The sequence below is a fragment of the Schistocerca nitens genome, chromosome 8 (assembly GCF_023898315.1).
Source record: "Schistocerca nitens isolate TAMUIC-IGC-003100 chromosome 8, iqSchNite1.1, whole genome shotgun sequence".
In the NCBI taxonomy this organism is placed as follows: Eukaryota; Metazoa; Arthropoda; class Insecta; order Orthoptera; family Acrididae; genus Schistocerca; species Schistocerca nitens.
Genome location: NC_064621.1, coordinates 327,844,459 through 327,916,547, shown reverse-complemented (window position 1 = coordinate 327,916,547; position 72,089 = coordinate 327,844,459).

Below are 72,089 nucleotides of genomic sequence, written 5' to 3'. Positions count from 1 at the left end.
GGAAACTACTAGGTGCAAGGAGCATAAAGGAAAAAATGTTCAAATGTGTGTGAACTCCTAAGGGACCAAACTGCTGAGGTCATCGGTCCCTAATTACTTACACCAACTTAAACTAACCTATACTAAGAACAACACACTCACCCATACCCGAGGGGGGACTCGAACCTCCGGCGGGAGGAGCCGCATATAGCAGAAGAGAAACATTATCACAAAGTACAAAGAATATTCATCGTAACAACATTATTACGGAATAAGCTTTAAAGGATTTTGGAGATCTTTGTTTCGAGATGATGAATACAAATATTTTTGTGAACCACCTGAAACACTCATTCCAACGCATGTATTTAAAACCTCAAAACAAAGATCTTCAAAATCCTTTAAAACTTCTCCAATAATAATGTTGTTATGATGTACATGTTTTGTAATTTGTGATAATGTTTCTCTTTTGCTGCATGCCCCAAGGACCTAATAGTTTCCAGACGACATATTTGTTTACAAAACATGACAGTATTCATGTGATGTATTGCGACATTGTAAGGAACCTGTGACCGCTGGAAGTATTTTGTTTTACGTATTTTGTTTTTACCGTTAGGTATATGTTTTTTGTCAACAAAAACCAAAACCATGTTCTGAAATAGTGTTTCGTTTCTCCAGTAGACACTGCCCCAAGTTCCTCCAAAAGTCGTAACACAAGACACACCCATGTCATACCAATAAACGTAAATCCACCTGAGGATGGTGTTTGAAACCTTCGAAACGCGTCGCGGAGTTAAACAAACAGTGACTTGTAACAATAAACTTGTTATTTCATTCGATGTCAACAACAGTCACGGTAAAGCTTAATAAAAAATGCTCGTATTTAAATGCAAATAGTAATCCCTGCGAATTTCTTATGTGAAAATTCTTAAGGCTTTTTAAATAAATCAAGCATAATTAACATTCTGTACCTTTTTTCTTATAGTCTACATATTTATTTTTCAGTATTGTCAGCCCAGCCACGGACGCACTGCTCCCAACGAGAGACCAGTCTATTGATACCATCCTTGTTGACGGACCCGAAACCTCACCTCTCCTTGTGTCACTTCATCATTATCAAAGTGAAATCCTCGAAGGTGTTCTTTAGGTTTTTGAAACACATGAAAATCGTATGGCGTCAAGTTGGTACTGTATGGAGGGTGATCGATGACAGTGAACTCAAGGCGTCGGGTTGTTGAAGATGTCTCTCTGCTCGTGTGCGGCCTGGCATTGTCATACTAAAAGTGAGGGTGCTCCATGTGTGGAAGAACTCTTCGAATAACTCCTTTCAGTTTTCTGACGTGTTTCTCACGCACCAACATAGATACGTTACAGACAGCCGTGTTATATATCTACATCTACATCTACATCTACATACATACTCCGCAATCCACCATACGGTGCGTGGCCGAGGGTACCTCGTACCACAACTAGCATCTTCTCTCCCTGTTCCACTCCCTAACAGAACGAGGGAAAAATGACTGCCTATATACCTCTGTACGAGCCCTAATCTCTCTTATCTTATCTTTGTGGTCTTTCCGCCAAATATAAGTTGGCGGCAGTAAAATTGTACTGCAGTTAGCCTCAAATGCTGGTTCTCTAAATTTCCTCAGTAGCGATTCACGAAAAGAACGCCTCCTTTCCTCTAGAGACTCCCACCCGAGTTCCTGAAGCATTTCCGTGACACTCGCGTGATGATCAAACCTACCAGTAACAAATCTAGCACCCAGCCTCTGAATTGCTTCTATGTACTCCCTCAATCTGACCTGATAGGGATCCCAAACGCTCGAGCAGTACTCAAGAATAGGTCGTATTAGTGTTTTATAAGTGGTCTCCTTTACAGATGAACCACATCTTCACAAAATTCTACCAATGAACCGAAGACGACTATCAGCCTTCCCCACAACTGCCATTACATGCTTGTCCCACTTCATACCGCTCTGCAATGTTACGCCCAAATATTTAATCGACGTGACTGAGTCAAGCGCTACACTACTAATGCAGTATTCAAACATTACGGGATTCTTTTTCCTATTCATCTGCATTAATTTACATTTATCTATATTTAGAGTTAGCTGCCATTCTTTACACCAATCACACATCCTGTCCAAGTCATCTTGTATACTCCTACAGTCACTCAAAGACGACACCTTCCCGTACACCACAGCATCATCAGCAAACAGCAGCACATTGCTATACACCCTATCCAAAAGATCATTTATGTAGATAGAAAACAACAGCGGACCTACCATACTTCCCTGGGGCACTCCAGATGATACCCTCACCTCCGATGAACACTCACCATCGAGGACAACGTACTGGGTTCTATTACTTAAGAAGTCTTCGAGCCACTCACGTATTTGGGAACCAATCCCATATGTTCGTACCTTAGTTAGGAGTCTGCAGTGGGGCACCGAGTCAAATGGCTCTGAGCACTATGGGACTCAACTGCTGAGGTCATTAGTCCCCTAGAACTTAGAACTAGTTAAACCTAACTAACCTAAGGACATCACAAACATCCATGCCCGAGGCAGGATTCGAACCTGCGACCGTAGCGGTCTTGCGGTTCCAGACTGCAGCGCCTTTAACCGCACGGCCACATCGGCCGGCGGTACCGAGTCAAACGCTTTCCGGAAGTCAAGGAATATGGCATCCGTCTGATACCCTTCATCCATGGTTCGCAAGATATCATGTGAAAAAACGGTGTTTCGCAGGAGCGATGCTTTCTAAAGCCGTGCTGATGCATGGACAGCGACTTCTCTGTCTCAAGGAAATTCATTACATTCGAACTGAGAATATGTTCGAGAGCTACATTTCGGAGCTCTCTAGCGGTAGAACGTTGCACCTTGTGTCAACGAGGCGAGATATTCGACCGAGGGATGTGCATGACATGTAACGCCTCAACTGATATTGCGAACAGAATAAAAAATGTGGAGGCATTAGTTTCCAGCATGCCCTAGTATGCTGCGTCTGAATCGTAGGTAGTTCGGCGCTCTCCTATGTAGCCTGTGTTACACATCCGTTTTACGTTATACAAATAGTTTCCAAGTGAACCCCATCCGCTAACGTGGATATAAGCAGACGCATGGCCTGCTCAGCAGTTAGTCAAGTCAGGATATCAGACCAGTGTCTCAGCCAGTGTGATGTCTCATCTGTAGTCACTGCCAAAAAGAGCCAAACTGGACATAATGTTGGGTGTAGGACTATACAAGTATTTGAAAACAGATCTGTGTCGGCGAAAGTTGAACTATATTGATCTCCGCCGTCTGCATACTCCAGTCCTCTCTCATTACAACTACTAACAGCTGAAATTACTACAGTTCCACTAGAAAAATCGAAGTCTCTAATTAATATAGCCATGAAAAAGAGACTCTCGTTGTGTAGTGAGGATTTCTTAAATTTCATGTGGATGAAAACAGAACTATATTTTAATTAGCTCCGGAATTGTCTGAAGTGAATAGCTTAACTCAATCATACTTAGGGCAGCTGCGTGCCATTTTACAAAGGATGTATACTGGGTGTTAGGGTTGTAAGTCCAGATATTGTGATCATTGGTACTTTAATATGTACCCACTTCAGTTGTTTTCTACCTGCGTGTAATAGTGGTTCAAATGGCTCTGAGCACTATGGGACTTAACATCTATGGTCATCAGTCCCCTAGAACTTAGAACTACTTAAACCTAACTAACCTAAGGACATCACACAACACCCAGCCATCACGAGGCAGAGAAAATCCCGGACCCCGCCGGGAATCGAACCCGGGAACCCGGGCGTGGGAAGCGAGAACGCTACCGCACGACCACGAGATGCGGGCCGTGTAATAGTCTTCCCACAAACCCGTCACGTAAGTTACTACCTGATGTCTACTACACAGTCGTAACGGCACCAATAAGTGGACTACGCCTGTCAGTATAGAGTAACCGTTTTGCGTCCACACGTCCAAACTTCTGTACCTTACATTCTTCCCAGGAGAAAATAATGATTAATGGCTTTTACTTGCCACGTATAGTTGGCGGAAGTAACTATGTAGACATGTACTGCTTTTAATTGCTACAATAAAGTAAATACTGATGTAATGTTGTTCAGTGAACCGTGTCCTCAATCACTAATAGAAATATTTGGACTTGTATCCCTGTCGACGAGCGGGGTAGCGTAGTGGTTAGTACACTGGACTTTTCATTGTGGAGGAAGATGGTTCAAACCCGTGTCCGGCTATCCTGATTTAGGTTTTCCGTGATTTACCTAAATCGTTTAAGGCAAATGCCGGGATGGTTCCTTCCACAGGGGACGGCCACTTTCCTTCTCCATTTCTCCATCCTCCTCTTATCAGATCTTCTGCTCTGTCTCTAACGACTTCGTTGTCGACGGGAGGTTAAACGCCAACCTCCTCTTCTTCCTCCTACACATGAAACACACTGACGTGTCTACTTGCTCAAGATTACTAAAATTGGCCGTGCGGTTCTAGGCGCGTCAGTACGGAACCGCGAGACTGCTACGGTCGCAGGTTCGAATCCTGCCTCGGGCATGGATGTGTGTGCTGTCCTTAGGTTAGTTAGGTTTAAGTAGTTCTAAGTTCTAGAGGACTGATGACCTCAGATATTAAGTCCCATAGTGCTCAGAGCCATTTGAACCATTACTAAAATGAATGATAATATGATTTTAAGTTGAAACGGAAATTAATCACTGGAAAGAAAACTTTTAAAACTGACTGGAGCAAATGGCCATTGTTAACGGTGGATTCATCTTTGTTAGATCCCAAACTGACTTCCACGAAGTCGACATGAAATTTTTCTGGGTATGGTACCGCGTCATAATTGAGAAAAAGGCCGCTGCAACCGTGGCCGAAACGTTGGTTTTTCTCCAGCAGCAGTAGTTTTTACATTATGACGTGGTACCATACCCAGAAAACTTTTATGTCGACTTACTCTGGCCACTGAAGCCTACGCAATGACTTTCAGGAAAATGCTATAAAATTTAGAAAAGATTACACCTTTCGATAACACCAACAGTTTTGCGGGGCCCTTATCTGTTATTCACGGGCGAAAAGGAATCATATCTTGGAGAGAGTAACGAGATCATTTAAGATTCCGCGCTTCCATTCAAGTTTGCAAAACGCATCGTGACGATCGGTAGCTAATCTCAGGGACGCTGTAGCAAGTGGCAAATGAATAAACGACAGAATACTGATTTTCTTCGGCCACTGCTTCTCCACGTCACGATCCGTTAATCTCGTACTGATCGTAGACTGTAACAATAAATCATGAAAACATTTCATCCATCTTATAACCGTCAGGAGCACTGTTAAAATGAGAACTCATGAGACTTAACTAATTTACATTAATTTCATTGCAAATGTTTCTAGATGCCCATCACATTTGTCCACACGAAAGAATTGATTACATGCAAGGAACGCAGCTATAGTGCATTCTGTCAGTATAAAGGTTAACAGACCAGAGAGAGAGAGAGAGAGAGAGAGAGAGAGAGAGAGAGAGAGAGATCTGAGCAGAAACGCTCTTCACTTACTTTCTAAGACAAAACAAAAACAACAAAATAAAATAAGATAAAACGAGTTATAATCGATCGCAATCAGCCACAGGCTGCTGCTATATATTTTAAAAATTATTCATGAAATAATAATTACATTTCACAGTTATTTTAAATTGAAGTTAAAAAATGGTTCAAATGGCTCTGAGCATCTTGGGACTTAACATCTGAGGTCATCAGTCCCCTTGAACTTAGAACTACATAAACCTAACTAACCTAAGGACATCACACACACCCATGCCCGAGCCAGGATTCGAACCTGCGACCGTAGCAGCAGCGCGGTTCCGGACTGAAGTGCCTAGAACCGCTCGGCCACAACGGCCGGCTACACTCAGCTAGAGAGCAAAATAATCTTACGTAATAGATCAGTAAGGGCAATAGCTTAACCATACACGTAAAAAAATATCAGCAAGAACATGTACGAGATTTCACAGAGTATTAACGCAAGGAACCATTACTTAACGTTACACTGTAACTGGTGACTATAGCGACACAGCGAAATTTAATTAATGAATTCGATCACTTCGAACTACAAACAGACCAGAAATATGTATGTATGTATATCCAACGGGAGAGATCCAATCACATCCGGTGGTCGCACTGCCGACGCATGGGACTCGGCAGTATAACATCAGTCAGTGCCTCTCGCACGAATGGAATCACGCCCTGCTGGTTGAACTACTAAGACTTGAACGCCACCGTGTCTACACCCGGCAGATGTTACACTGTACCGTACCCATAAAGATTAAGTGAAGAGACGGCAGTGATATGATCAGCATTCTCTTGCGTGTACAGGCTAGGTTCATCTACATCTACTTGAACATGTACATGGCTACTGCACACTTCGCACGTAAGTGTTCAGCAGAGGATTCATAGAACCGCTTTCGGACTGTTCCTTAACCTTTGCACTCTCGAATGGCATTTCGGAAAAATCTTTCCGCGGGAGCTTTGATTTCTCTTAATTTAACATTCACTTGAGTAGGTGTAAGTCCGTGACTGGTATTCCGTTGAAAGATCTCACCCCAGTGACACTCCAACTCGATTGTCATGTCCTCAGCATTTTCTCTATCTTGCGATAACAGAATACGATCTACCCTTCTTTGAACGCTTTCGATGCCCTCCGTCAATTCTGTCTGGGAACGATGCCATGCGTGGCCTCAGTACTCTAGAAGAGGACGGTATAGCGTCATGAAGACAGTCTCTTCAGTAGATTTGTTATGTATTGTAAGTGTACCGTCAATAAAACGCAGTTCTTGTTCGCATTCCTCACAACATTTTCAATATGATACTTCCAATTTAAGTTGTCTGTATTTGTTATCGGAAGGCATTTGATTGAATCTGAAATATTTAAATTTGTGTGTTTACTGTGTAACTAAAACTTAATGGAGTTTTTATTACTCTTGTGGAAAACACCACTTTTCGTATCACTTCTTGTCAAATGATTTTACAATTCATCTGTAAATAGTCAAACGGGGCAGTTCACATTGTCTCTCAAATCGTTTATGTAGATTCAGAACAGCATAGGGGCCCTGCACGCTTCGTTGAGGAATTCCAGCTATAGTGTCGGCTTCACTGGATTACCTCTCGTCAGTTAGTTCGAAATGTGATCTTTCTGACAGAAACCCGCGAATCCAGTCGCATAGCTGAGACTATATACATGAAGCAGATAATTTAAGTAGATCCGCTGGTGAGGGGCAGTTTCAAAAGCCATTTGTAGATCAGGAAATTTGGAATCAACTTGATACAAATTTAAGTCCCCTGCGGTGTATTTCTGTATGTGTAGGCTGAGGTCAGGAACTAGTGTAGGGAATTTTATACAGTTTTCACTACAAGATAAGACCGATTCACGAGGGACATTTTGGTATATAATTCATTACCGAAAGGCAGACAAATCACCCGGTCGTAAATACGTACAGTTAGCGTTATCCATGCAATGCAGGACCGGGTCGTTAGTGATTGGTGAAAATGGAGCTATTACATCAGCATCTGCCGAAATGAACCTAACTGGTATACAGTTAGAGTTACATCTACGAGGGCTATTCATTTATTAAGGCTCTTAATGAGAAACACAGTGAAAGTCAAAATGTATTGTTTAGAACAGTTAGCTATACGTTCCGGCTAATTTAAACTGCCTGTGCTTTCTGCAATTTCACTGCTCTAGTGTACAGGTCGTCGTCTGTGCCAAAATGTTATCTTCGTAGACAGCGGTTCATGTCAGCAGAGATTAAAATCTAGGGAGTCAGATCGGGGGTATATGGTGGGTGACCAAACACTTGGCATCAATAACGCTTCACGAGCGTCTTGATTGCCCCTGCACTGTACGCCCGAGAGGACATTCATGACATTTAAATCATGTGGACTGTGTATAATCAGGCGAAATCTCTCAGCACACACTCATACTTGGCGGGAGACTGTATTTTCTAGACATCCTTACGTGCTCAATGGGCGTTCAGAACTGAAAAATGCGGCATGACGCTGTCGACGGGCGTGCTGAAAATACTGCCCAACTCATCTATGCAAAGTTTCGATGAAGCCCTACTTCCAAATTACTTATGTTGGCGGTTGTTCTTGATTCGAATCCTAGAATATTTACTACATCATCTTTCGCGAAAGAGGTTCGTAAAAGTGTCTTCAGTAACTCCGTTTTAGTGTCTTTGCCGTCGGTAACATTGCATGTACCATCACGCAATGTGATTGTACCTTGCAGTTACCCTGTGTGTTTCGAGTCCGTTCCGTACCAAGAACAGTAAAGAATTCGCAGCTTGTGAGTACTATTTCTACGAGTAGGGTGCCTTGCAAGCTCATTGTGTTAGAGGAATAGCAAGAAGACGAAAGAGTTCACAGGCCTTTGACAGGCCCAGTCACGTAGAGAGCACGTGCTCGTGTTTACCGAGAGCAACGCTCTGTCGGACGCTGAGGTACCGCTCCGCCAGTTCGAGCCTCGAGTAAAACCGTTTCTGTTTATCGCTTTACGGCCGGCGCGTTTTATAAGCCATTCGTCAGCGACGCTAGGCTCCGCTGGTTACGTCGTCGCGGAATGCGAGCCCAGAGCGGGGTCGTGAATCACTGGCCGTTTAATTTTATCTCGACCAGGAGCGCGCCACTATCCTCTTCCTCTTTTTATTCCCTCCTTTTCTCTCGTTTTCTCTTCCACGGCCGCGCTTAATTCGTCTTCCTCTGTTTTGCTGCAGCAGCCGTGTTCCAACCCCCTCTGCCCCTAATCTGTTTCCACCCATCTCCGTCGCGGGGAGCACTTCCTTTAATTCCCACGCGTCCGTCTTGTGACGCAGTTGTAATCTGCTGCAGCCATCTACAGCACGCAGCGAGTGCTGCTACGAGTTTTTCTGCGTCACCCGTTCCTCATGCAGTCGTATAGGCGACCTAACTAAGCGCACCTCGTTCTCGTATTTGATACCTAAGGTCTTCATTCTCTTCATGCCGTCCACCATGTTCCTTTGTTCCAGGAATTTAGTTCATTGACAAGATAGGTTTCGTGAAAAATCATTGCAGTCTCTCCCGCGCATATTTATTCATGGTGGCCAAAGGGGTGGGGATTGTGATTGAGCCGGCCGGAGTGGCCTAGCGATTCTAGGCGCTACAGTTGAAAGGTGGCTACACTGAGTCACAGCGCCAGAGAGTGCGCCAAAGATTATTATTCCGCCGCCTCCACTGGTGCAATTGTAGTTCAGAGGATGTCGAGGGCAGTAGTAGTTAAGACAATGTCGAGTGCAGTTGTTCTGTTGGGCAAGAGAGTATATGCTGTTCGGTTGGTGCAATTTATAGATGGAAGATGTTGCAATGATCACAGTGTATTTTTCGTCAATATACATTGAGCTAAAAAAAATGTATTATAGATTTCTTTAATGACAATGCCTCTTGGTTACAGGTTCAGTCAACAAAGCATCTGGCTCGTGTTCATGTATTAGACTTGTAATTCTGGTTTCTATGTGCAATTATAGTATTTCTGGTTTTTCAATTAGTTCATTATAAATGGTGTTTAAAATATCTTATCGTATTGAAGAAGAACCGAGCCAGATACATGTACGTTGAGTCACACTACCACACGCAGAACAGTTACACTTGTGCTTTGTTGCTTCGTAGCTTTTATAGTTACAGGGGTCTTACTTAGTCAATTGTGTTAATGGAAATTTCTTGTCATTCTTTATTTTTATTTTATTCAGTCAGATTGCGTGCTAATACTAGTCAGGGCCAACCGGTTACGAGACTTCGTAACCGGACACACAGCTACTAAAGTTATTGCATTTATTCATTATTCTTTTTAATTAAGCCCCCATGCACAGTCTAGAACCTCGCGACCGTTACTTTCACAGGTTCGAATCCTGCCTCGGGCAAGGATGTGTGTGATGTCCTTAGGTTAGTTAGGTTTAAGTAGCTCTAAGTTCTAGGGGACTAATGACCTCAGAAGTTGAGTCCCATAGTGCTCAGAGCCATTTGATTTGATTGTGATTGCTGTATGGAAAGAGGAGTAGAAAAGGAGGGAAAAAAGAAAAGAAAACCACATTGGAAACTTGTTTCGAAATGAGGAGACGTCTGCAGGCTACCACCAATAGTCGTGCGCAGATTGGCAGCCGGCACAAATAAATGTACTGTAACGCGCATAACTCTCCACCTCCGTAGCTGAGTGGTCAGCGCAACTGACTACCATGTGGAGATCCTGGGTTCGATTCTCGGTACTGCCAGGAGTCTTTCCCTGTTGGAAGGACTGGAACAGGTAGCACTCAGTCTCCTGATGCCAACTGAGGATTGACTCAGTAATAGTGGCTCCAGGTCACGAATGTGGGAGAGCGATGTGCTGATTTATCGCCCCTCCATAATGCATCAAATGACGCCAATGGTGGAGAATAAGACGGTGGTCGGTCGGTACCGACGGACCCACTGGGGATTCTGGACGGAGATAGTTAACCAGCGTAACTGGATCAAAAGATTCGATATCGTTGGGCTATGCGGCAGCCGGTAAGTCCCTGGAACCAGACACAGCCTCAAGTATCAAGAAGGATCCGTCCTATGCAATTTAAGGTGTAAATACCACATAAATCTGGCTGTAGGGAAGGCAGATGAAGCACTTAGATTTATCTGAGGAATTCCGTGTGATACGCTGCGACCGAAGATTATGAGCAAAAGATCCGAGACATTGAAACGTCCCCTTTGTACAATTATACGAGATAAGACTGTGCTTAAACTGACACACAATATTTTTAGCGCAACGCAATCTGACTTTCAAAAATCCCTACAAAAGAATGGCCCTGACTAACATTAACCTATACCTTTCACAAATCACTTACTTCACAAAAATCTTCGTTACTCGAACTACTGCAATACAGCGAGCGCCACTACTGCCAGCTAAATAAAAGATTCAAACTACGGAAGGCACCAACTACTGATAGGCATAGTTAGCAAATGAAAGATTTTGATAGAGAACAAACAATGTATTTACCTTAATAGTCATCAAAAGTCATAATATATATTGGAGTTCATAACATCCATTCTTACAAATATCAAAACTCCGCCATTTCTCTCCCCACATCCACCACTGCTGGCGGCTCACCTCCAATTGCGCAACGCTACGCGCTGTTCACATCCAGCTGCCCAACACTACAATGGCAGACAACAATGCAAACTAGCCACAGACTGCACACAGCACAGCCAGTGATTTTCATACAGAGCGCTACGTAACGTTGCCAATAAGAAAACATAAACAGCCTACTTAAATAGCCCCCATGCTCCCCACAAAAGATTTTAGAAATTGTTTTGGGCAGTGGCCAATAATGATTTGATAAAATTTTTCATAATTACAATAACAAAGATATCAAATGCACACAATTCTTGATAAAATGTTGGTCAAAAGCTAAAATTTTCTCACAGTCCATAAAGACAGTCCTGATCATTCATCACAGTAACATTGTAGTTTTTTTCACAAAGTCTGAGCAGTAAAATAGTGGATTTCCATGCAATCTTGAAGAAGTAGTGTTGTCCTTCCAACGGAAAAACAGTGCTGACTCTTGACATGCAGACAGGTATTGGTCCACAACAGAGCAAACCCACAGCAGAGTCAGTAGAAATTTTGAAGAGTATTGGTAGGTAGGTCATCACAGAGGAGACCCACTGTAGTCTTGGTAGAGATTACGGTATTGGTGGGCCACCAGAGGCGCAGACCCACTGCAGTCCTTGTAGAAATAATGGTACTGGTGAGTCAGCAAAGACGCAGACCCACTGTAGTCCTTGTAGAGACGGCCAGCAGCCATCTGTTGCAAATGTGCAGGTGCACAATCACCATCGAAGAGTCTTGCGGAGAATATAGCAAGTCCATAAACCACCACATGTGCACTCACAAAGTTTTTTAATTGTCCTTAGAACCAGCAATGCTGTTATCCAGTCCCTTGCTGAATTATTAACACACGTGCAAATTCTAACAGTCCCTACTTCTCACATATTGTCCATATACTATGACCAACAGAAACGTGTGCAGTGAAATGGAACTTACAAGTTACTTAATTTGATGACCTGGTGTCAATTACAATTTTATAACATAAGAATACAATTACAAAGGTACAAAATACATCATTAAGAACATAACAATACAGAGAACATTTGTAGTACAGGCTTTACAAAAGAATCGAAATAACATATACGTCAGTGTTACAGGAATTATGACATGAGTACATACAAAAAAGATCAGAATAACTTTCGAAACATCAACTTCACACATGAGCATTAAAACAGAACAGAATAAATAATGTCTAAACATCTTTACAAAGTAAATAACATATTATTAGAAAAATTCTACAACATAACTCTTATTAGCTAAACACATAAAGACAGGAAAAACGCAAATATACAAGAGTACACAAACACATAGGGGGATAACACAATGGAAAGGACAGGGTTCGTTTTCAGTGTAACATTTGGTACTGCAGTCCAACCCAAAACTTCATTCCATAGATCTTTCGTCTTATTTCAACATTTCTTTTCACCAAAACATCCTATCCAAGCATGCTTTCTGTATTTATATGTTCACATATTTTTTACCTTATTTTTTTCCATTATCTTACATCGTTTATTTCCAAGAAAATCCTACCTAAACTTGTTGTCTCTAAACCCTACTCTTTTTTGTTCATATCCTCATTCAAAATACCTTTTTTTGGCCAAACCATATTCTTATAGCTTCTCAATGCATTTCTTCCAATTCATCACAACTCGTTCTCTTATATAGCCTACCCCATTTTAATCTAACTTAAATCTACTGAGCTCAGATATATATACTAAGGAAAGAGGCAATGCAGCAGCACAAAACAATTAACACAAACAGCAATGAAAAAAAATGGAAATTGTCACAGCAAGCAGCAGCAAATGCAATATTACAACTAATATAAGGCAATTCGCAGCAAACTAGAAAAATAAATCAGTAGTAAAACTAGCTTAATACAATGTAAAATTCAGTAGGACTATGCCTGGCAAACAGCAGAAGCAAATGCAATAAATTATATATAAGCATGACAAAGCGCAAGCAGAAAAATATTACATTAAAGACAACAATGCAGATAAGGGAAATGTCTATTCACATCTTAATATCTATGTCATTAAAGTGGTGCACCACAACTTATTTTACAAAATAAATTACCAAGTACTTGAAAAGAAAATTATGAATGCAGTTCCTGTGAAGGTAAATGTCTTTTTGTGCTCCCTCATTTTTTTTAAAAAATTATTATTTACTCGATCTGTAGACAGAAAATATTTATATTAGTACATCTATAAAATTTTATTTTAACCAATGCTGCAGTGCAGCTAGAAACTAGACATTAAACAAAATGAGTAAGTAAATACATAGAGCAAGCCATATGGCATTTCTCTCAATTAGCAAGACAATAGCCGTGAAATGTTTCTCATCGTTTCATTAGGCATTTTAGTAAATATCATAAATTAAGAGCTCCACAGTATAATCATATGTTTTCAAGTTCGACCGTGTCGTTTTTTGCGATGCTTTCTACAAAGGAATGTCAATAGCGAGGATAATGGCCTCTTTTTTTTTTACCTGTACCTCTGAAAGGCACTCACTAATGACTTCTTTCGAGGCGACTGTCGCCCATCTGGGTGCCCACGACGCATTACATGCAGGTGGTCACTTAACTTTCTTACGGAAATATTTACGACAGCAGTTTCCGCTACAGTGACAGTCTCATATAAAAATATTTCAGAGGTCAAGAATTTGCGTTACAAGTGTGTAGAAAAAAATGGTTCAAATGGCTCTGAGCACTATGGGACTTAACATCTGAGGTCATCAGTCCCCCTAACTAACCTAAGGACATCACACAACACCCAGCCAGCACGAGGCAGAGAAAATCCCTGACCCCGCCGGGAACCGAACCAGGGAACCCGGGCGTGGGAAGCGAGAACGCTACCGCACGACCACGAGATGCGGGCAAGTGTGTAGAAACAAAATCCAATTGATATAACAGAGTCCAAAAAATTTTCGGCGGCATTACATTCACGCATTTACATACATTTCATCTCTTAAAGTACGATTCTTGGTTTCCAACAACCTGTTTCACAAACCAGAGTCCCTAACCACTACTCATTATTCCTTACCTTATTCGTCGACACTTCAATATTTCATCATAACAGATACGTAGCATACTCAAATAACTCATAGCATCAGCTTATTGATCATAAACATACCGCAACAGCATAATACACATAGTCATCGTAATAATAACATCATAACACCTCAGTCAACTCTCAAAATCGTCGTAGCTTCCTCCAATAATTTCAAAACGTAAAAAAAAAAAATTCTCTGCTCATGTCAAAAGTGTCATCCGCCTCAAACATACTTTAAAAATCGTGATCCCATACCAAATATATCATTCAAAGCTCTCATAACATCACAATGGGTCCGAAAAAATATGAACAGTTCACAAAGTACAGACAAAATACAGTTTCATAAGTGTGAAGTTATCCAACTGTGTAATTGTGTTAACATGTGTCACTGATGTAGTAAAAAAAAATGTTTGTCTCTCTCAGTTAAATGATCATATAGCTGTGTAATTTATATGTTAGAGAAATATGGTACCGATCTGTAAAGTTGTATAAGCAAATACCATATTAGCTAGGGCTCCTTGTGCTTGCCAAACACATGGTACACAAAGTAGGCGTGTACCCCCCTGAGGATTAATGTAATTATACCCTCAGGTGTTACAGATTACAGCAATGGAATGAAATGTATCACGGAAAACCTTTGTATCATTGTACTTCAAATATCTTTAAAAATAAATGTTTTAAGTACAAAATTAATCACTCAAATGCGTGTCCTGCAGCGCCAAATGTTCGTCTTGCTGTAAGACAATCTCTGTGGAAGTGTTGTAGTTATTGTCCTCCGAAAGCTAAGTTCTGCAGAAGCCAATGTACTTACCTCATGATAAACAAAAGTGAAATGCTTTGCGTATAGATATCTTAGTTATTACGCTTATTGCCGTGATGAAGAAAGTACTGTGCTGTAACATATTGTTGTGCTACGGAAAAGGCAGTCTCATTGTAGCTATACCACAAAAGTTACTACTAAAATATGTTTTACTTTCCAGAATAATTCAGAAAAACTGTGCAGATATAAAACAGATACACCGCAAAAGCAACATTGTAAATTGTCACTCATTAGTAGTGTCGTGATAAAATCGTGTAGCTGTCACATAAACTAACCACTGTGTATCTGTTATCTCACTGAAAGTACTTTAAATCCAGAATGTATTTTCAAGTAAACCAAAATGTTGCATTAAAATCTCATTAGCAGTATATGTTCTAAGTATGTAAGCCTTATAGTCGTTACATAATCGTGCAACTAACAAGCAAGAATGTACACACACAATAACATTGTGTCGTCTGTTCACTATAACAATGCATTCGTAATTATTGTCTAAATATGTTCCCTAGGTTCTAGATTGGATATTTAACTTCAAACATTGTTGCATATTAACAGATTCTAAGTCTGACAAAGCCTACTAGCAATGTAAAGTGAAAAGTTATATGGCAAAGACAAAGTTAAAAAGCAGATTATCTTTCAATAAACGGTTTTACACGTGATATGTGGTATAACCTTTACTCTTCCTAGTACGCAGCGTTTCAACTGAAAAGTAATTGTCATGTTTTATACGTCGGTAAGGAATGCTAAATCTTTTCTCAAGGTTAGCGTCTGTGTTATTTTTCTCTGAGCCAGCCGGCGCAGGTGGCTGCCTGCGGTGCGAGTCATTGTCTGTTCCTTTATTGGCACGCATCGTTATTGGGATTAGGAGACCTAGCTTCTACAAATTCACGTTGTCGAAAGTGCCCTGCTCTGTTTGAATCCCGCCAGTTCTGATGAAATTCAGGTCTGTCGTTATGATTATCTCGTCTGTCGTCATGTCGGTAGATTTCATAATTTCTTTCTTGTCGGTCATGTGGTGGAGAATTTCTTCCTGAATTGTAACTGCGCGCTGAACTGTTGCGTCTGAAGTTATTCTGTCTCCCTTGATAATAATTGTTTTGGTTCCCATATTGTCTGTTTCTAAGGTAATCTCTGTCATATTCATTACTACGGAAATGCGATCTTTCTCTGTAACTATTGTTACTCTGCCTGTGGTTGTCATATGGCTGGTGCCTGTTTTGTTCACGCTTTGCATTGTAAGAATAGCCTTGTCGTGTCCAGTTATTATTTCTGTCGTCACGGAATCGTGACGGATGTGACCTGTAGTGATTGTTTTCCTGTTTTCGCATCCCGCGATTGTCAGTGTCAATTTCCAGTTCTTGTAACATTCCCTGAAAAGCTTCAATGTCGTCTTTGCAACGTCCTGCTAAAATAATATGTCGTAAATGTTCAGGCAATTTGATTAAGCAAATGCGGATGAGTTCTGAGGGGCTGTATAGGTTTGAAAGATACTGATTCTTATGCAACATGTCTTCAAAATATTTAACGAGACTGGAAAATTCAGATTGTTCGAAGTGTTTCATCATCATGATGCTATGTTTTACTCGGTCTTGTGTAGCTTGAGACCAATATGCTGAGAGGAAGGCATGGTAAAATTCTCATTCACTGTGACAATCGTGAATGACCGATCGCATTCTTACAGCTGGTTCATTCTCTAAATAGCCACACATAAATTCTAATCAGTGTTCTAACGACCAGTTGGGAGGAAAACAATGAGAGAATTGATGGAGCCATGCTTGTGGATGAATGTCGTTGCCAGAATTCTTAAACGTTTTGAATTTACGTGTAGTAATGAACAGCTTATAGTCAAAATCATGATGTCGGTGAGTCGCATATCGGTCATTGTTACGTCGTTTCGGCGGTTCCTTTTCAAAATTCGGTGCACCTTGCCAATTTCTTTCATAATTTCCGAAATGCCCTGTGTTATTATTTTGTGGGTGTTGCGTGTTCCTATGTTCCTCTTCCCGTATTGGGGCGCGAGTGTCCTCTGAAATACGGAATTCTTGTATTACCTGTGTCAGCTGATCTTGTACTTCCCGGATTTCTCTTTGGTGTTGCGTATTAATTTGATTCTGATTTTGTTTGAATTTCCTAATTTGTTCGCACTCTGTGTCATTAAAGACTACCGGTTTTGTGTCATTCAGATTATCATCTACCTTCGTAGATAAATTATTTAGCTGATCCGAAAGTTCAACTACTTTCTCTGATAATGAACTAATTTCCTCCATGTGTCTTTCTGAACCAATTTTCAGAGTATCTACTGTGTTCTTTAAGTTTTCCTGAGTTTTTGCAAGTTGCGTAACCGAATCGGTAGATGCAACGGAGTCAATTTTAGCTTGCAAGGTCTCATGATTTTCATGAACAATAGTTTGGAGTTCTTTTATGGCTGCTTCGTGATTCTGTAATGCATTTTCATGCCGCGAAAAAATAGGTTGAAAATGCTCACAAATTTGTGTTTTTACGTCATTACAGACTTTTTGACATTTTTGACATTTCGGATTCCTGAGGCGAGCTGTTGCCGACCGATCGATCGATAATGCTTCCCTGTTCACTAATTGTTTCACTGTCTAGGCCATTATTTGCCGCCCGCTCCATTTCCCTATGCACAATTACCAAATTACTACTTTGAATGCCTGTTAATTCATTACACAGTGGTGCTGGTAAGCTACGCTCGTCTTCACTATTATTTCTCTGTTTACTTTGGAGCCTAGTGTTACGTTTTTCACACGCCATTATTGTCACACTATTTCACACGATAACACAGAAAAGCACAATTTGAAGAGCAAAAATAAGAAAGCACAATTTGAAGAGCAAAAATAAGAAAACACATTAACATAGCACTGAAAATAATATCTAGTTACTTGCAAGCGCAGCTGCGAAATATTTGGTGCAAATCTACATGCATGCCACAACTGCTTTACTGTACAACGATGAAAGACTGCAACTACAAAGGAGATTCTCTCTACAATTACGCGCTAGCAATAAACAAAAGCTACACTAATTACACAAACTACAAGAAAAAAATCGGAAGATTCCAGTGAGGTATCCTCGGCTAAGGGTCGACATATGAAACGTCCCCTTTGTACAATTATACATAAGACTGTGCTTAAACTGACACACAATATGTTGTGGCGTAGTAAGACAACCACGCCACTTGGAAGTAGCCGAAAGGCACGCGTTAACTCACGCAGGCTAGTAGATAGGTCTGAAACAGGATACGTAATGAATGCTATAAAGAAAAGTACGTAGCTCCTGGAATACTTCACTTTAATCCATCCTTGTGGTACATCGCTCTTGACGATAAAGTGAGACTCTTTAGATACAAGCTATGTAATGCTAATGGCGCCTTGCTAGGTCGTAGCCATTGACTTAGCTGAAGGCTATTCTAACTATCGGCTCTGCAAATGAGCGAGGTTTCGTCAGTGTTCATCGCTAGCTACGTCGTCCGTACAACTGGGGCCAGTGCTAGTCCGTCTCTCGAGACCTGCCGTGTGGTGGCGCTAGGTCTGCGATCACTGACAGTGTCGACACCCGGGTCCGACATGTACTAATGGACCGCGGTCGATTTAAAGCTACCACCTAGCAAGTGTGGTGTCTGGCGGTGACACCACACAATATTTTTAGCGCAACGCAATCTGACTTTCAAAAATCCCTACAAAAGAATGGCCCTGACTATAACATTAACCTATACCTTTCACAAATCACTTACCTCACAAAAATCTTCGTTACTCGAACTACTGCAATACAGCGAGCGCCACTACTGCCAACTAAATAAAAGATTCAAACTACGGAAGGCACTAACTACTGATAGGCATAGTTAGCAAATGAAAGATTTTGATAGAGAACAAACAATGTATTTACCTTAATAGTCATCAAAAGTCATAATATATATAGGAGTTCATAACATCCACTCTTACAAATATCAAAACTCCGCCATTTCTCTCCCCACATCCACCACTGCTGGCGGCTCACCTCCAATTGCGCAACGCTACGCGCTGTTCACATCCAGCTGCCCAACACTACAATGGCAGACAACAATGCAAACTAGCCACAGACTGCACACAGCACAGCCAGTGATTTTCATACAGAGCGCTACGTAACTTTGCCAATAAGAAAACATAAACAGCCTACTTACAACATATAAGATCCGACGACGTACCGAAAACTAAGCGCAGATCCGACGCAGCGTATCACATGGAATACGAATCGATGAATCAAGGCATTTTCGCTGCCGGCGGACACACAGAGAAACCTGCGCGACACAGAAGCCCTACCACCTCAGCTGAATTGATTACCCAGGATCCATAAGAACAACGTTCCACTGAGACCAATCGTTAGCGCTCCTGGCTCGCCGACGTATAAACTGGCAGAACACTTGGCCTCTCTGCTCCAGCCACACGTGGGGAAGACCGACACATACATAAAGGACTCATGACATTTCATTGAGAAGCTGGAGAAACTGAAACTTGCACCAAACGACATCCTGGTCAGCTTTGATGTTGTTTCGTTGTTTACGAAAGTGCCACTCAGTATCACTCTAGAGCACATCGGTTCCATTTTCCCGCACCTCTTAGTCCAGTGGTGGCCAACTTCTTCATGGAACAATTCGAAGCACACGTACTGGGCTTGGCGACTTGCAACGCTAAGGTGTGGTACAGGTACGTCGTTGATACTTTCGTGGTGTGGAGCCATGGTGAAGAACAGCTCGGTGACTTCCGAAGACACTTGAACAGCCTCCATGCCAACATAACATTTACCATGGATGTAGAAAAGGACAAGAAACTGCCATTTCTAGATGTGCTGGTCACAAGGGACGGCGAAACCCTGGGACACAGCATGTATCGGAAACCGACACACACGGACCGATACCTGCACAATCTATCAAACCACCACCCGAGCCAGAAAAGAGGCATGATTAATACGATCGTAACGCGAGCAGGACGAATATGTGAGCCGCAGCACCTCAGACGAGAAATGCAACGCCTGGAAAGTGTTCTGAGGAGCAATGGGTACTCCACAAATTATATTAGAAGTGTAACAGAACCAAACACGCGGTGGAGTAAGGAATCAGAAAAAGAAATGTGTGGTACGCCCTTTCTGCCAACCATTCCCAGAGTGACGGACATAATCTGCCGTATATTGCGCAAAAATGGCGTAAAGACGATTTTCAAACCAACAAGGAAGATCAAAGAGTGTCATAGATCGGCGAAGGAGAAAAGGGACCCACTTGCAATGTCGGGAATATACCGTATACCATGCACATGCGGAAAAGTTTATGTAGAAATGACTGGACGATCAATTAACACCAGGATCAAAGAGCATAAGCGACATTGCAGGTTGTGGAAGGTGGAGAAATCAGCCGTGGCAGAGCACGCACTGAGTGAGACCGACCACGTAATAAAATTCGCCGACACGGAAGTTCTGGCTGTAGAGAAGCACTATCACACACGCTTGTTCAGGGAAGATGTAGAAATACAAAAACACGCGAAAAGTTTCAACAAGAAAGAGGAAAGCCTTAAGGTAAACGGATACTGGCTTCCCGTACTGCAGCGAACGACCGCCGCAGCTAGCAAGAGGAGAACCGCACCGGAAATGACCGCTGAGAAGCCCTCGGACGTTGGCGCGCCAGGTACATATAGTCTGCGGCCGCGAGATGGGCTCCAGTTCACCACCGGCAATGAAGGGTGAATCTTTGACAATGCCAACCACTCGTGCTGGCGAAACGCCAGTAAAATCATTAGATGAACGTTGGCCGAAGAACCCGAGACAGAAGCCAATAGGCTACATTGGATTCACACGTTTTACCACGTTCATCTCAGCTGTACTAATCCCTTCACCATATAGTTGCACTTAAATCCAACATCGTGAATTACTTGTTGTGTATGTTACAACACCAGTCTTCCTCTACTATTTTTGCCTTCTATGGCTCCCATAAGTACTAGGGAAGTTATCCCTTAAGCTTCTCGTTATTGCATCATTGAGCCGCTTAGCTTTCAGCATTTCTCTGCTCTATCACATCTCAAACACTTCAAGTCTCTTGTTTTCCATACGAACAGTTTCTCTACGACAGGACGTCCTTACGTGTTAAGACCGTAATGGGAAGCCGCAATACAGAGTGTGTGTTTTTTCCAGCTGTGACAGGTCGTGAGGCCGGCCGGAGTGGCCGAGCGGTTCTAGGCGCTACAGTCTGGAACCGTACCACCGCTACGGTCGCAGGTTCGAATCCTGCCTTCGGCATAGATTTATGTGATGTCCTTTGGTTAGTTAGGTTTAAGTAGTTCTAAGTTCTAGGGGACTGATGACCTCAGATGTTAAGTCCCATAGTGCTCAGAGCCATTTGAACAGGTCGTGAGGTTGAGTAACGTTCTGAGTTTGTGGAGTGTTGTTTGTAGCTTAGAAAGGACTGGGACATGTTAGATCTATGAATCTATATTAAATAAATGGTGCAACGAATATTCTCAAGAGAGAATTGCATAAACTACTATGACAATTTCTACTCACGAAGTTGAAGATGTCAAAGATTCGTTAAGAAAAAACGCAAATGAAATAACAACGTCCCTGTCCTCCGAATTCGAGAGATCTGAATGATATCGACTCTTGAAATATAAGTGTATCATATGTCATCTCTCAAGGAACGTTGAGACTGTTGTGACCGCAATTCAGGTAAAGTATCTTGCACCACAGTTTGTGTACATCACTTTTTCTCACCTTTTTTTTTAAAAAAAAAGAAGAAGGGAGGAGCATTCATCAATACTGACTAGTTTGATATGACCTGCCACTACTTCCTCCTCTTCATCTCGTATAAGAGTTTATACTCAACGTTCTAAATTATTTGTTGAAAATGTAGCACTTTATGGCTTCGTCTACAGTTTTTACCTCTACAGTTACTTCTACAACAACGGAATTTGAAATTCTCTGGCAGAATAAAGCTTTTTACCAGGTTGTTGCCAGAAATCGGAACGTTTGCCAGTCACGAGCAAATGCTCCACCGACATAGCTATATGGGCATGATTCATGGCTCGCCCTGAGAGATTTACGTCCGCCAAAACTGCCCTCCTATTTCCAAGCTTTATAGAAGTTCTCCTGAAAATATTGTGCTACCATAACACTCGACAAAAAAGGGAACTGCTGAAAAGTGGCTTAACCATAGCCTAAATGATTGCATCCAGAATGAATTTTCACTCTGCGACAGAGTGCGTGCTGACTTGGAACTTTCTAGCAGATTAAAGACGTGCGCCGGACCGCATTTATTCTGGGAAGTGTTGAACGTATTGCCTATCTTTAACAAATGCCCTTTCATCCCGCATTCTCCCAATCAGTAGCCGCGCGGTGTGTCCGAGTGGTCTTAGGCGCCACGTTACGGATTGCGCGGCCACTCCCGCCGAAGGTTAGAGTCCTCCCTCGGGAATAGGCGCGTGTGTTGTTCTTAGCATAAGTTCGTTTAAGTAGTGTGTAAGTCCAGGGACCGATGACCTCAGCAGTTTGGTCCCTTAGGAATTCACACATTTGAACGTTTTTTCCAATCAGTAGTTTCCACGTATTATTTTCCGGGCCTATTCCGCAGAGAATGTCTTCATTTCTTATTTTATCAGTCCTCTTAATTCTCACCGTCCTTCAGAAACGCCACTTTTTAGAAGATTCGAATATCTGAGCGACCAAAAGATAACAATATACTCGAGGTTGTCCACAGTTAGGATCTAGCAACTCTAGCCTTCAGATTCTATGCGTGTTGAAGAATATATGGGTTAGCTCTTTGGCCCTTTGACCGCACGTACGCTGCCGCCACACACGCCGGCGGTATCGAAGCGGCCGTAATGAGAGCAATTGTTGAGGTCACGGTCGGTGGGCAGGATTTCACTTTAACAGCAACGTGGGTTGGAGCCGGCGGTGCTGTCGTTCCAGCGAAACTCACAAACGAAACTGCCCACTGCATCCCCCTTACCTTTTGTGGTAAGAGGGCCCATTGAACAGCCCGTCAAAAGCTGAACACAGATCAGGCATAAAAACCGGAAGAAGGTGTACTGAACTGTGGGAAAAAGAAGAAAAATAGTCACAGTGAACCTTTCAAGAACAAAAACTGCAATATAGAGCAGCCTGAAGGAGCTAAGGCGTCGTGGATAAGTTATCAAGGTGTGGGATTGACAAGCGGGTGCGCCGTGTCCAAACCTCCCTCGTGCCAATTTCTTTTTTCTTTTTTTTTTTGCGCTGTTCACTGTTTTCAAATTATTGTCCGTTTGCAACATCGAGATGTAAGGTAGGGACTTGTAATGACAGCTAATTCTGCAAAACTATTCAATTCGCAGCCGAAAGGGAATTGCTTTCGAATGGGAACCACAGACATTTGACGACAAGGCGACACGTCAACCGAATCCTCCACCGGAAAACACGTCTGGTGTCTCATACATGGCAATACTGTCAGTACGTGTTACATATGATAGGAATCTCTCATTGGAACACTTAATCTGTGCCGCGCGGGATTAGCCGAGTGGTCTAAGGCGCTGCCGTCATAGACTGTGCGGCTGGTCCCGGCGGGTGTTCGAGTCCTCCCTCGGGCATGGGTCTCTGTGGGTGTGTTTTTGTCCTTAGGATAATTTAGGTTAAGTGGTGTGTACGCTTAGGGACTGATGACCTTAGCAGTCAAGTCCCATAAGATTTCACACGCATTTGAACATTTTCAACTTAATCTGTGCGCCTGGTCAGTGAGTGAGATATGCCTTCTTGCCTGGTTTAAGTGTTCGTATGTATGTGTATGTGATCACTCCAAAGAAAAGGATGAAAAAATAATATTTTTTCACATAAGCTCCAATAAATGAACGCAACAGTTTCACCATCACGCAGTTCCTCTGCGCTCTGTCAAAACATATGTTTTTAATGTTTTTGAAGTTGCGTTCCGTTTTGGAAGTTTCGAGTCATGAATTCCTTTGTTCCAACATAGTTCAAATCTGTTCATTTGTTGTTTTCACTTCTGTCAGAAATCTATGTGGTATCTGTTCTGCTGTTACTATTCGTCACATTTACTTGCGACAATAAGTTATTCTTACCACATGACTCACATTCTATAACCAATCTATAGTATGACAACTGCCATGACTACAGAAGGAGAACGAACATTTCAATGACGAGACAGACAAGTTCTTAACGTTGTGAGAAAATGAAATAAAGTAAATAGGACGATGGAGTTCAACACGGCTCACCCTGTTTACAGTCCAACTGCGTGACTACTTAACCACGACGCCGCAGCTGTTCAAGGACTGTCCATGTTGCACTGCGTAAGCCTGGACCGTTACCTGTGTTTATTTTGCTTTTTCTTCACGGTTCAGAACACCGTCTTTGTTTCGTGCTTGATCTGTGCTTACCACTGCGTTCAGTTTTTGACGGGCTGTCCTCTGGACTATCTTACCACTAAATCTGAGGGGGTTTGCTGTGGGGAGTTTCCCTTGTCAGCAACTAGGGCGCATCTGCTGCTTGCGCTTAACGGAGCGGCTGTTGCCACACATTAATAATACTCGCGGCACTGCCACATCATAAACACAAACAGTACGCACGGTATTGTACGATCCACGGGCTTTTTACTGTGGTGTTATGTATACTATCCGAAGAGGGAAGTGTTACACCATGAAGAACATGTCAGACACTTATCAAATGTTTAGCGGGTGTCAGATGATAAAACTTCCGTTTATTCGGAGCTGATGTTCATTATCAACTCCAGTTTGAGGTGTGACGATGGGCGCGAATACATTCCAGTGTTTGACGAGGCTTGGAGACCATAACGGTCACCGAATGTCATCTTGAGGAATTTATCGTCTGTCTCCCTGTGTCAATTCTTGAAGCTTACTGGTTAGAGGCTTGTACTTGTGTCCAGTGAATGAGTCCTTAATTTCAAAACTAAATATCTCGAAAACTAAGATCGATAGACGAGTGCAACGAAAGGTATGTATGTAAATAAATAAAACTGCCACCTGTCACTTCCTCGAAATATTTACTGATTCCATGAACCGGCTTTTGAAACCTTTCAGTTCTGCAGAAGTTACATAGCTGCTTAAAACATAATGCTGGGTCCTCGCTCTGTGACAAGAGGATGGAACATGCTTCATTGCATCGCCATGAGTATTGTTTATCTGTCGATTTGAATCCCAAATTCAGTTTTGTACTTACTGCGTCAGTTTGGTTTTTTTTTTTTTTTTTTTTTTTTTTTTTGCAAAACAGTACTCATGTTGATGCATGAAAGCATGTTCCATGCTTGAAATAGCCACGTAACTCCTGGAAAACCATCTGAAGATGAGCCTGAAAAAGTTCGAAAACCGGTTCATGGAATGAAGAAATGACTATTTCGAAAAGTGACTGGTTGCAGTCTTATGTATTCACACTGAATAAATAGGCACGGGTTCTTAAACAGCCCTAATTGATAAGATTAATCAAAAGGTGTGTTTAGTGTGAAAGCTGCCAGAATTTTACATAGAAGTTTCGAAATATTTCGAACAGCTGCTATCAGATGGTGCTGTAATTGCAATAGCTAGTGCCCATAATTAGTGCGCGTCAGCTCACAGCGATCAGTTCCACTATTCAGATGAGAAAGGAGGTTAGCGTACCGAAGGAAGAGGTTGAAATCATGCGTTCCATTCAACAACGTATTTTTCTGGTACTGGAATACAACATACTAGAACACAGGCCTGTGGAAAAAAGATGCTGCTTTCAAATACGATTTAATAGTTCAAAAGGATCCGATGTGAAAACCATTCGCAAGCTTTTCGCCAAATTCCAACGGAGAGGCAACGTTTCTAATGATATGGCAGGGAATGTTGGTCCCAGGTGACGTGTAGCTACTCCTGGACAATGTCGCCACTGTTTCTGGGATTGTTCAGCAAAATCCAAGGAACACGTTCGAAGTATTACAGCAGAGCCAGGTATGAAGTGTTCCAGCACTCGGGAAAATACTGAGACAGAACCCGTACGAGCTGTTCGTGTAAGTGCGACGGACGACTGATTTTGCAACTACAGGACGTGATGGCAAATTTCATTGTTCGCTTATGCCGCTTCCGTACTGCGAGTGGTGGACATTACGAAAATATTTTGATGTGATTGCAAAAACTGATTGCAGAGGAGTTTAATTACGCACGCTGATACTGTACGAGCAGCACAGCTGTTATTTCGAACTGTTTCGAAACTTTCGTGTAAGTGCTACATAAAATTCTTAACGCTTTCACAATAAACATACGTTCTACGGCACTCGTCTATGGATCTTAGTTTTCGAGATATCTAATTTTGAAACTAGCGACTCCTTCCCTGGACACCTCGTATAAAGATATATATATCTCCATCGTATCTCATAAATGCTCTATAGGTGACGAATCAGGGAACAGGACAAGTCAGTAGACGATCCATACATTCCTCAAGGCGTTTGTGGTGGGACCAGTAGTGTAGGGTCTTGTATTATCCTGCTGGAATATGCAAATTATTACTCTGGTCAAGAAAGATCTACCATTCTTGCCACGTACTGCTGAGTGTTTAGACCCCTTCAGCAATTACATCAGTACTGTTATCATATTCAACATCTTGATCCCAGAAGTTGGAGATTTAGGGCTCACTAGAACAGACGATCACCGTAGTCTTTTATGATAACGTTGCTGTCAATCTGACTACTACGGTCGGAGGAGACACTCACCACTGTACGAGGAATGCCAGTAACTGTTCAAGCTGACTCTGGCTCTGCACCATGCAGCTCTCTGTCTGTAGAATGGTGAGTAGTAAACGACGAATGACCGATCGAGATCTCAACCCAACTTCCAATGTTCTCTTCCGGCTATTGTCATCTATGTGTTCATCAGAGCCATTACAACAACCCATTCGTGATGTAGCTGTTCGGAAAAGACACGTGCCTACTCTGCTTGTTACAGTGTTGTCCTGCAGCCATTGCATTACAGCCAACCCTGTGTGCTATGTCGGTACGACGCTCCAATATCCCTCATGCTAGTGAATTAATTTCGAAGTCAGGAAGATGGCGACAAAATACACGTTCACGTCCTCCTATGATGTTGTGTTGAGATCTCCATCCGAACCTTTCCAGCCACGTTAGACACAACCAGTTTCCATCATGTACCCACAACAGTTTCATACGCAGGGAAACTTTCTTGTCTGCTGAAAATGTTCTCGCATGAGGATGAAATTTCAATCTACACTATCTAATCTTAAGTATCCAGATATCTCTATATAACGCGGAATTGACCATTAGATGACTCAAGAGAAGGACTCGCCAGTTTAAGAGGAGGCGGAGAGTATTGTGTTGTCATTAGAGACGGGGCACCAGCAGACTGGGCCTATCAGTAGAGCTCAGTGACTTTGAACGTGGCTTAGTCATTGGGTGTCACCCGAATAACAAATCCATCAGCTACATTTCAACCCTTCTAAAGTTGCCCTACTCGACTGTTGGAGATGTGACTGTGAAGTGGAAACGTGAAGGAACAGCCCCAGCTACACCGAGAGCAGGAAGAAATCACGTACAGGCGGATTTGGACCATCGAGTTTTGTGGATGTTGGTTGTAACAGACCGTACGAAATAAGCGGAGGGAATCACTCGTGGGTTCTGAAGAGCTACTGTGAGTCCAGATGCGCAGGGAATCAAAAACAACAGGGTACAATGGTCGAGCAGCATCTCATAATCCACAATTTAGTGTAAATTATAAGCGACATTGCAGATAGGGGAAAGAGTGACGTCACGGGACAGTGGATTACAAGAAACGAGCGAGCTGGAATGATGAATTGTGCTTTACTATGTGGCAATCCAACGGTAGGATTTTGGGTTTGGCGAATGCCTGGAAAACGTTATCTGTCATAGTGTGTAATGCCACCAATGAAGTACAAAGGAGACAATGTTAAGGTGTGTAGGTGTTTTTCGTGGTTAAGGTGCGGTCCCCTTATTGCACTGAAGAAAATGTTAGAGGCGGAAGGATATGAAGACATTTCGCAGTACAGTGTACTGGCTACAGTAGAGGAACGGGTCGCACACGATGAGCGTCACAGTGTACACAGTCTTAAAGAAGCATCTGTAGGGAGGGCAATGGTTTGTGTAGGATAACATTCCTGAAAAGGAATGGCCTGCTTAGAGTCCAGACCTGAAACCAATGGAGCACCTTTTGCATGAGCTACAACGTGACTTCACTCCAACATCATTACCTTCTCTGATTTCGGCTCTTGAGGCAGAATGGGCTTCCATTCTTCCACAGACAATCAGACACGCATTGACACTAACTCAAAGCGTCCCGAGCAGAGGTCAATCCGCCATAGCGGCGCAGGATGGACACATCAAATGCTACGTCCGTTAACAGGTATTCGGACCCTTTTTTCTGGTACTGTATATATCCGACAGGAATGGAAGTTCTGGGTATCACATTCGTTGCATTGTTCAGCTTGCTGTTTCGGTCAGTGGGTCAGTGTATTTATTCATTTTTATTTATTTACTTTTTATTTATTTATTTATTTATTTTTTTGTTGCCCTCATCGCTTCACGCTTTATAACGATGATACAAGATAGGGGCGTCTCCTTTCCGTAAGTAACAAAGTGACTTTATTGTTCCCCGCTCAGCAGATTTCCCGATTATGTAACAGGCTTCATTAATTTTCACTGCTATTGGTGCTGTTTGTTACCTGGAAGTGTTGTGAGTGTCTTCTCGTCCTTCTCTGAATTATCTAAGTAAATTAACCCGTGTTCTGTGAAGGTACATGTGCGTAAGTTGGAACTTGCATCCAGGCTGGTTCATTTAAGTTGACTCCTGAAATTTTTCATGAACAATTCCCGAGCTACAGTATGCCTGCAGGAAATTAATGTCCAAACTTGACAGTAAAATGGTGCTCAAGTGGCGATTTCTCTGATTCTAAACGTAACCGTAAGCCTTCAGTTGTAACTCTGAAAGCTGTTTGCAAGCGTTTTTCATAAAATTACAAGCCCGAAAAAATCTGAGAGGTGGCTTTTATTACAGACAGTTGATTAACATGTGTCAAGCTCTTTTGTGCATCAGCATTTGCACCATAAACCGCGTTTCCTTTGTTCAGGCATTACTTGCAGCTGATACAGAAAAGAGGTTGTGTATTGCGAGTGGCTGCTTAAAAAGATTGTGAAGAGTGAACTGTATTTTGAGAGAGTTAAAATAGTTTCAACAGTCTGACCATGTGAACAGCGAGACTAATCGCTACTAGTTTACAGAAAACCTTGACACAGAGCGTAAATTGCTCTTCATGATAAAAAAAAAAAAATGTTAGAGTTTTAGTTGGCGGTTTATGTGGTCGAATTATTGGCTCAATGTTCTTTGAAACCAGTCTCAAGTGCACACGTGTACCTGCAATCTTTAGACCTTTTACTCTGAGCATACAATTTAGTTCTGCTTTCCACAGCAGTACGTCTTGTCAGTCACACAAATCTAAACGCTGTGAATTCCAATAAGTACTTAGGGCTTGCTGTTACGAATAACTGAAATTGGAACGATCAGGCCGGCCGGTGTGGCCGTGCGGTTCTAGGCGCTTCAGTCTGGAACCAGGTGACCGCTGCGGTCGCAGGTTCGAATCCTGCCTCGGGCATGGATATGTGTGATGTCCTTAGGTTAGTTAGGTTTAGGTAGTTCTAAGTTCTAAAATGGCTCTGAGCACTATGCGACTTAACTTCTGAGGTCATCAGTCGCCTAGAACTTAGATCTAATTAAACCTAACTAACCTTAGGACATCGCACACATCCATGCCCGAGGCAGGATTCGAACCTGCGACCGTAGCGGTCGCTCGGTTCCAGACTGTAGCGCCTAGAACCGCACGGCCACTCCGGCCGGCCTCGAAGTTCTAGGGGACTGATGACCACAGATTTTAAGTCCCATAGTGCTCAGAGCCATTTGAACCATTTGGAACGATCACATAGATAACGTTGTGGGCAAAGTGAACAAACGCCTGCGATTTGTTGGTAGAGCACGTAGGAAATGCGACAGGTCTATTAATGACACTGCCTACACTACGCTTGTCTGTCCTCTTTTTGACGGAGGACACCGAAAACATCAAAGATGGGTAGATTGTTTTCAGTTATCTCAAAATAGGGAAGAGAGTGCCACAGATATTACACACAAATTGGGATGGCGGTCATTAAAGCAAAGGCTTTTCTCGTTGTGGCGGGATTTTCCCATGCAATTTGAACCATTAACTTTCTCCTCCGAATGCGAAAATATTTTGTTGGCGCCCACCCCTACATTGGGAGAAATGATCATCATAATGAAATAAGGGTCCGAGCTCGCACGAAAAGACTTAAAAGTTCGTTCCTCCCGTGTGCTGTTCAATAGTGGAACGGAAGAGAAGTAGCTTGAAGGTGGTTCGGAGAACCTTCTGCCAGGCACTTAAATGTGAATTGCAGAGACATCATGTAGATGTAGAGGCCTAAGCTTTCACTGAGGAAAGCACTATAAGTGAAGGTTTGCGGCCGCCTCACTGGCCGGTTCAGAGTTTTATCTATAGGAATATTAGAGGGAAAAGTGTCAGAAAATTAGCCTGAACGTTAGATAAACTGAAGGGGAAACGTACGACGGAGTACTGAAAAAATCGATGTTGCAGTTCGACGCTAAGTGAGTTTGAACGTCATTTCACTAGAACAAGAATTCATAAAAGTGAAGAGCGTCAATTTTCAGCATTTGCTGCGGTTTTTAAATTATTGTAGCTTCTATAAATTTTAAAAGCACACTTTGATTTTAAATCAAATGATCATTTTCGTTGATTGGATGTAAAAGTTTGAAATTATTTGTATAGTTTGTTGGGAGTCGCTAAGTGCCCTCAACTACTGGATGAATATAGACTGGAAAATTTGCGCGCTATGAGGTAAGCTGCCTCAAGACTTAACTGCAACCTTTAGCATAAGATTATCTCTCATAAGCAGAAGATTCTGACAGCACATTAAATTTTTAAATTCGGTCAATAATTATCTGAAATAATGAAAATCAAATTCTTGTTGCTTCTGAAAGCCATCAGAAAGGCAACCTGCAACTGGAATAGTGAACCATTTACGAGAGTGTCATTTTTCTGAAAATAGATTACTTTCGCTCTCTGTTTTCGCTTATGTCTTGGAATCCATCAAAGACGTTCCACAACCATATGTAATTTATTCCTTTGGATACATGTCATACCCACTATTTTAATTTCGTTACCGATGCAGTCGTAACTGCTTCTGCCAATCCACGCTGGCCCTGGTCAGTTTCTTCATTTTTCCCCCCCTCCTATATTTCCTTGTAATTTGGTTGCAACAACAATGATTGACTTTCATTATATTTCCTTTGATTTCAAACACATCAATCATTTCATTTCACTGAATTTGATTCAAATGGCATATATCCGTACGGGACGGGAGGCTACAGAGTTCAGCCAAGTCCGTTCTCCCAGTGTTGTTGCCATACACACCAGGTTAAGACCGCTGGATGTAACAGTTTTCGCATGCAATTGGAGGGAAAGTCAGTCAGAATGAAAGACAGCGTTAGAGAGATACATTGATAGCGAAAAGCATGAGATTCTCTTTCAATTCCCAGTCTGGCATAAATATGTATGACGACAAATTCAGTTCACGTTTTGGGAGAATCAAGATGTTAGAGATGTGGTGCTATACAAAGATGTTAAAAATTAGGTTGATTGATAAGAAATGAGAACGTACTCCGCAGAACTTGTGGAAAAGAATGACAAGAAGAAGGGACAGGACGATAGGAAAGGTAGGACACATGCTTAAGTAACAAGAATAACTTTGATGGCACTTGAGGGAGATGTAGAGATTAAAAGCTGTAGGGTGTTACTCAGGAATGAAGAGAGGCACAGGAGGCCAATCTCAACGGACCGCTTCAAACTTCAGAAGATATCTGACCCAAAGAAATTCAAACTATTTCAGACCGACAATCATAGCCGGTGCGGGATTTGAACCTTTGACCTCGACTTTAACCACAGATGCAGACGATCTCACCTTAGTCTTTTTCTGGACTATGAGCTAGACTAAATGTTACATAACTGCAGGTCCAGTTGTGAGTTTTGGGCTAGTACGGGTGTATACGTGACTTATACGTGAACTAAAGTGACGTATTTGCTGCTGTGAACTATTCACGTACACGTTACCACTTGATAGAGAAGTTTGAGATTGAAAGCTGTCGTGGCTTTAGGCAAACCACTTAACATCGGAGCTGTTGCGTTTTATCAGCCATTACGCCGTTCTGTGTTCAGCATATAGGTGTCCGAAGTATTTGTCTATTGAAATGGAGACCTAAACTCTGGGTGAGCGCTGTCTGTTTCTACACAGTTAGCCTGGACTGCTTAAGATTGTCATTAAAGTAGAGATACACTTTACTAAAAGCTTTACAAGCACGCATATCCAACTATTTTACGCAACCATGCACCGTCGCTCCAACCATCGCTCCAACACGTCTCCGTCATGCTGGTACACTTTGTTTAATCGATCTCAGATAGCGACGCGACCGCTTTGGTAGCGTTTCCACTTGCGATGGAGAGACAGAAGTAAGTAGAAACATCATAATGCTTCTACCGATCGGATAATGAAACGAAGAGCTTATTTGCTTATCAAACCAGTTAGCAAACTGAAGATAGGTGGAATACTCAAACATATGGAAACATAAAAAAAGGCTTGCATTCAAAATAGCTTCCAGTCGTCTCGCAATGGATAAATATAGGTCCTGTATGGTTTTCAGGGGAGTCTTATACCATTCTGCCTGCAAAATGGTGGCAAGTTCAGGTAACAGTGAGCCGGCCGGAGTGGCCATGCGGTTCTAGGCGCTACAGTCTGGAGGCGAGCGACCGCTCCGGTCGCAGGTTCAAATCCTGCCTCGGGCATGGATGTGTGTGATGTCCTTAGGTTAGTTAGGTTTAATTAGTTCTAAGTTCTAGGCGACTGATGACCTTAGGAGTTATGTCGCATAGTGCTCAGAGCCATTTGAACCATCAGGTAACAGTGAGGGAGGTAGATAACGATCACGCACACTTCCCTTCAAAGTGGGCCACAAAGGTTCAAGGCTGAGTAATACTGACGTCTGGTGACTGGGGACTGTGTTGGCCAGGGAGATGCAACCTTGCAGATTACCTGTGGGTCGCACAGAGTACCACGATATGTGTGCCCAAATCATCAGCGGACCCCCGTCATGTTTCATTCTTGGGGCATAAACTTGGCCAGAAGTTGGAAATAGGATGCAACCCAACTTATTCGACCTAGAGACCCTCGTCCATTGCTCCGAAGTCAAGATTTTATGGCTTCGGCACCACATTTTCTTGCATTTGCATCACTGGTGAGTGTTTTCGGGATTAAAGCTCGCCCTGGAATTAATATCTTATGGATCATCCCTCGTGTTGTTTTGCTGTTGACAGGGTTCGCGAGTGCGACATTCAGTTCTGCAGTGACTTGCAGCTTTTATCCTCTTATTTTTCCTAAAGCTTCAAATGGCTCTGAGCACTATGGGACTTAACATCTGAGATCATCAGTCCCCTAGACTTCGAATTACTTAAACCTAACCACCCTAAGGACATCACACACATCCATGCCCCTAGCAGGATTCGAACCTGCGACCGTAGGAGCAGCGCGTTTCCGGACTGAAGCGCCTAGAACCGCTCGGCTACAGCGGCCGGCATTTTTCCTCACAATGTTCTTCAACGACCGTCTGTCAGGATCCATCAACATACACTTTCGTCAGGGTTGTAACTTAGCTTTCCCTGTTGGCGTTATGAATCTTGAATACGGCGCCTCCTGAAACTTCAAACACTTCGGTAATCTTCCTTACGGAAGTACTCACCACATGAGCACCAATCATTTGCCCACGTTCGAAGTCACTTAGCTCCGATATAGTGCACACACAGCACTGTATTCAGACTATTGCACAGATGCCATTCCTGGTAACGCACAACAGCACAACCCGTAGGATTGGCTAGCATCGGCATTTATGTTCTCGCTGTAGTCCCATATTTTTGTGAAACCCCTGTATATCCACTGGACTGGCATGATTACCTAACCTTGGATGAATACTGAGATCTTTTAAAACTCATGACATCCTATGCCAACGGTTTCATCGCGAGAGAACCTGCAAATGTGTTGATATACACACCTTTCTTCTGACGTGTACTTGACACGACGGATTGCTTACTCTACTACGTAAATCTTAAGGTGGTCAAGTTTGATCGAAGCTAGTCGTACCGTAAAATTCATGTGCAAGTGAGACTACAAAAAATCCAGTAAATATCAAACTTTTAACTCCGTTGTCTGACAGTCAAAATACAGCTGTGAGAGAAGCTAATCGCTTCACGGAAGACTGACAGCGTCATTGCCATTTCTCGCGTCGGGAACGGTCTAACAACATCTCAAGTATGGAACTGCCATTTCACTAGAAGCATAGTGTTATATAATTCCTGACCCATGCCTCGCTTTCCACGTGTTCAGAAAAATACAAAATACCACAGCGTGAGTTTCAAGATTTGGCCTATGCCACTCCGAGACTTACAACTGTACTCTACCCCTCCTACAATTGATTTACGTAGTAGCAGCCTCTTCGTTCTGATCGATTTCTTGGTACTTAGACAACGTAATTTCATACACTGTGTTACTCTTACTTTTATCACGATTATCTTTCAATTCGCCGCAGACATGAGTGCCCTGCATATAATCGCTTAAAATCTTTGATCAGATCATAAGTTACATGTTTGAGATCGCTTGACGCTCTAACGCTACCAAAAAAGTAATTCATAGTTTGTAAATACTTCTATACGTTTGGCACACACACCCAAGTATAGACGACTGCACAAATGGTTCAAATAGCTCTGAGCACTATGGGACTCAACTGCTGAGGTCATTAGTCCCCTAGAACTTAGAACTAGTTAAACCTAACCAACCTAAGGACATCACAAACATCCATGCCCGAGGCAGGATTCGAACCTGCGACCGTAGCGGTCTTGCGGTTCCAGACTGCAGAGCCTTTAACCGCACGGCCACTTCGGCCGGCTACGACTGCACAAGCTAGAATAAACAGATATCGTTTACGCCTCAATCTACCTGAACGCTTAAAATGCTTCGCAAAACCCATGCTTATTCGTGTTTTCCAAACCTGCAGTAACGTGGCTGTCCGCCTATGACTGATGCTAATACACGAACGAGGAAAAAACCGGCAAATGCGACAGCCCGATTTCCCAGAAACTTCGCTCAATGGAAGAGGGGTCAAAGTAAGCGAACACATATCTCCAGTACTCCGTACATGTTCGACAATTTCTCAGAAAACGACGGAGAAAGTTGTCGAGGAACTGTATGTTCCTTCTAGTGAATAGGCAGTTCAACCTAAGCGGTCACAGTGGCTATCTGAGCAGCTTTGTATGTTCGCGCCACAGTACGAAACCGGATAGCGTTATATTAACTGTAAAATTATAAATGTATTTCATAGTTTATTGTGTAATGTATGTGCACACGGTATTTTGGGGGTTTCCAATCTTTTTAAACTGTCATATTCTTATATCTTATTCTTAATTCAATTTTTATATTTTATTATCATGTTTATTCTTCAGGAAATTTGGTGCTTTTCCTTGGATGATACCGCTTGTAGTGTCTGGATGATACAGACTGTAGAAACATTCAAGACGTGGGAATTCCCAACACCATGAGCATCGCAGGAAGGCGGGAATGCCGGCCGTGGTGGCCAAGAGGTTAAAGGCGCTACAGACTGGAACCGCGCGACCGCTACGGTCGCAGGTTCGAATCCTGCCTCGGGCATGGACGTGTGTGATGAACTTAGGATAGTTAGGTAAAAGCAGTTCTAAGTTCTAGGGGACTGATCACCTTAGAAGTTAAGTCCCACAGTGCTCAGAGCCATTTGAACCATTTTTGAAGGCGGGAATGCCACAGCGACATTTTTTCATATGAATCTCACTTCGGAAAGAAACGTGGTTAACATTGCTGAGGATTTCGCATGTTGGCAATAATTTCGTGGCAAGCCATGCATAACGGAATATTTTTCTGAAAGCTGGCGCTTGCAGTTGATTATAATGCAAGATGCACTACAGGAATTACACCGAAGATAATTTTAAATTAATTTTTCCATTAATTTTTTTTTAAATTTATTCACCAGACATACAATTACTGGACGGATAAGAATAACGTTATTACAATATGCATTGGAAGACCTTCGTGTGACAATCTTCTACGGACATGGGCAGATGTATGAGAAACAAAAATACAAATAAAAGTAATAATCGGATTTCGAACACGGGGCGCTAATGTGTAAAGCCGCAGAGCAAGCCACTGTGCCACCGCTTCGGCTGAACTGTTTATTCGCTATAAGGCACATACAGTATCTCGAACGCTTTGACTGTCGTTTTTTTTCAGAAACGGTCGAATATCTATGGATAAGCCGAGAGACGTGTTCGCATATTTTGATATCTCTTCCACTCTGATATCTGGGATATCAGGAAATGGCACTTGCTGTTTCTCCTCTTAAGTAGAACCACTGTCGCTCGTTACTTTGTCCGTCGTACTGCTCATCTCCGACACTGTCTGATCCGCAAGTGACAGCCGTGTGCCATTAGGTACGCCCTTCACGCATTCATGGATCTGTTTAACTTCAATTGTGCAGTCTGCCCGCCCATCCCCGCTCTACTCGTCGCCGCGCTATGCAAACCTAAACGAGCAAATAAATTACAGAGATGTCTCAGATTTCACGCGAGCCCGCTCGCCAAACAAATAATTACGTCATTAGTTATTCTGAAAACGTGCGTCCGTCCGCGAGGCGACAAACACAGTACGCTGGTGAGCGACGTGTGAACTGTGGAGGCGTCACGTAGGAGCACGGCTGGTGGTGGTGGGCGATGGTGGAGGGTGAGGAGGGGGGGAGGTAGAGTGAAGCGCTCGCGCCTGCGCTGGCACGGGTCGCCTGTTTGCTTACGTTTTGGCCCGCACTGTTAGTTCAGGTGAGAGGACGTTATTACGACTGGAAAAACAGCCGATGGAGCGCGTGGGCCCCCTCGAAATAAATTCCTCGGGTCGCCGGGCCAGGCGAAGGCTGGTTATCTTCAGATCTCCATGGAGTTTATCATCCTCTGCAGCAGCAGCAGCTTCTATTCCTGCCTTGAGAAACGAGGTTACTACATCGTTTATTACTTTCTCTTCCTCCTTCCCTTACTCCTCTTTTTTTCTGCTGGAAGTTCAGGGTAAACATCCACAGGGATCCTCCGTGTTGATAAGAGAAGAATTTCTGTAACGTAACAATGCAGCAGCTCCTTAGCATCATGGAGGAAATTCAGGACAGTCTACCTTTTACTTGAAAACAGTGAGGTCACCAATAAACAGTACCATATCCATTGTTTTTATACACTCAAAAGCAAACAGATAAGAGATACTTCTCGAAAACCACATTACATTACCGTCAGCTGCTATGGAATCTTTATCAATGCTACCAGTTGCGATAGTTACTAATCACCAGACACTTTCTTTGGTTACATACCGGGTAGTTGTAATTAAACTGGCATTGTTGCGAGTGCTGCAGTGCAGTCTGCACATGCGGAATAGTGTCGGAAATTCCATGCGGCATTTCGCGGATGATGCTGTAGTATACAGAGAAGTTGCAGCATTAGAAAACTGCAGCAAAATGCAGGAAGATCTACAGCGGATAGACACTTGGTGCAGGGAGTGGCAACTGACCGTTAACATAGACAAATGTAATGTATTGCGAATACATAGAAAGAAGGATCTTTTATTGTATGATTATATGATAGTGGAACAAACACTGGTAGCAGTTTCTTCTGTAAAATATCTGGGAGTATGCGTGCGGAACGATTTGAAGTGGAATGATCATATAAAATTAATTGTTGGTAAGGCGGGTGCCAGGTTGAGATTCATTGGGAGACTCCTTAGAAAATGTAGTCCATCTACAAAGGAGGTGGCTTACAAAACACTCGTTCGACCTATAATTGAGTATTGCTCATTAGTGTGGGATCCGTACCAGGTCGGGTTGACAGAGGAGATAGAGAAGATCCAAAGAAGAACAGCGCGTTTCGTCACAGGGTTATTTGGTAAGCGTGATAGCGTTACGGAGATGTTTAGCAATCTCAAGTGGCAGACTCTGCAAGAGAGGCGCTCTGCATCGCGGTGTAGCTTGCTGTCCAGGTTTCGAGAAGGTGCGTTTCTGGATGAGGTATCGAATATATTGCACCCCCCTACTTATACCTCCCGAGGAGATCACGAATGTAAAATTAGAGAGATTCGAGCGCGCACGGAGACTTTCCGGCAGTCGTTCTTCCCGCGAACCATACGTGACTGGAGCAGGAAAAGGAGGTAATGACAGTGCCCTCTGCCACACACCGTTGGGTGGCTTGCGGAGTATAAATGTAGATGTAGATGTAGATCTTTATCAATGCTACCAGTTAAGGTAGTTACTAATCACCAGACACTTTCTTTGGTTACATACCGGGTAGTTGTAATTAAACTGGCATTGTTGCGACTGTTGCGGTGCGGTCTGTATACATCCCAGGCGTCTAAAACGATGTAGATGTGTCCATTAATCATTACACGCGGAATATGTTGAAAAAATTATTGTTACACTTTCTGCCACCAGGTGAGAATATGACGCTGTAGGCAGTCAGGACGTGAAATGTTTCCTGTTTTGACGGCAGTATGCTGTTTGTCGTTTGGCGATGCGTGGTAATTTCTGTTTTGAATTGATTGTTGATGTAAAGGATTAAGAAGGTTACAGTTTTCCATGCGAAAGTGAGAAGAAAGAGCGTGCACTGCTGGTAAAGTTGTTTTAAGAGAACTGCAGCAGCAGGAGCAGCGCTGCAGTGTTGGAATATCGCGGAAAGACATAGCTGCAAAGAGTCCTCATGCCAATAAATTTGCTAAAGATGTGATCAAGAAATATGAAGGAACTGGTGGATAAGGTGGCGTTGCAGTAAGAGGGAGACGGCCCAGTCCCATGGTAGTTGTTGAAGTTGCTGTAGCCATACCCGACCGCGCATCACATGCCTCAGATTCTGCATGCAGCCAGTGCTCGAACTATGTCACGGATCAGTATTTCAGAAAATTTTGCGGTACATTTTGCACTGGCACCAAATGAAGCCCCCGAGATACGCTACAGTGCTGTGACTTTGCCCTTGTTTGTTGGCTTGCAAGGAAATGGATGACATACCGCCAAGGAATATTCTTTGGATGGACGTGTGACGTATGGGTTTATACTCTACCTCATGTTGTGCAGGAATGTCGATTGCACTCAGCTTATGTGACTGTGTATCGTGGTTTCTCAAGATCCATTCTCGGTCTTTTTCTTGGAGGAGATGACACCTCGCGGGCCTGTTAGGTGTACAATGATATCTGCACCTGATAAGGACCTCCTCGTGCGTCAGGTGTTCCTACTGCTCAAGAACGCGACCGTGTAAACACCACTCCTTTCATACAAGACGAGGCAACATCACAAGTAGCTTTATAATGTTAACAGACTCTTCCGTCAGTTCTTGGTAGAACAACATTATAATAAATGAAAAGCACCGCTTTGCTTTTGTTCTACAATATTACTTTTGTTGTTAACCGGTTTTCGGCTTACAAGGCCATCTTCAGGCATTTACTTAGTAAATGTCTGATGATGGCCTTGTAAGCCGAAAACCGGTTAACAAAAAAAGTAATATTGTAGAATGAAAGTCGCTTTATAGGTGACCGATTTGCTTCGAGGTACATTTGGTAACGAACCCATCATCTCAAGGCAATTTCAAGATGTGTGGCATTCCTGATCCCCCCCAATCAAATTCCATATTGTGGGGATATTTGAAAAATCATGTCTGTGATACATCCGAGCATACGACAACATATCGCTCTGATTGCCCCGGATTTGCTATGAACAACTATCGGCCATGCCGTGTTACGGAGGCAACATGTTGCTGAGTCGGGAGACTGTACTGAACAGGTGTTGTAACCTGTGACCATATTATAATGAACGTGCCAGAAGCACCTTTATTTTGTGTTTCGTCGTTACTCCCCTTTTGCGCGTCCATATCACGTTCTAACTGCTTACAGCTTCAGTTCCACTGAACATTCCTACGATGTTTCAGCATCCTGAAATGCATACAGCCCACAATGCAGCACTGGAAACATCGTCAGTTTAATTACAACCACCTGCTACATAGACAGATCTGTGTGAAAATAGCATGAACAAAAGTTGTACCATCTAGTCGAAAAATGTACTTGTAAAAAGTTTTTCAATTACAGCATCTGTATGGATACATGTCTGACGTTTTCATCTCGCTCTGCATAAGTCCAAAACCACCAACTGAGCAAAACAATTTAATACATAGAAACTGAACTTTTTCAACACAGCTAGTATATTAGTAATATGGTACTACACCGCAGCCAGCTTGTGGGGACTTGGCCGGCTGGGGTGGCCGAGCGGTTCTAGGCGCTACAGTCTGGAACCGCGTGACCGCTACGGTTGCAGGTTCGAATCTTGCCTTGGGCATGGATGTTTGTGATGTCCTTAGGTTAGTTAGGTTTAAGTAGCTCTAAGTTCTAGGGGACTGATGACCTCAGAATTTAATTGCCATAGTACTCAGAGCCATTTTTTTGTGGGGACTTGTGAACGGTTGGAAAAATATCAATGATAGGTGCCTGAACCACAACTGACAGCACACATATCGCTGTACTTGCTTGTAATAACAACTCAAAGATACATAATTGACTATGTCTGATTACATCAGTAACGATATCAGTCAGATAAAGCAACGAAGATGCTACAATAATATCGTAACAAGTTGAGTTTCCAAATGTAATTTTATTGACTAGTCATGATAATAACAAAGTAAAATCAAGTAGAACGAATAGCACGTCCAATGCGAAACATGTCTTCAATAACAGTCTTGAAAGTGATATAGATAACGTAAAGTAATCCAGCAATCTCCGCTGCGTCAGGTCCAATACATAGTCATTACGTATACAGCACCTACGTAAGTAAACAGCTGCCCACTGTTTATAAAATATCCAAAACGTCTAAATATTGGTAACTGGTTCTTCTGTGGGAGGCGCTTTTGCCATATAACACGGATTTTTTTTTGTGGTCGCGAGCTGCCTATTGAGAAAATCAGTGCTTGTAATTCTCTAACTTTCCCTGAACGGACAGTCGTCTGAAGTCATATAACCATTAACTGAATTTAGATATTCGATCTGTCACTAGAAACTATGTACCAGACTTCAGATCGCCCGATGAGGGAGCGAAATTTACTAAATACTTTCTAGTATATTTCCCTTGTACGTTCCAAGAGGTTAATGACCACAGGAGGTGGGGTGGCGTGCTGGTATTCACATCGGAGAAAAATTTAGCGGACTAAGTTGATTACAGATGAGATTTATTCACAAAATGGAGCATACCGTGAACTTAAGCAAACATTTAACACGTAAGACTCTAATACTATGATTCCGTCAGCGAAAAACCGTTTTTATCACCATTATTCAGCGAGAATTAGATTGACTAAGAACGCAACACTGACACTAATGAACTTACATGCAAAGATTCAAACATTTACTAAATAACCGACGGTAAATTTCACCATTTTTAGGATTCCGTACTCAGTCAGTAAACACGGAATCCTTATGGGATTACTTCGTTGTCCACTTTTCTGTCTGTCTGTCTGTCTGTCTGTCCGACTGTTGAAAACCCTTTTTCTAAGGAACGGACAGAAGTATCAAGGTGAATTTTAAACACATACAACGGTATACAGCCCATTGATGTTCTAAAAATTTCAGCTTCTGAGTCAATGTAATCAAAAGAAACGGCCATTTATGTCACGTATTTTGATATTCGCAAACTAACCCATCAAAAGCAATAGGGCGATTCCCACTGACCTAGAATCAAGATTTCACAGTACAAGTAACGGAAAAATTTGGAAATTGTTAATTTGGAATTATGTGAAACGAGAATTTTTTTCATTATTTTTCTATTTGTCTGCCTGTTTGTCTGATGAGGTCCCTTTTTCTCTGGAACAGTTTGGAGTATTAAGTTCAAATTTACGTCACATATTAAAGCGTTTGGTGATAAAAAAGTTTAAGCTTCTAAGTCAAGGCGATGAAATGATTCGACCATATGTGTCACATTTCGAAACCTTGTAAACTCACTCATAATCAAAATCTATAGGTTTCCGATAACCTAGAATCATGAAAGTTGGCAGCAAACAACATTTCACAATAAAAGTAAAGGGAAAAAATCCAAAAGCCGTTAATATGTAGCTATATTACACGAAAAAGGTATTTTTTGACGTTTTCTATTCATCTGTTGAGTCCCTTTTTCTCTGGAACAGTTTGGCGTATCAAGTGCAGATTTATGTCACATATTAAAGCACATAGTCCCTTGGCGGAGTAAAAAAAAAATTAAGCTTCTAAGTCAATGCAATCAAAAGATTCATTCATTAAGTCACATATTTCGGCACTCGCAAACTCATTCATCAAGACCTATGGAGTACTTCTCGTTTACCTAGAATCATCGAATTCCGCAAGAAGCATGGTATGACAGTATAAGTGAAGTAACAGTTCTGGAACTCGTTAATTTGTCATTACGTCACATAAAAAATTATTTTTGCCGTTGGAACTGTATTGCATTCGTTCAGGCAGGGAAAAGACCTCTCACGTAGTTTGCTTAAGGTTCAGTAGCATTGAAAGACAATTGACAATAGTGTAAATACAGACACAGGTGCAACAAAAGTACTTATGAATAATTTACAGCAGTTGTGTGTGAATTGTATAGCTACTATGGCTGAGAGCGTGGGACAGTTCGGTATTTCGCATGACGTGACAGAGGAGGTAATTATTGTTAATGAATAAAATCATTCGGCCATTGTGTTTTGCGTCATTGGTTCACGAAGGGCAGTAAAAATGTTGTTGAACTGCTGAGTAAGTACGTCTAACAACAACCATTCGTTTCTGTATTTCTTTTGGAAAGTCTCACTGTTCTGTCGAATGAATCTAACAGTCTATTTTTTTAGTAGAAGATGTAATCACGTTTTAGGTACCATTGTGCATAACGCTGTTCTCTGTCCAGGTAGTAAATCTAAAGAGTTTATTAATCACGGTTTTTGCTTCCTACTGCAGAGGAGGTCATCGTTAGTCAGTCCTGACAAACTTCTTTCTCTGTCCATAACTTGGGGATGCTTATCGTGCAGGTGGCGCATGAATCATGGCGGACTTTCCCGGTACGTGCTACCACCATCTTGACAGTAGCATCTGATCGCCGAGGAACTTGGCCCCGAGACCGGTTGTGCGTAAATCTCTGCCTCGAGGAAGTCAAGCAGGAAGTCGACGAAACCGTTTGCTGGCACTTCGTGATGCAGCTGGCAGCCTCTGATTACCGCACGTAGCCGACCGCTCCTTACAACCGCCTCGTACATGCAAAGTGCGCGTCCGAAACCAAGTTATCAGCATTACTGACTGAAATGAAAAAGTGACTCAGTAATCCACAGAGTCTTCAAGGAAGCACCAGGAAGCGCGAGAAATAAGTTCAGAGTGTATCATATTTAATAGCGAAAACTGAGAATAGGACAACATACTCAATAACCTTCCGGTGAACGGTTTGCGAGGAAATTGCGAATGTTTGGTTACATGCTGCGTCTGAGTTCATTGTGAAATACTGTACTAGGTAATAAAAAATTGTTTGGAAGGTAAACTTTTCGATTAATTCCCTATCGAAGTGGGATATTCAGAAATTAAGGTTTTTTTTTTTTTTTTTTCACACTGAAACTTTGTTGCCAAAAACGAATACTTTATATCGTAAGCTATACCCCTTGCACCATTTTTCAACATAGTCGCCACTGACACTGAGACAAATAAAGGGTTTTGTGGTTAAGGGGATAGCTCCAACGTTCACGAAAAACTGCTTATCGCACCTACGTGGGCAGCACCTTTGATACAGGACTGAGGTAGATCCATTGGGAACTGGCGGTAATACATGTGATGAAAACTTTACTCCCTCTTGCATTTGGGGCGAGAGAGAGAGGCATCTTTAGGATGTACACTCTTTGACATAAAACTTGACCGGCGGCCGGCCGCTTCAGAGGTTAAGTCCGCGCCGATCGCGACATGGGACAAAAAAACTGGCCAACTCGCTAATTCTCTAAGTCCGGTTATCTGCACAATCTGGCAACACTGTAGACTGCGGCACTTCCTGGAGGAAAACTTGTCCCATGATAGAGAAACTCTAGGCTGATTACGCCTGTGGTCTAGCGGTAGCGTGCGTTGTTTCTGTTCATAATGTCAGTGGATCGAGAGCAGTTGGCATAAAATATTTTTATAGCCTCTTCTGTCTGAATGCTGAAGACGTGAATGTAATGGTAGCGCAGATTCAATCTATTTCGCTTTGTGACACATCGATATCAAAATTTTATCCAGTAACGATTTTGCGGCAGATTTCCTGCAGACTGTCCTCCTCTGGACGCCGTATGCGGTAAAGCTCCGGGATCCATTTGCTGGCGACTGGCAGCGGCCGTGGCGACAGCAGCGGCGCTGCTCTCCCCCGTTCTTTATCGAAAGCGCCTGCTACCGCTCATCGCTTTTGATGATTTAAAACGCTTTATTATTAAATGTTGCTCCACAGAAAATTTCTACAATTTCCATTCACGCTCAAAAGCAACGGAGACAGACGCCCTGATTAGAAGGCGGGTATTATATTACATTAATCGGCAAGAGCTGAGTATGGCCCGAAATTAATTTTATAGACTGGGACGAAATTAAACCACCTCACTACATTCGATGAATTTATAAATGCTTCATACCTCGTTTCTTTTCCTTTCAAACTCAATTATTTGTGCAACTTTTGGTCAATGTTTGGATGTTTTCGTCAAGCCAGAGTGAGCGTCTGTGGTGTAAAGTGTATTACAGTTCTTGTTTCATTCCTTATGGTAAGTCTATGCGATAAACTGTGTGAATACCTTGCAATGCATGCTCTGTAGCAGTGCAGGAACACTGCACATTTGGAGTTCCATGTATGGGTTCATGAAGTATTTATTGTTGATCGGAAGTGATAGTTAAGGTCATCAGATTTAAACCAGAAAAATTTGTCGTTTTGAAGGTTTCAGAGAACGGAAAGGAATTGCTAACGCCGGTGTTAGAAAACGTCTACAGTTAAATGCTATTGCAAAAATTTAGAAGAAGGGAACTATATTAATGAACATGTGCACTTCATAAACAACCTTCTGACATGTTAGACCTATATGACGAACAAAGCTCAAATTTATATCGTTGACAGTCGGTTTGAATCTTTTCAGGGTCTATTTTACAGTGAAGCACCTTGGAATTTGCAAAGCAGAAATCCATGATATTAACTTAATTTACTAAGTCGAAATCGGACGAAGATTGATGTTTAAAGGCATTCTTCAGATTTCGCATAAGAAATTTTTACTAGCAGTTTGCAACTCCATTAATTAAAATGGAAAATAAAAGGTTGTAGTCAGCGGCTTCTACCGTGATTCGAACTGCTATGTCTTATAGTACAAGCACTGCAACGCACAAGGGAACCTCTGAGCTAACGACACACTGGCGGCCAGAGGCGGAATATAGTCACTGCGATGTTGCCTGAGCCTCAAAACGCAACCTTAAACCCACGAACAGAGGAGGTGGAGATTACTGTTTTAACGTCCCGTCGACAACGATGTCATTAGAGACGGAGCACAAGCTCGGATTAGGGAATGATGGGGAAGGAAATCGGCCGTGCCCTTCCTAAGGAACCATCCCGGCGTTTGCCTGAAGCGATTTAGGGAAATCATTGAAAACCTAAATCAGGATGGCCGGGCGCGGGATTGCACCGTCGTCCTCCCGAATGCACACACAAACAGATGTTACTTATGTGAAGAACGCCGTTCTTGGAGTCCAGAAATTAAATATACTTTCTAATTGTGTCATCTTGCAGTGGATTATATCGTACGAGTCTTCGATGTGGAAAACGAATGTCAAGTGAATTTAGCGAGGTAACGCCGACCTACACCCGGAAGTAAATGCACTATCAGAGTGTTGACAAATACTTGCTACGACGCTGCCATTTCTAGGCTCTCTGACGAGGCAGCTCTTCAGCGAAATGCTTGCCGTGATTCGCCGATACGGTTCTTCAGAGTGGAGACGCGCGCGCACGTTTGGTTTTTATGCGGCGTTCTCCCCTGATGGTTTCTGACGTCGCCTTGTGGGCTATGTATACATATGAGACATTCAATTATCATTAATCCAGAATCATACAAGTTTCAGCTTCCGGCGTGGAAGAAGGCTGTTGACGCCGACATTATATCATTTCAACGTAGGGAAAGCAAAACGGATCATTCAATGTTTCTCATTCAACATAAAGCATGTGAGATAATTTTCCGTAACGTTCATAATCATCTAAAAATACAAACGAAGTAAAAATACACCGGAAGCTTATTCGAATTGAATATAACGCTTTGCACCTCGATGTAGAATTTGTCCACTTGCAATCTTTTGCAGCATACACACAGAATGTCATGATTACCACGAGAATGAAGAAATATGTTGGTAAGGATGGAAGCAAGAAGAGACGCAGTCAACAAATATTCTATTCCTCATGGCATTCATTTCATTTGACACGTAAGAAGAGGTAAAGCGGGAATTTACTTTCGTTAACACGAAAGATATGCCGCACATATTGATAACGAGGAAGTCTGCGTCTTCATACGTTTCCTCCTTGAAATCTGTATGCTCTATTATATACTAAGTAGCCCGATCATTGTTTCAGTAATGTTACCCTCTTGTTTGACCCCGTAACGATGAACAGATTCCAAATGCATGCCTCCCTTCCTGGGTTGTTTTTTGTGTTTTATTGCTTGGAATTCCTGAAGCAGACCACTGTGCCTTCCCCCCTCGTGGGTTAGGTCTCAAAACTAAACCGCTTTGTATCCAATGGCATAATTTATTCAGACAGCATCAGCATAAGACTATCAAACAAAGCCTTCCATTTACAGTTGCAGCACTCTAACCAGCACTGACCAAAGTGTAATCCACGGTCATGGTCCTAAATTACCAGCTGTCTGCTACTGTGGCAAAGTCCGTACTACACTTTCGATTCCGCAGCACCATTTTATCTGGTAACACTGTGTAGTTGCACAGTTGTGCTACCAGGTCTGTCCTCACACTGTCAACTTTATGTATCTCACTTCTCCTGTAGCGTAGATCACGAGGAGCCGAAGTAAATGAGTGTATTCTGCATGACGTAACATTCAGTATTCCCTTCTTTCATAGCCACTCTTCATGTGCATCGATACCAAATAGGAATGCGAAAACTCTTGCGAGTGAGAGAATGACAATAACAATCGTAACAAGAACAAGCAAATAATGAATGATGTTTATTCCAACGCAGAACGAGAATGGCTTTAAATATAAAAATCTGTATCTATATCTATATCCATATCTATTGATCTTTGAGTTGGCACAATGCAAATATATTCTTAGCATTTAGTTACTGAATTTAGTTCTGGATGTTTGCAGAGAAAAGGAAAAGTCGGTACTTCTCGCTAGTGTAATATAATGTGAACCAGCAACTACCCTTTCCTTAGAACACGACTCAAGCAGGTCCTCAAGTAGGTATCAAGGCACTGCTGCATTCTGTTCCCTGACATTGCTCTGATGACGGTTAATGCAGATAGTTCCGATTATGAAATACAAAACGTATTGCAGGTTAGTTCCTAGGATAGTAACATTAAATTTGCGTTGTAGACGGCACATGAACGTGACGACTATCCATATTACTCATCAATATAAAAAGACAATATTTTGGGAATTTAGCAGGATTACTCAAAATGAATTCTGAAATTGGGTGACTGACTGCACAGGTGCTAAACGTCGTCAAGAGTATACGATGTCCTAATCGCATTAGGAATATGAAGATCGTCTTCGACAGCTCGCAACTTTCACATTGCTATCTCCACCCTACTCCAGACAGCCCTCGGTGGAGTTGCACTACGTTGCCGATGTTATGGAAGGCCTTCAAACCGACAACAGACCACATATTGAAAAATACAAGCGAATTCCCTTGCAGCGTAAGCTTATTGTAACTAATCTAAAAATTATTGGAGAGGAACATTGTCCTATTCAAAAAAAGTAAAATGTTACACACTGTTGACGTCAAACGGACATTATCTATGTCCTGTCTTGTGTCCTACTCATCTATAATATCAAGTGTACTATGAAAATGATTATATATAATGGATGATAGAGTAATGCATTGATACCAGATGGTGGGGGACGGCCGGTGTGGCCGTGCGGTTCTAGGCGCTTCAGTCTGGAACCGCGTGACCGCTACGGTCGCAGGTTCGAATCCTGCCTCGGGCATGGATGTGAGTGATGTCCTTAGGTTAGTTAGGTTTAAGTAGTTCTAAGTTCTAGGGGACTGATGACCTTAGAAGTTAAGTCCCATAGTGCTCAGAGCCATTTGAACCATTTGAACTATTTAACACAAAATGACATTAAAAATTAAAGTTATTCACGAGCAGCTAGTTGAGAATATGTATGAACATTAAATGACACGACGAACTGAAATAATATGACGAAGAGTTCAGCGCTCACTGGGAATAGAGCCCCACACATATCGTTGTTGACTACACACAAAGAGACGTCAGCTACCGAATTTTTATCCACCAGCTGCTCAGAATTGCATCTTGAACTTACAGTCATCTCGCAAATAGTTCTGTGTCTCACTGGGAGTTAAAAACGTCAGATATCGTTAGTGTTGACAACGAATGAAAATACATTAAAAATCAAAATTATTATCCACCAGCAGATAGGTGTTCTCATGATAGAGCTTGATAATACATAATTAAATCTTTAGTGCCGGGCCAGGATTCGATCCCATTCACGCGTAATATGTGAAGGTGTTGAGGAATCTGCAGTTTTGAACAAACAACAAATTGTAGCCGAGCTGTATTGCCACGAAGGGATCAAATTCCGCGTTAAGGGCGGTCTCAGTTGCATTCCCAGTTTAGAACCAATTTTATCGACATACAGAAGCTCAAATAAAAGATGGAATAAGTGTCCTGTGACCATACATAGCGTTTGTGTCGTCACTTGAAATAAATAACTAGTATAAGAAAGGTTACTGGTGATAGAGTTTCTACATGTCGCCACTCCAGACTTTATTGTGGTTCAACCTACCGTCTACTTGGTAAAGAAGGAATATCATCTTGAATGTGAATTTTCAGACCACGCAGCCATTATATCTCCTTCACTTGGTGTAGCCAGGAGAGAATGGAATCTGTCTCTCCCTATCTAAAATCATTGACGGAAGTGGGAATCGAACCCAGACCATAGGTATAACAACCTACCATTCGTCCAACAGACCACGAAATCCTCTTCTCTGCGAGTCATTTTTCTATCGTAACGCAGTTGCGCCACACTGGATGAGAATTCTGACACACAGACTCCCTGTAGTAATTTGCAGCATGTTCAGTAAATTCATTTACTTGGTTGACCGAATCACCATGAACTAGCTGCCTCGGCTACCCAGTGCATACATTCGACTATTTTGTAATCACAGAAATAAAATCACGTAACTGTCACCTACACACAACTGCCAACAGTGTAGGATGCAGAAGTTTAAATAGTAAGTGTTCCTTTCCACTTGAGCTATTCTATTGCGCTATCTGTTACTAGAAAACGTCGTTCAGTCCAAAAGAAAAGCTGTAACTGTTTGTCTCTCAGAAGTCAAGACCTGGCCATATGCATAATCTCACAGTGCTGTGGAATCCAAAAGTTCTGGAGGAATAGTTACCGAGCTCTGGAGCTGCTGCAGCTACGTGTCAGCTTGTAGCATAGATAAGATGTCGCGTGTTCGAATACATTCAGTGCTACATTTTTTAAAACGCAATTCTGCTCTCTACTGAAGGTATCAATCTAATGGAACTTTGAACAAAATTCCCTTCATTTCTCAACCCAAAGTAGTCGCATGTGGAAAAAGGGCTGACTACTGTGACATTTTGTTCTATTCAGGTTTAATAGACAGCAGGCAGCAGATGCATCTCGAAGATGTGCAGGGAGAGCGCATCGTGCCATAATATGTCAGAAAAGTATTTTCTACATTAGCCGTCGTGTGGTAGTGATATTTTATTCTTCTTCAAACTTTGTTTGACAGCTTTAACTCAGAACAAGTTTTCTACATGCATGTAATCAATAAACCGCATGTGCATTGTCAGACTGTCATAGGTAACATCAGAGAATTCGCATATATCGTTGATGATTAATTTCTCTCTCATGTTTACTATTGTTTTAACAACACTAAAGGAAACCTTACGAAAATTGTGCACTGTATTATAAGAAATGAAATAAAACTAACCATGATAAACTTACGACGGAAGTATCTGTACACAAGCATGCCTCTATCGACACGAATTAGTAAAATACTACTCACTTAGATTTTGATTGGGTCTGTGTTTAATTGGTATGCTGTGTCATACTCAAGAGGTATGCAAATGTGGCATTTCATAAATATAGTTACGTATTCCTAGAAACCCAAAATTCGCTTGGCAGCAGCGGAAAGAGGCCTTACCTGTTGTGCAGCATTGTAAGTTTTTCAACATTGCAAAATGGCTCTGAGCACTATGGGACTCAACTTCTGAGGTCATTAGTCCCCTAGAACTTAGAACTAGTTAAACCTAACTAACCTAAGGACATCACAAACATCCATGCCCGAGGCAGGATTCGAACCTGCGACCGTAGCGGTCTTGCGGTTCCAGACTGCAGCGCCTTTAACCGCACGGCCACTTCGGCCGGCTTCAACATTGCACTATGAGCTGAAAGCATTTTCTTGCGATTTCCTTATTGATGTTTGATCTGACTGCTTGTAGCTCTTTCACAGAAGGGATAAAAACGTTACAGTCAGTGAGACTGGAACTGCGAACCATAACAGACGCTGTTTCACAGGTCAGCACGTTACCACAGAGCTGGCGAGGAGGTATGGGTCTTAGCTTCCTATTACGAGGGCAATAGTAACTAGAACTCGTAAACCGCTATTTGAAGGTCGAGATTAGTTGCGGTTTCCACCTGCAACGACTTTCCTGGGCTGAAAACCGTAAATTTTCAATCTTTTGTTACCCTTCAAGCGATAATAACTCAGATTATTCAATGGAAATGACAGGTAAAATCAAGTGAACTTTGAGGCTTAATTCCGTGCACACCAGGAAGTAACTCGTCGATCACAGAGTTGCCAAACATACGTTGGCTTGTTGCCAAATCTCAGTTACAGTACCAGCAGGAAGAAGACGAACCGATGTGATCCTACAGCGGTCTGGGAAGTGACCATAGCTGGTGTCTCCAAGTCGCGGCTGCTACGGCCTGGAATACGTAATGCGTCTGATTCGCTTTCTGTAACTAGGTTTAGGGACTGGAGCGTAGTTACTAATAATACTCAGAACTGACTGCAAACTGAGCATCATAAATCAGTAACTCTCATTGTTGTTTTTATATTTCTTTCGTAAGTGTACTCAAAACTAAGAAAGTCATTCACAGGCGTTTTCGTGCCTCGCCGATAGTCGAGCACAACATACAAATAAAAATAAAAAAGAATGTGTGTGTGTGTGTGTGTTTTTGTGTGTGTGTGTGAGAGAGAGAGAGAGAGAGAGAGAGAGAGAGAGAGAGAGAGAGAGAGAGATAAATAAAATGCAATGAGAGAGAGTGTAAAAAATTGTTGTAAAGAAATTGAATCATGGTATTTAAAGAAATCTTTCATTAAAATGACACGTTCCACATCATTACGAAATGTCGTATTCATGATCTATGGAACAAGAGTTAATCTAATGTAATCTAATCTAATCTAATCACATCATATTGATGATTAGCCATGAAGAGTCATGAATTACCGAAATTTTGGCCAATACCAGTAACCAAATCTAAACTTGAAAATAAAAGACGACAATTTTTGTAATAAACCGTGACTCCTATCAAGACCCTTTCGTCCCTGTTATCTAACCACGAAAGATGTCTGATATACCTCCATTCTGAAGTAACAAAGTGTGCATGCATTTAAAGATGAAGTGCATGATGTGAAGTTCTGTGACGGAGATACGAACCCAACACGTAATCCGATTGTTAACTAAGAAAAATCAAATGTTACGTATCGGTTTTTCTTACGAGCCGCTAGGTGTCTGAATCTAAAATAAGGATACACACTTTTGTGCCTAAGCGACAATCGAACTGCACACCTACCGTGCATCCACGAATATAGCTTAAGTATCAGTTGCTTACTCATGAACAGTAAGATGTGTGCGTGTTTGACCAGAAATAACGACACCTGTTGCGATTGTTGGAAACACATGAACAGACATTGAAATTGCGCGTTAATTTTCACTAGCAGGTGGGTGTGCACTTGATAAAGCTAGAAATGAAATTATGAATATTTTTGTACTGGATCAGGTTTCAGACCCACATACTTACCTTTGGAGGAGACCTAGAGAAGATTGCAGTCTTGGGAAAAGGAACGAAATGACTGAACTATACTGTTCCGAGAGATTCAGATCCTCGAAAGAGGAGATACGAATTCGAATCACAGTCCAGCACCAAATTTTTAAACGTCTCTAGTTCAATCAAGTACAAGTAAAATAAGAGCCCTGTCCCTTTAAATGGCTATCGGTTCATAAAATAAAATTTCCTAATGTAAGTAAGCTTACTGGCGACTGTATTTCTGTTTACCATGACTTCCGCTGTGTCATTTCCCAACGTAAACCGGCTCTGCCCAGTTGGTAATGAAGGAACGTGATGTTTAATGCGGATTCTGGATTATAACGTCTTTCTCTTGAGGTTACCAGAGGTAAAATAAATCTGTTTGTGCCTCTTAAAAGTAAATGCCTGAACCCACGCATTGCACCTGTGATAGCTCGTTCCACCATACCATTGTGGCCACATTACCCAGCCCCAAGAGTGTGCTGTAACGGATGATGTGCTTAGCTTACAAAATTAGTCACGGTGGAAAAAATGCGAGTCTATTAAATGGTCATGTAGAAGCAAGCTTCTGACGCAGAGATTATGCTATTCTCATGTCAGCAAGATGTAAAGACTCTTCTAGGCATCATAGGCTGGATGTGAAGCCAGTTTGATTTTTCACAAATTCAGCAAATTTCTTTGTTCGAGAAAATCCACTGTGAAGTGTGAAGTTGCCGGATAATTCGATTATTACTGTTATTATTACTATCATTTTATTCATACCGCTGCTGGAACACGACCGTAGTCTTCAGGTAAAACGCGAGACCAGTTAATATGACGTCTGGCGACCGAAAGCACATATCGACAAAATTTTAATCGCCCCTTTCCTCTCGGTGCTGAAGCTATGAGTGTAATTCAAGCGAATCTACAGTATCATATTAGCTGGTCTCGCGTTTTACCTCAAGACTACGGTCGTAGTCAAGAGTAATGTACTAAGACTGGAGTCAAGACTTCCTCTGGGAAGTGCCGCAGTCTACATGTTGCTAGATCGAGCATATTGCAAGACATAGAATTCTGAGAGGAGCACGACTGTATTGTCCACCTTACGTGAACGACTCGGCGGTCAAGTTTTTGGTCTGAGACTGTATCTACAACACATATTGCACGCTGAAGACCCAGAAGAATTAAAAAAAATGTAGTTTATGAGAGCAACGTTAACCATAGCGTTCGAAGTATTCATAGTATTGTATACGTGTGTGTAAACGCCTTGCAATGACCACTCAAGAAAGACAAGGATACACAGTCTAGCTCCAATATTATAAATACGCCTCAGTTTGTGGATGATCTCAGACTTAGGTTGATAATAATTGTGAAAATTTAGCAGCACTGTACCCATTGGTGTTAAACTCGTTTTCAACCAATGATTCCCACAGCTACAGGGATACTACTTGTGATACCTCTTAGACAAAATACTTAAGCAGTGTTATCAGACGAAAAGATCAACCTGACACAAACTGTGGGAAGTTTGTTTTACAACTTTCGTACCTGGATATTCAGCTTTTTCCTATTTGAGATATCTGTGAACGTTGCTTCTTAAGACGATTTAAGCAGAAACTAAATTCCCTCAGCTTCGACAATGTTTAAAGAAATCGTCTTATTGGCACTAAATCGTGGTTTGTGAATTGTTTACCGGCCGTACTCTGCCGTATTTTGCCGGTTGGAAGGCAAAAGCTTACTGACAAATTCCACACAGAAATTACTGTTACAGTGTACTTATGGAGCCAAATGAGTGAATTGCGTATTTTCCGGTGAGAAAGAGCACTGGCAAACAGTCTTCGCTACATTAGGTTATTTAAACTGGTGTCACTCTGAGCTAGAATGTATGGTCAGCGACTAAGTGTAAGGTCAACGTTTCGGATGCGAGTTTTGCGACTGTGAAATACTTTCTTACATTATAGAAGCGAATATTAAATTTGAACTAATATTGCGGAAATTTTGTACTTGGACAGCTTAGAATGAAAATACTTCTGTTTATTTCAAAGGGAAACAATAAATTTTCTAAAACACTGTCCGTCATACACAACTTGAAACAGGTCATGTCGACCAAATCATGTTGAAGAACTAACAGCAACGTATATCGGAAGGCAGTAAGATCTCATGCCTTTTGGTTTGTCAGTACTCGATAGCCATTTCTAGGCGAAAGTAAATGAAGAAAGGTAGTGCGTTTTTGTTACCAAGTGACGTCTTCGTCAATTACTTTAGTTTTAAAGTAATCTACGAGTAATTGCTGGTGTTTGATATTAACATGAAAAGGATTCCGTAGACAGGGAAAGAACCTGTTCTTGGGAAACTACATCTATAGTGACCAAAAGGCATTAAATGATGTTCAAGCACTTGTGTTACGGCAGCGGTATGAATAGAATTATATTAATAATAACAGTAATAATCGAATTATCCGGCAACTTCACACTTCACAGTGGATTTTCTCGAACAAAGAAATTTGCTGAATTTGTGAAAAATCAAACTGGCTTCACATCCAGCCTATGATGCCTAGAAGAGTCTTTACATCCTGCTGACATGAGAATAGCATAATCTCTGCGTCAGAAGCTTGCTTCTACTTGACCATTTAATAGACTCGCATTTTTTCCACCGTGACTAATTTTGTAAGCTAAGCACATCATCCGTTACAGCACACTCTTGGGGCTGGGTAATGTGGCCACAATGGTATGGTGGAACGAGCTATCACAGGTGCAATGCGTGGGTTCAGGCATTTACTTTTAAGAGGCACAAACAGATTTATTTTACCTCTGGTAACCTCAAGAGAAAGACGTTATAATCCAGAATCCGCATTAAACATCACGTTCCTTCATTACCAACTGGGCAGAGCCGGTTTACGTTGGGAAATGACACAGCGGAAGTCATGGTAAACAGAAATACAGTCGCCAGTAAGCTTACTTACATTAGGAAATTTTATTTTATGAACCGATAGCCATTTAAAGGGACAGGGCTCTTATTTTACTTGTACTTGATTGAACTAGAGACGTTTAAAAATTTGGTGCTGGACTGTGATTCGAATTCGTATCTCCTCTTTCGAGGATCTGAATCTCTCGGAACAGTATAGTTCAGTCATTTCGTTCCTTTTCCCAAGACTGCAATCTTCTCTAGGTCTCCTCCAAAGGTAAGTATGTGGGTCTGAAACCTGATCCAGTACAAAAATATTCATAATTTCATTTCTAGCTTTATCAAGTGCACACCCACCTGCTAGTGAAAATTAACGCGCAATTTCAATGTCTGTTCATGTGTTTCCAACAATCGCAACAGGTGTCGTTATTTCTGGTCAAACACGCACACATCTTACTGTTCATGAGTAAGCAACTGATACTTAAGCTATATTCGTGGATGCACGGTAGGTGTGCAGTTCGATTGTCGCTTAGGCACAAAAGTGTGTATCCTTATTTTAGATTCAGACACCTAGCGGCTCGTAAGAAAAACCGATACGTAACATTTGATTTTTCTTAGTTAACAATCGGATTACGTGTTGGGTTCGTATCTCCGTCACAGAACTTCACATCATGCACTTCATCTTTAAATGCATGCACACTTTGTTACTTCAGAATGGAGGTATATCAGACATCTTTCGTGGTTAGATAACAGGGACGAAAGGGTCTTGATAGGAGTCACGGTTTATTACAAAAATTGTCGTCTTTTATTTTCAAGTTTAGATTTGGTTACTGGTATTGGCCAAAATTTCGGTAATTCATGACTCTTCATGGCTAATCATCAATATGATGTGATTAGATTAGATTAGATTACATTAGATTAACTCTTGTTCCATAGATCATGAATACGACATTTCGTAATGATGTGGAACGTGTCATTTTAATGAAAGATTTCTTTAAATACCATGATTCAATTTCTTTACAACAATTTTTTACACTCTCTCTCATTGCATTTTATTTATCTCTCTCTCTCTCTCTCTCTCTCTCTCTCTCTCTCTCTCTCTCACACACACACACACACACACAAAAACACACACACACACACACATTCTTTTTTATTTTTATTTGTATGTTGTGCTCGACTATCGGCGAGGCACGAAAACGCCTGTGAATGACTTTCTTAGTTTTGAGTACACTTACGAAAGAAATATAAAAACAACAATGAGAGTTACTGATTTATGATGCTCAGTTTGCAGTCAGTTCTGAGTATTATTAGTAACTACGCTCCAGTCCCTAAACCTAGTTACAGAAAGCGAATCAGACGCATTACGTATTCCAGGCCGTAGCAGCCGCGACTTGGAGACACCAGCTATGGTCACTTCCCAGACCGCTGTAGGATCACATCGGTTCGTCTTCTTCCTGCTGGTACTGTAACTGAGATTTGGCAACAAGCCAACGTATGTTTGGCAACTCTGTGATCGACGAGTTACTTCCTGGTGTGCACGGAATTAAGCCTCAAAGTTCACTTGATTTTACCTGTCATTTCCATTGAATAATCTGAGTTATTATCGCTTGAAGGGTAACAAAAGATTGAAAATTTACGGTTTTCAGCCCAGGAAAGTCGTTGCAGGTGGAAACCGCAACTAATCTCGACCTTCAAATAGCGGTTTACGAGTTCTAGTTACTATTGCCCTCGTAATAGGAAGCTAAGACCCATACCTCCTCGCCAGCTCTGTGGTAACGTGCTGACCTGTGAAACAGCGTCTGTTACGGTTCGCAGTTCCAGTCTCACTGACTGTAACGTTTTTATCCCTTCTGTGAAAGAGCTACAAGCAGTCAGATCAAACATCAATAAGGAAATCGCAAGAAAATGCTTTCAGCTCATAGTGCAATGTTGAAAAACTTACAATGCTGCACAACAGGTAAGGCCTCTTTCCGCTGCTGCCAAGCGAATTTTGGGTTTCTAGGAATACGTAACTATATTTATGAAATGCCACATTTGCATACCTCTTGAGTATGACACAGCATACCAATTAAACACAGACCCAATCAAAATCTAAGTGAGTAGTATTTTACTAATTCGTGTCGATAGAGGCATGCTTGTGTACAGATACTTCCGTCGTAAGTTTATCATGGTTAGTTTTATTTCATTTCTTATAATACAGTGCACAATTTTCGTAAGGTTTCCTTTAGTGTTGTTAAAACAATAGTAAACATGAGAGAGAAATTAATCATCAACGATATATGCGAATTCTCTGATGTTACCTATGACAGTCTGACAATGCACATGCGGTTTATTGATTACATGCATGTAGAAAACTTGTTCTGAGTTAAAGCTGTCAAACAAAGTTTGAAGAAGAATAAAATATCACTACCACACGACGGCTAATGTAGAAAATACTTTTCTGACATATTATGGCACGATGCGCTCTCCCTGCACATCTTCGAGATGCATCTGCTGCCTGCTGTCTATTAAACCTGAATAGAACAAAATGTCACAGTAGTCAGCCCTTTTTCCACATGCGACTACTTTGGGTTGAGAAATGAAGGGAATTTTGTTCAAAGTTCCATTAGATTGATACCTTCAGCAGAGAGCAGAATTGCGTTTTAAAAAATGTAGCACTGAATGTATTCGAACACGCGACATCTTATCTATGCTACAAGCTGACACGTAGCTGCAGCAGCTCCAGAGCTCGGTAACTATTCCTCCAGAACTTTTGGATTCCACAGCACTGTGAGATTATGCATATGGCCAGGTCTTGACTTCTGAGAGACAAACAGTTACAGCTTTTCTTTTGGACTGAACGACGTTTTCTAGTAACAGATAGCGCAATAGAATAGCTCAAGTGGAAAGGAACACTTACTATTTAAACTTCTGCATCCTACACTGTTGGCAGTTGTGTGTAGGTGACAGTTACGTGATTTTATTTCTGTGATTACAAAATAGTCGAATGTATGCACTGGGTAGCCGAGGCAGCTAGTTCATGGTGATTCGGTCAACCAAGTAAATGAATTTACTGAACATGCTGCAAATTACTACAGGGAGTCTGTGTGTCAGAATTCTCATCCAGTGTGGCGCAACTGCGTTACGATAGAAAAATGACTCGCAGAGAAGAGGATTTCGTGGTCTGTTGGACGAATGGTAGGTTGTTATACCTATGGTCTGGGTTCGATTCCCACTTCCGTCAATGATTTTAGATAGGGAGAGACAGATTCCATTCTCTCCTGGCTACACCAAGTGAAGGAGATATAATGGCTGCGTGGTCTGAAAATTCACATTCAAGATGATATTCCTTCTTTACCAAGTAGACGGTAGGTTGAACCACAATAAAGTCTGGAGTGGCGACATGTAGAAACTCTATCACCAGTAACCTTTCTTATACTAGTTATTTATTTCAAGTGACGACACAAACGCTATGTATGGTCACAGGACACTTATTCCATCTTTTATTTGAGCTTCTGTATGTCGATAAAATTGGTTCTAAACTGGGAATGCAACTGAGACCGCCCTTAACGCGGAATTTGATCCCTTCGTGGCAATACAGCTCGGCTACAATTTGTTGTTTGTTCAAAACTGCAGATTCCTCAACACCTTCACATATTACGCGTGAATGGGATCGAATCCTGGCCCGGCACTAAAGATTTAATTATGTATTATCAAGCTCTATCATGAGAACACCTATCTGCTGGTGGATAATAATTTTGATTTTTAATGTATTTTCATTCGTTGTCAACACTAACGATATCTGACGTTTTTAACTCCCAGTGAGACACAGAACTATTTGCGAGATGACTGTAAGTTCAAGATGCAATTCTGAGCAGCTGGTGGATAAAAATTCGGTAGCTGACGTCTCTTTGTGTGTAGTCAACAACGATATGTGTGGGGCTCTATTCCCAGTGAGCGCTGAACTCTTCGTCATATTATTTCAGTTCGTCGTGTCATTTAATGTTCATACATATTCTCAACTAGCTGCTCGTGAATAACTTTAATTTTTAATGTCATTTTGTGTTAAATAGTTCAAATGGTTCAAATGGCTCTGAGCACTATGGGACTTAACTTCTAAGGTCATCAGTCCCCTAGAACTTAGAACTACTTAAACCTAACTAACCTAAGGACATCACTCACATCCATGCCCGAGGCAGGATTCGAACCTGCGACCGTAGCGGTCACGCGGTTCCAGACTGAAGCGCCTAGAACCGCACGGCCACACCGGCCGTCCCCCACCATCTGGTATCAATGCATTACTCTATCATCCATTATATATAATCATTTTCATAGTACACTTGATATTATAGATGAGTAGGACACAAGACAGGACATAGATAATGTCCGTTTGACGTCAACAGTGTGTAACATTTTACTTTTTTTGAATAGGACAATGTTCCTCTCCAATAATTTTTAGATTAGTTACAATAAGCTTACGCTGCAAGGGAATTCGCTTGTATTTTTCAATATGTGGTCTGTTGTCGGTTTGAAGGCCTTCCATAACATCGGCAACGTAGTGCAACTCCACCGAGGGCTGTCTGGAGTAGGGTGGAGATAGCAATGTGAAAGTTGCGAGCTGTCGAAGACGATCTTCATATTCCTAATGCGATTAGGACATCGTATACTCTTGACGACGTTTAGCACCTGTGCAGTCAGTCACCCAATTTCAGAATTCATTTTGAGTAATCCTGCTAAATTCCCAAAATATTGTCTTTTTATATTGATGAGTAATATGGATAGTCGTCACGTTCATGTGCCGTCTACAACGCAAATTTAATGTTACTATCCTAGGAACTAACCTGCAATACGTTTTGTATTTCATAATCGGAACTATCTGCATTAACCGTCATCAGAGCAATGTCAGGGAACAGAATGCAGCAGTGCCTTGATACCTACTTGAGGACCTGCTTGAGTCGTGTTCTAAGGAAAGGGTAGTTGCTGGTTCACATTATATTACACTAGCGAGAAGTACCGACTTTTCCTTTTCTCTGCAAACATCCAGAACTAAATTCAGTAACTAAATGCTAAGAATATATTTGCATTGTGCCAACTCAAAGATCAATAGATATGGATATAGATATAGATACAGATTTTTATATTTAAAGCCATTCTCGTTCTGCGTTGGAATAAACATCATTCATTATTTGCTTGTTCTTGTTACGATTGTTATTGTCATTCTCTCACTCGCAAGAGTTTTCGCATTCCTATTTGGTATCGATGCACATGAAGAGTGGCTATGAAAGAAGGGAATACTGAATGTTACGTCATGCAGAATACACTCATTTACTTCGGCTCCTCGTGATCTACGCTACAGGAGAAGTGAGATACATAAAGTTGACAGTGTGAGGACAGACCTGGTAGCACAACTGTGCAACTACACAGTGTTACCAGATAAAATGGTGCTGCGGAATCGAAAGTGTAGTACGGACTTTGCCACAGTAGCAGACAGCTGGTAATTTAGGACCATGACCGTGGATTACACTTTGGTCAGTGCTGGTTAGAGTGCTGCAACTGTAAATGGAAGGCTTTGTTTGATAGTCTTATGCTGATGCTGTCTGAATAAATTATGCCATTGGATACAAAGCGGTTTAGTTTTGAGACCTAACCCACGAGGGGGGAAGGCACAGTGGTCTGCTTCAGGAATTCCAAGCAATAAAACACAAAAAACAACCCAGGAAGGGAGGCATGCATTTGGAATCTGTTCATCGTTACGGGGTCAAACAAGAGGGTAACATTACTGAAACAATGATCGGGCTACTTAGTATATAATAGAGCATACAGATTTCAAGGAGGAAACGTATGAAGACGCAGACTTCCTCGTTATCAATATGTGCGGCATATCTTTCGTGTTAACGAAAGTAAATTCCCGCTTTACCTCTTCTTACGTGTCAAATGAAATGAATGCCATGAGGAATAGAATATTTGTTGACTGCGTCTCTTCTTGCTTCCATCCTTACCAACATATTTCTTCATTCTCGTGGTAATCATGACATTCTGTGTGTATGCTGCAAAAGATTGCAAGTGGACAAATTCTACATCGAGGTGCAAAGCGTTATATTCAATTCGAATAAGCTTCCGGTGTATTTTTACTTCGTTTGTATTTTTAGATGATTATGAACGTTACGGAAAATTATCTCACATGCTTTATGTTGAATGAGAAACATTGAATGATCCGTTTTGCTTTCCCTACGTTGAAATGATATAATGTCGGCGTCAACAGCCTTCTTCCACGCCGGAAGCTGAAACTTGTATGATTCTGGATTAATGATAATTGAATGTCTCATATGTATACATAGCCCACAAGGCGACGTCAGAAACCATCAGGGGAGAACGCCGCATAAAAACCAAACGTGCGCGCGCGTCTCCACTCTGAAGAACCGTATCGGCGAATCACGGCAAGCATTTCGCTGAAGAGCTGCCTCGTCAGAGAGCCTAGAAATGGCAGCGTCGTAGCAAGTATTTGTCAACACTCTGATAGTGCATTTACTTCCGGGTGTAGGTCGGCGTTACCTCGCTAAATTCACTTGACATTCGTTTTCCACATCGAAGACTCGTACGATATAATCCACTGCAAGATGACACAATTAGAAAGTATATTTAATTTCTGGACTCCAAGAACGGCGTTCTTCACATAAGTAACATCTGTTTGTGTGTGCATTCGGGAGGACGACGGTGCAATCCCGCGCCCGGCCATCCTGATTTAGGTTTTCAATGATTTCCCTAAATCGCTTCAGGCAAACGCCGGGATGGTTCCTTAGGAAGGGCACGGCCGATTTCCTTCCCCATCATTCCCTAATCCGAGCTTGTGCTCCGTCTCTAATGACATCGTTGTCGACGGGACGTTAAAACAGTAATCTCCACCTCCTCTGTTCGTGGGTTTAAGGTTGCGTTTTGAGGCTCAGGCAACATCGCAGTGACTATATTCCGCCTCTGGCCGCCAGTGTGTCGTTAGCTCAGAGGTTCCCTTGTGCGTTGCAGTGCTTGTACTATAAGACATAGCAGTTCGAATCACGGTAGAAGCCGCTGACTACAACCTTTTATTTTCCATTTTAATTAATGGAGTTGCAAACTGCTAGTAAAAATTTCTTATGCGAAATCTGAAGAATGCCTTTAAACATCAATCTTCGTCCGATTTCGACTTAGTAAATTAAGTTAATATCATGGATTTCTGCTTTGCAAATTCCAAGGTGCTTCACTGTAAAATAGACCCTGAAAAGATTCAAACCGACTGTCAACGATATAAATTTGAGCTTTGTTCGTCATATAGGTCTAACATGTCAGAAGGTTGTTTATGAAGTGCACATGTTCATTAATATAGTTCCCTTCTTCTAAATTTTTGCAATAGCATTTAACTGTAGACGTTTTCTAACACCGGCGTTAGCAATTCCTTTCCGTTCTCTGAAACCTTCAAAACGACAAATTTTTCTGGTTTAAATCTGATGACCTTAACTATCACTTCCGATCAACAATAAATACTTCATGAACCCATACATGGAACTCCAAATGTGCAGTGTTCCTGCACTGCTACAGAGCATGCATTGCAAGGTATTCACACAGTTTATCGCATAGACTTACCATAAGGAATGAAACAAGAACTGTAATACACTTTACACCACAGACGCTCACTCTGGCTTGACGAAAACATCCAAACATTGACCAAAAGTTGCACAAATAATTGAGTTTGAAAGGAAAAGAAACGAGGTATGAAGCATTTATAAATTCATCGAATGTAGTGAGGTGGTTTAATTTCGTCCCAGTCTATAAAATTAATTTCGGGCCATACTCAGCTCTTGCCGATTAATGTAATATAATACCCGCCTTCTAATCAGGGCGTCTGTCTCCGTTGCTTTTGAGCGTGAATGGAAATTGTAGAAATTTTCTGTGGAGCAACATTTAATAATAAAGCGTTTTAAATCATCAAAAGCGATGAGCGGTAGCAGGCGCTTTCGATAAAGAACGGGGGAGAGCAGCGCCGCTGCTGTCGCCACGGCCGCTGCCAGTAGCCAGCAAATGGATCCCGGAGCTTTACCGCATACGGCGTCCAGAGGAGGACAGTCTGCAGGAAATCTGCCGCAAAATCGTTACTGGATAAAATTTTGATATCGGTGTGTCACAAAGCGAAATAGATTGAATCTGCGCTACCATTACATTCACGTCTTCAGCATTCAGACAGAAGAGGCTATAAAAATATTTTATGCCAACTGCTCTCGATCCACTGACATTATGAACAGAAACAACGCACGCTACCGCTAGACCACAGGCGTAATCAGCCTAGCGTTTCTCTATCATGGGACAAGTTTTCCTCCAGGAAGTGCCGCAGTCTACAGTGTTGCCAGATTGTGCAGATAACCGGACTTAGAGAATTAGCGAGTTGGCCAGTTTTTTTGTCCCATGTCGCGATCGGCGCGGACTTAGCCTCTGAAGCGGCCGGCCGCCGGTCAAGTTTTATGTCAAAGAGTGTACCTCCCTCTTTTCCCCAAAGTGGTTCAGCAGTCACTCTGTAGGGAGAACCGCACTCCGACTCCTGTACATATTGCTTTGCTTTCTCCAGCTGTTGTTTGGAGAAATAGTGGAAGATAATGATGTGAGTGAGCCATGTTCAGATTCAGGCAGCGATTTAACTGCAGTGGCGATACAGGAAGTGAATCTTCACGGGAAAATATAAACACGAGTCCTCAAAGTGGTCGAAAACGATTTAGAAACTAAATGAAGTGAAAAAGGAATCTTGAGGAAGCTGAAACGTGCTAGGCATGAAGAATGTAAGGTGTTACTGGAGAAGTTGTACGAAGCAGGAAACCTGCAAATGGAAGAGAAACTTCTTGTCAGTACTTACAGATGATTATAAAAGTGATATCTTTAAGTATTTCCGTGAAATAGAAAATCAAGAACATGCTTCATAGTTGAGTGTGTATTTCAGTTCATATTTTGCTTTGTAGAGTACTGGGAGTTTCATACGCTATTGTTTCTTTTTATGTCAGAATGGGACCAAAGGAATTTAAGCTATGCAAGACAGGATTCAGCCTAATACATGGGATCAGAAAAATGCATGTAGAGCGCATTGCATGCTACACAGCATCAAATAACACCTCCACAGGACAAGAGAGGAAAACATGAAACCAGGCTCAGTGTCATTCCAGAAATCATTAAACAACGGACAGACGATCACATTAAAAGTTTTCCAAAACGTTCATGCTACTACTGCAGGAAATGGAGTAATAAATGTTATTTTTCTCCTTAGTTAAATATGAGCAAGACGTGTGACATGTATTTGGAAAAATATGAGCGAGACTAGCATATTTTGAAGGTACAGGGCAGAAACTAGAAACCTATTGTCTCGTATGATTTCTACTGCAGGTACTTGCAACAAGACTTTAATTAAGCGTTTGGGAGCCCTCGAACGGACACCTGCAGAATATGTGATATAATAGCAAATCGAATGAAAAGAACTGCCTGAGGAAGAAAAGACTAAACTTGCAATTGAGAGAGTTGCATCTTAGAAGTTGCAGCGGAACATGCCACTACACAAGGTACCATCTACTGACGCATTTTACAGCTGTCAACCTTGGGTGAGTCAAGAGAGCACAGTTCTGTCTGCATGTTGAATCGACTGGAAAAAAAGTGCAAATGAGTAAATCAGCTTTCTGAGTCACTGCTTGAGGTATTAGACATGTACACAAATTCTCAGACGACTGTTGTCCCCAAAATGAGAATACAACACTAGTTCATTTTCTATTTACGTATGTTAACTTTGGCAGACTGGAAACCATTACCCACCAGTTCCCTGAACCAAGTCATAGCTGTATGTCTTGCAGTAGGTCTTTTGGCCTAACCGAGAAGAAAACGCGTAAAAAAGAGAGGATTCTTCTGCCACAGTAGTGTGAGAAATTAGCGAAAAAGGGGTCACCATCGAACTTCCATGTAATCAGTGTGAACACTGCTATGATAAGAGACTCTGTGAATAATCTAAAACCTTACTTCCTAAAAGACTTCAAAAGTAATACCGTAGATAAATTTCTGTTGTGTGTTTATCGAGCGTAGCGTATCTGCAAGCAAGACTATCTGATGAGAGTTCAGGCAGCTGAAGCAATGAAAGAATATTACCCTCACTGCTCCATGTGCCTACCGAACAAAGCTTCCATTAAAACTCGCAAAACGAAAGGCCACATGGCGCTGGCGTAGCAGTAAATACCATGTAATGACATGAGGTACTATGAAGCACTGAAGTGATTGTACCGACTCTCTTACATAAGACGAAGACAACGCTTAGATATTAAGCATTCCACTTGCTATGGTGACTTTGTTTGCTTTATTTCGTTTTTATATTTGGATTCAAAGAGTAGAAGTCTCTATTCTAGATTCACTTTGTCGCCTTCCACGTTATGATTTAAAAAAAAAATACATTCTCAAATATTTTTAATACTTTGCTGCAAGACAGAGGTAGCTCCATTTTAAATTTATGTTAATAAATTATACCAATCGATCTGAACTTTCTAATTGCACCCAGGCATTAAAGCCTTGAAGTAGGTGCTCCGAGAATATATGTCACCGAACTATTCAAGCTATATGAAATAATCAGTTTTATGTCTCCCCTGAAAGAAAAAGCTAAAACTGAATGAACCCCAACTTGCAACAGACCCATTATTTGTCCTAGAGTGCAATGTTTGGAGAAAACACTAGGGTAAAACTCTATGTCCTATGATGCATGGAATTTTCGCACAGCCTGCTTCACTTCAGCGTTGTCGTTCAACGCAGGGGTGAAAGTCCGATAGGGCAAGATCGTCCGGGCGACCCAATCTCTCCCATCTGAAGAGACGGATCTGATCCTGTGTGAGCCTTGGTTTTGCGTTGTTGTCCAAGAGCACAATCTCTCAAGAGCCTTGGTCTCGGACCTGATTTTAGGGAGGGTGTCGCAGCAGCGTGCCGCATGAATGGTCCCTTGCTGGAGGAAAATATGGAGAATCACACCTTTCGCGTCCCAGAACACTATGGTCATAACCTTTCCTGCGAAGGGTGACATTTAAGATTTTTTTCACACTGGTGAAGTAGGGTTCTTCCACGTCACTGATGCGGCTTTGTATTCTGGGATTAAGTTGTGTATCTATATCTCGTCGCCTGTCATGATTCTGAACAGGAACTCTTTTTCCCTCTCGGTCGTACCGCATTAAGTGATCGAGATTGATTTCCATATTTGTATTCTTGCGATCAGAGATCAGATTTATCGGCATCGATCTTGCAGACACTTTTAGGTAATCCAACACATCATGGAACATGTGATGGGCCCGAGCTTGGCCAATACGCAGTGTGGAAGCCGCATCTGACACCATTATGCACCTGTCCATCGGCACCATGTCCTGTACTCTAGCAATGTTGTGCCCACTTCAGTCTTCACCCTCCACACCCTGCTTTCCTTCTCTGAACGTGCAACACTAGCGACGAACCAACTGACGAGACATGAACTCTTCATCATACACGGTCTGTAGACGTACATGGATGACGAACACACTAGTCTCACGTGCCCATTCATACCGGGTAACAGCACGCACTTTCACTGGCACTATGGCATCGCGCTGTCAATGCACGTCCATCTGCCATCATGATGTGTACTCGAGAAACCTCGGGCATGCCGGTCTGCTGCTCTTAGCATGTGTCATTCTTCCTCCTTTGTTGACCAACAACGGAGGCACCTGGTATACCATCTTCTTTATCATAAACGATGATGAAACTTTCTTTCGGAACGCCTCTCATAACTGGGTTCAAATTTCATACATGGGCAGAGTAGCGAAGATAATCTAGTATTCATACCTCTTAAGGTATCCATTTTAGAGCCCATGTGTACTGGATGTTTTTGTCTTATATAGGTTTATACTATCAGCTTTCAAAATATGCAATATTTTTTTCAACAACATGTAAAAGGACAACATGACGGAAGACTCTTAGTAATGTGGTGCCAGCAAGTGCAGCAGCTGCCGTGAAAGGCGCTGACTGGAGGCACTGCTATCGTCTGGTGAGCCTAACATCATCACCGTTACACGATCGCCTGGGTTTCATCTTGTACAAGTAGCCGTGCTCGGATCGACCCTGGAGTACGAAGACGAAATATGGAGGAATGCAACAATCTCAGACCTTGAGCTAACAATACGGCGTGTCTAGACTTGTCTTAACAACAAGAGGCAAACAAGAACCAAAGTTAGATGTACCAAAATCCGTGTTATACACTTCACTAATCTGAAAAGTACGGTAAACCTCCACACTGCGTATTGGTCATGCTGAGGCCCGTCACATGCTCCATGATGCGTTGGGTTACCCAAAAGCGTCTGCAAGATGGGTGCCGAGAAACATGATACCGCATAACAAAAATGCAAGCATGGAAATCATCCTCGATCACTTGATGCGAATCGCGAGAGAGGGAAAAGAGTTGCTATTCAGAATCATGGAAGGCCATGAGATAAAGATGCATCAGTTTATCATAGAATAGAAGGGCGCATCAATGACGTGGAAGCATCCTAGTTTACCAGTGAGATAAAAATGCAAAATGCTACCCCTTGCGGGAAGGGTTATGGTCACAGTGTTCTGGGACGCGAAAGGTGTGAGTTTCCTTGATTTTCTCCAGCAAGGGACCATCAACGCACCACGTTGTTGCAACACCCTCACCTAAATCAGGTCCACCATTCGACAAAAGACCAAGGCTCTTGAGTGAAGGTGTAATGCTCTTGCACGACAACGCAAAACCACACATGGCAAGGCTCACACAGGATCAGATTCGTCACTTCAGATGGAAGAGATTTGATCGCTCGGTCGATCTTTCCCCTCTTGCCTCATTTGGCTTTCACCTCTTTCCTGCACTGAAAGCTACACTCTCGGGACGTCACTTTCAAACTAATGCAGAGGTGGGACGGGCTGTTCGACTGTTCTTCACGGATTAGGGCACAGAGTTCTGCCAGAGAGGTTTCTTCACACTCATTGCAAGATACGAGTGCCTCAACTGGTACACTACCTACAACGAGACATCGCAAGTCACAGACGTCACCCCTCCTCCCATCCATCTCTCTTCCGAAGAAGGAGCGTTTCCGGAAGATTTCACTGACTTTTTACTAGAATGCAAGACAGTCCCAGGATTGTCACATTCAGGCACTGGTGCAAGGGATTCTCCCCAGTGACAATGTGAGATGGCTGAATCTGCCAACATAATAATCGGCATCTAAAAAACTTGTGAACTGGAGAAACTTCGTTGCTGACGGAATCGACGAGAGACGGATACTGGTGGAATTATGTTCACAATCCACCTTCAACATCCCACATATACTCTGTAAAAGCGTTACATCTCTCGGGTAACTTCCACAGAATAAGATACACAAAATTGCAAAAATGACATGCTATGTTTCGCACAGGATGCCTTTCACTTCCTAGTCCACGAGGATAGACTTGCGTCCCGACCGCCCGAGGAGGACACTCCAACCAGGTTAATGCGCACGGTCTCAGCCCACTGTACTTCCTGACAACAAATTCACTGCAGCTAGTAGTATCGCAGAGTTACTGGAAGTGGAGTAAGGCAGATCAAAAACGTAAAAAATTCACCCCCCTCCCATTCATACTTCCACTAAGAAGAAAATAACTGAACTTAGTTCCTTAATTCCTCATTTACACTCTCTAATTACCATACTACTAGGACTTACGTGTACGTTCATGATCGAGTACTACGTGAAAAGCTGATTATGGTGAATGCCCACTTCGAATTTGTATTGTGTAATTTACGAAGTTGTAAGTTTTGACAGTTTGGCACTATTTTCTTACTTAAATCGATTGCGTGAGACATACACTCCTGGAAATGGAAAAAAGAACACATTGACACCGGTGTGTCAGACCCACCATACTTGCTCCGGACACTGCGAGAGGGCTGTACAAGCAATGATCACACGCACGGCACAGCAGACACACCAGGAACCGCGGTGTTGGCCGTCGAATGGCGCTAGCTGCGCAGCATTTGTGCACCGCCGCCGTCAGTGTCAGCCAGTTTGCCGTGGCATACGGAGCTCCATCGCAGTCTTTAACACTGGTAGCATGCCGCGACAGCGTGGACGTGAATCGTATGTGCAGTTGACGGACTTTGAGCGAGGGCGTATAGTGGGCATACGGGAGGCCGGGTGGACGTACCGCCGAATTGCTCAACACGTGGGGCGTGAGGTCTCCACAGTACATCAATGTTGTCGCCAGTGGTCGGCGGAAGGTGCACGTGCCCGTCGACCTGGGACCGGACCGCAGCGACGCACGGATGCACGCCAAGACCGTAGGATCCTACGCAGTGCCGTAGGGGACAGCACCGCCACTTCCCAGCAAATTAGGGACACTGTTACTCCTGGGGTATCGGCGAGGACCATTCGCAACCGTCTCCATGAAGCTGGGCTACGGTCCCGCACACCGTTAGGCCGTCTTCCGCTCACGCCCCAACATCGTGCAGCCCGCCTCCAGTGGTGTCGCGACAGGCGTGAATGGAGGGACGAATGGAGACGTGTCGTCTTCAGCGATGAGATTCGCTTCTGCCTTGGTGCCAATGATGGTCGTATGCGTGTTTGGCGCCGTGCAGGTGAGCGCCACAATCAGGACTGCATACGACCGAGGCACACAGGGCCAACACCCGGCATCATGGTGTGGGGAGCGATCTCCTATACTGGCCGTACACCACTGGTGATCGTCGAGGGGACACTGAATAGTGCACGGTACATCCAAACCGTCATCGAACCCATCGTTCTACCATTCCTAGACCGGCAAGGGAACTTGCTGTTCCAACAGGACAATGCACGTCCGCATGTATCCCGTGCCACCCAACGTGCTCTAGAAGGTGTAAGTCAACTACCCTGGCCAGCAAGATCTCCGGATCTGTCCCCCATTGAGCATGTTTGGGACTGGATGAAGCGTCGTCTCACGCGGTCTGCACGTCCAGCACGAACGCTGGTCCAACTGAGGCGCCAGGTGGAAATGGCATGGCAAGCCGTTCCACAGGACCACATCCAGCATCTCTACGATCGTCTCCATGGGAGAATAGCAGCCTGCATTGCTGCGAAAGGTGGATATACACTGTACTAGTGCCGACATTGTGCATGCTCTGTTGCCTGTGTCTATGTGCCTGTGGTTCTGTCAGTGTGATCATGTGATGTATCTGCCCCCAGGAATGTGTCAATAAAGTTTCCCCTTCCTGGGACAATGAATTCACGGTGTTCTTATTTCAATTTCCAGGAGTGTACATTTCTCAAACTTTCGCTCGAATGATTTTCAAATGATAGCCATTCACGCCATGTATAAATCTTCACTCGACGAGCAATTCACACCACCGCCGTACGCTGGTGCACCAGAGAGCGCATGTTGTTAGGCAACAGGAAAGCTGTATTTATGGCTTATCGGCTTATGATTAGAATACTGTTGCAGATACTGAATACGCAATAAGAATAAAGTCGGCTCAAGGTCAGAGAGAGGGGCAAGAAGACGTGGACAGAGGTGCGGGAGGAAATAGAAAGCTGAAAGGGCGTGATGGACAGAGAGAGGGGGAAAGAGGGGGAATGGGCAAAAAAAATGGGAGGATGAGATGGACGGAGACAGTGGGCAGAAGGATATTAGAACTTATATTCAGTTCCAGTACATGTTAGAAACGTGTACTTTCTAATTATAATACTAATGAATCTTTTTAAAACAAATTCAGAAGTGTGCTTTCTGTTTTTTCCCTTTAACCAGACTGAGCCACAGGAACGCTTGTTAGGGAAGAGCTATTTTAATAATAATAATAATAATAATAATAATAGTTTAATAATAATTTAACCACAGGAACGGTTCGTAGGGAAGAGCTATTTTAATAATAATAATAATAACATTTTAATAACAATAATAATAATGATTATTATTATTATTAAAATAGCTCTTCCCTACCAAGCGTTCCTGTGGCTCAGTCTGGTTAAATTATTATTATTATTATTATTGTTGTTGTTATCGCAGACACGTAAAGTACTTTACAACTGATGTCGATGTCAGGTTTCGGTAGCAGGGGGTCGAGAGAGCGCCCCCTGCTCCCCCGCCGTCTCCTCCGCTGCTTTTCGAACCCTGCATTCGCGCTTCAGTATTTTCTGGAGAACACATTAGCACATACTATTGACTCACACTCAGGGTAGGACGTCCATTTCCGGGACATATGCAGAGTATGCAACGCCCGTGTACATCCACCTTCCGAAAGTCTCTAATGAACGCCGCGTTCCCTCCCCGCTGCCCGGCAGCTGACGCTGCCCGTGACGGCTCCGCTCTGGTGGCCGACCACAGGTGGGACGTCACGACCGCAGGCCAGCGTTGGATGTGGCCGGCCGTCGGCGCGAATCGATTCCTTGGTGTACAGGGCTTCGCACTCTGGCCAGCGGGTCGCCGGCTGAATCCGCGGAATGCATTAATATCGCCGGCACGTGCGCGAGAGGTTCGCACCGTGCGAGCCGCGCGCACCTGGCCGCACCTCGCCGGCAGGTATCCAGCCGGAATGCGCTCGGCCCGAGACTACCCGTAACCTGTACCCCCCAACACAATCAGCTGTTTGTCATACAGTTTGGGCTTCAGAAAGTACACAAACACTGACATCAGCTGTGTTTCGGTTGTCCCAATAACGGAAATTGTTAGCACAAGAGTGAGTGTTGAATTGGACATACACTCTAAGACAAAAAAGAAGGAATTTTCCGAACTGAACGGAAATCGGTTGACGTGATGTACATGTAC